The 72,089-nt window shown below is 33.4% G+C and overlaps 2 protein-coding genes, 1 long non-coding RNA gene and 1 other non-coding gene across 4 annotated transcripts; 1 reads left to right on the top strand and 3 right to left on the bottom strand.

Moving 5' to 3' along the window:
- The first annotated feature begins 3,770 nt into the window (after positions 1 to 3,770).
- LOC112718702 (small nucleolar RNA R71) lies at positions 3,771 to 3,878 on the top strand. The gene has a single exon (XR_003161031.1). It is a non-coding gene; the product is annotated as a small nucleolar RNA R71 (small nucleolar RNA).
- Positions 3,879 to 34,694: 30,816 nt separating this feature from the next.
- On the bottom strand, positions 34,695 to 35,088 carry LOC140175467 (uncharacterized). The gene is made up of 2 exons (XR_011866277.1): positions 35,016 to 35,088; positions 34,695 to 34,930 (listed from the first exon to the last, which is right to left on the bottom strand). It is a non-coding gene; the product is annotated as an uncharacterized lncRNA (long non-coding RNA).
- A 1,555-nt stretch (positions 35,089 to 36,643) lies between these two features.
- Positions 36,644 to 39,511, bottom strand: LOC112718178 (uncharacterized). The gene is made up of 6 exons (XM_072204107.1): positions 39,469 to 39,511; positions 37,694 to 37,826; positions 37,567 to 37,620; positions 37,036 to 37,101; positions 36,839 to 36,937; positions 36,644 to 36,713 (listed from the first exon to the last, which is right to left on the bottom strand). The coding sequence occupies exons 1-6, from the start codon at positions 39,509 to 39,511 to the stop codon at positions 36,644 to 36,646; spliced, it is 465 nt and encodes a 154-aa protein (XP_072060208.1).
- Positions 39,512 to 44,744: 5,233 nt separating this feature from the next.
- LOC112718176 (putative ETHYLENE INSENSITIVE 3-like 4 protein) lies at positions 44,745 to 46,719 on the bottom strand. The gene is made up of 2 exons (XM_025770058.3): positions 46,395 to 46,719; positions 44,745 to 46,047 (listed from the first exon to the last, which is right to left on the bottom strand). Exons 1-2 carry the CDS (start codon positions 46,717 to 46,719, stop codon positions 44,906 to 44,908), a joined length of 1,467 nt encoding a protein of 488 aa, XP_025625843.1. The 3' UTR covers positions 44,745 to 44,905.
- Positions 46,720 to 72,089: the final 25,370 nt, after the last annotated feature.

Below are 72,089 nucleotides of genomic sequence, written 5' to 3'. Positions count from 1 at the left end.
ACACAAACATAGATAAACATAAGCATAATTTTCGAAAAACAGGAAAATAAAGAACAAGGGAATTAAAGAACGGGTCCACCTTAGTGATGGCGGCTTGTTCTTCCTCTTGAAGATCCTATGGAGTGCTTGAGCTCCTCAATGTCTCTTCCTTGTCTTTGTTGTTCCTCTCTCATGATTCTTTGATCTTCTCTAATTTCATGGAGGAGGACGGAGTGTTCTTGGTGCTCCACCCTTAGTTGTCCCATGTTGGAACTCAATTCTCCTAGGGAGGTGTTTAGTTGCTCCCAATAGTTTTGTGGAGGAAAGTGCATCCCTTGAGGCATCTCAGGGATCTCATGATGAGTGGGATCTCTTGTGTGCTCCATCCTTTTCTTAGTGATGGGCTTGTCCTCATCAATAGGGATGTCTCCCTCTATGTCAACTCCAACTGAATAACAGAGGTGACAAATGAGATGAGGAAAGGCTAACCTTGCCAAGGTAGAGGACTTGTCCGCCACCTTATAAAGTTCTTGAGCTATAACCTCATGAACTTCTATTTCTTCTCCAATCATGATGCTATGAATCATGATAGCCCGGTCTATAGTAACTTCAGACCGGTTGCTAGTGGGAATGATTGAGCGTTGGATAAACTCTAACCATCCTCTAGCCACGGGTTTGAGGTCATGCCTTCTCAATTGAACCGGCTTCCCTCTTGAATCTCTCTTCCATTGGGCGCCCTCTTCACATATGACTGTGAGGACTTGGTCCAACCTTTGATCAAAGTTGACCCTTCTAGTGTAAGGATGTTCATCTCCTTGCATCATGGGCAAGTTGAATGCCAACCTTACATTTTCCGGACTAAAATCCAAGTATTTCCCCCGAACCATAGTAAGCCAATTCTTTGGATCCGGGTTCACACTTTGGTCATGGTTCTTGGTGATCCATGCATTGGCATAGAACTCTTGAATCATTAAGATTCTGACTTGTTGAATGGGGTTGGTAAGAACTTCCCAACCTCTTCTTCGGATCTCATGTCGGATCTCCGGATATTCACTCTTTTTGAGTTTGAAAGGGACCTCAGGGATCACCTTCTTCAAGGCCACAACTTCATAGAAGTTGTCTTGATGCACCTTTGAGATGAATCTCTCCATCTCCCATGACTCGGAGGTAGAAGCTTTTGCCTTCCCTTTCCTCTTTCTAGAGGTTTCTCCGGCCTTGGATGCCATAAATGGTTATGGAAAAACAAAAAGCAATGCTTTTACCACACCAAACTTAAAAGGTTTGCTCGTCCTCGAGCAAAAGAAGAAAGAAGAGAGTAGAAGAAGAAGAAATGAGAAAGAAGGGAATGGCTTTGTGTTTGGCCAAGAAGGGAGAGTAGTGGTGTTTAGGTTGTGTGAAAATGAAGGAGTGAAGAAGGGTTTATATAGGAGTGGGGGGGCTCATGGTTCGGTCATGTATGGGTGGGTTTGGGAGGGAAAGTGGGTTAAATTTGAATGGTGGGGTAGGTGGGGTTTTATGAAGGATAGATGTGAGTGGTGAAGAGAAAGATGGGATTTGATAGGTGAAGGGTTTTTGGGGAAGAGGTGTTGAGGTGATTGGTGAATGGGTGAAGAAGAGAGAGAGTGGTAGGGTAGGTGGGGATCCTGTGGGGTCCACAGATCCTGAGGTGTCAAGGAAAAGTCATCCCTGCACTAAATGTCATGCAAAAATGCGTTTTTAGCCAATTCTGGCGTTAAACGCCGGGCTGGTGCCCATTTCTGGCGTTTAACGCCAAGTGCTTGCCCTTTTCTGGCGTTTAATGCCAGTCTGGTGCCCTTTTCTGGCGTTAAACGCCCAGAATGGTGCCAGACTGGGCGTTAAACGCCCAACAGCTAGCCTTACTGGCGTTTAAACGCCAGCACGCTCTCCTCCAGGGTGTGCTGTTTTTCTTTCTGTTTTTCATTCTGTTTTTGCTTTTTTCATTGATTTTGTGACTTCTCATGATCATCAACCTACAGAAAACATAAAATAACAAAAGAGAATAGATAAAATATAACATTGGGTTGCCTCCCAACAAGCGCTTCTTTAATGTCAGTAGCTTGACAGAGGGCTCTCATGGAGCCTCTGAAATGCTCAGAGCAATGTTGGAACCTCCCAACACCAAACTTAGAGTTTGAATGTGGGGGTTCAACACCAAACTTAGAAGTTGGTTGTGGCCTCCCAACACCAAACTTAGAGTTTGACTGTAGGGGCTCTGTTTGGCTCTGTTTTGAGAGAAGCTCTTCATGCTTCCTCTCCATGGTGACAGAGGGATATCCTTGAGCCTCAAACACAAAGGATTGTCCATTCACTTGAATGATCAATTCTCCTCTATCAACATCAATCACAGTCTTTGCTGTGGCTAGGAAGGGTCTGCCAAGGATGATGGATTCATCCATGCATTTCCCAGTCTCAAGAACTATGAAATCAGCAGGGATGTAATGGTCTTCAACTTTTACCAGAACATCCTCTACAAGTCCATAGGCTTGTTTTCTTGAGTTGTCTGCCATCTCTAGTGAGATTTTTGCAGCTTGCACCTCAAAGATCCCTAGCTTCTCCATTACAGAGAGAGGCATGAGGTTTACACTTGACCCTAGGTCACACAAGGCCTTCTTGAAGGTCATGGTGCCAATGGTACAAGGTATTGAAAACTTCCCAAGATCCTGTCTCTTTTGAGGTAGTTTCTGCCTAGACAAGTCATCTAATTCTTTGGTGAGCAAAAGGGGTTCATCCTCCCAAGTCTCATTACCAAATAACTTGTCATTCAGCTTCATGATTGCTCCAAGGTATTTAGCAACTTGCTCTTCAGTGACATACTCATCCTCTTCAGAGGAAGAATACTCATCAGAGCTCATGAATGGCAGAAGTAAGTCCAATGGAATCTCTATGGTCTTATTTTAAGCCTCAGATTCCCATGGTTCCTCATTGGGGAACTCATTGGAGGCCAGTGGACGTCCATTGAGGTCTTCCTCAGTGGCGTTCACTGCCTCTCCCTCCTCTCCAAATTCGGCCATGTTGATGGCCTTGCACTCTCCTTTTGGATTTTCTTCTGTATTGCTTGGAAGAGTACTAGGAGGGAGTTCAGTAATTTTCTTACTCAGCTGACCCACTTGTGCCTCCAAATTTCTAATGGAGGATCTTGTTTCAGTCATGAAACTTTGAGTGGTTTTGATTAGATCAGAGACCATGGTTGCTAAGTCAGAGGTGTTCTGCTTAGAACTCTATGTCTGTTGCTGAGAAGATGATGGAAAAGGCTTGCCATTGTTAAACCTGTTTCTTCCACCATTATTATTATTGAAACCTTGTTGAGGTCTCTGTTGATCCTTCCATGAGAGATTTGGATGATTTCTCCATGAAGGATTATAGGTGTTTCCATAGGGTTCTCCCATGTAATTCATCTCTTCCATTAAAGGGTTCTCAGGATCATAAGCTTCTTCTTCAGATGAAGCTTCCTTAGTACTGCTTGGTGCATTTTGCAATCCAGACAGACTTTGAGAAATCATATTGACTTGCTGAGTCAATATTTTGTTCTGAGCCAATATGGCATTCAGAGTGTCAATCTCAAGAACTCCTTTCTTCTGATTTGTCCCATTGTTCACAGGATTTCTTTCAGAAGTGTACATGAATTGGTTATTTGCAACCATTTCAATTAGTTCTTGAGCTTCTGTAGGCGTCTTCTTCAGATGAAGAGATCCTCCAGCAGAGCTATCCAAAGACATCTTGGACAGTTCAGACAGACCATCATAGAAAATACCTATGATGCTCCATTCAGAAAGCATATCAGAGGGACACTTTCTGATCAATTGTTTGTATCTTTCCCAAGCTTCATAGAGGGATTCTCCTTCCTTCTGTCTGAAGGTTTGGACTTCCACTCTAAGCTTACTCAATTTTTGAGGTGGAAAGAACTTTGCCAAGAAGGCATTGACTAGTTTTTCCCAAGAGTTCAGGCTTTCTTTAGGTTGTGAGTCCAACCATGTCCTAGCTCTGTCTCTTACAGCAAAAGGGAATAGCATAAGTCTGTAGACCTCAGGGTCAACCCCATTAGTCTTGACAGTGTTACAGATTTGCAAGAATTCAGCTAAGAACTGATGAGGATCTTCCAATGGAAGTCCATGGAACTTGCAATTCTGTTGCATTAGAGAAACTAATTGAGGCTTAAGCTCAAAGTTGTTTGCTCCAATGGCAGGGATAGAGATGCTTCTCCCATAGAAGTCGGGAGTAGGTGCAGTAAAGTCACCCAGCACCTTCCTTGCATTGTTGGCATTGTTGTTGTTTTCGGCTGCCATGGGTTCTTCTTCTTTGAAGATTTCTGTTAGGTCCTCTACAGAGAGTTGTGCCTTAGCTTCTCTTAGCTTTCGCTTCAAGGTCCTTTCAGGTTCAGGATCAGCCTCAACAAGAATGCTTTTGTCTTTGCTCCTGCTCATAAGAAAGAGAAGAGAACAAGAAAATGTAGAATCCTCTATGTCACAGTATAGAGATTCCTTGAGGTGTCAGAGAAAAAGAAAAATGGAAGGCAGATGTAGAAAATTCGAACTTATCAAAGAAGATGGAGTTCGAATTTTGCATCAAGGAATAGTGTTAGTCCATAAATAGAAGGATGTGAGAAGAAGGGAAGTAATTTTCGAAAATTGAGTAGAAGATTTTGAAAACATTTTGAAAAACACTACTTGATTTTCGAAAATAAAAGTGAAAAAGAAATCAAGTGATTTTTGAAAAAGATTTTGAAATTAGAAATAAAAAAGATTTGATTGAAAATTATTTTGAAAAAGATATTGTTAAGAAGATATGATTAGTTTTAAAAAGATGTGATTGAGAAGATATGATTTGAAAAATATTTTAAAAAGATTTGATTTTAAAAATTAATGACTTGGCTATCAAGAAAGGATATGATTCAAACATTAAACCTTTCTCAACAGAAAAAGGCAACATACTTGAAATGTTGAATCAAATCATTAATTGATAGCAAGTATCTTTAAAAATGGAAAGAAATTGATTTTGAAAAAGATTTGATTGAAAAGAATTGATTTGAAAAAGATTTGATTTTGAAAAGATTTTGAAAACTAAAAAAAATCTGCATTAAAAACAAAATCTTCCCTCTTGTGCCATCCTGGCGTTAAACGCCCAGAATGGTGCACATTCTGGCGTTTAACGCCCAAACTACTACCCTTTTGGGTGTTAAACGCCCAGCCAAGCACCCTGGCTGGCGTTTAAACGCCAGTTTGCCCTTCTTCACTGGGCGTTTTGAACGCCCAGCTTTCTCTGTATAATTCCTCTGCAGTATGTTCTGAATCTTCAATTCTCTGTGTTATTGACTTGAAAAGACACAAATTAAAAATATTTTTGGATTTTTAATAATGAGGAATAGTCAAAATGTAACTAAAATCAAATAACAATGCATGCAAGACACCAAACTTAGCAGTTTGTATACTACTGACACTAATGAGAATGCATATGAGACACATAAACACTCAAATCAAGAGAATTCAAAGATCAGAGTAAGAAATCATCAAGAACAACTTGAAGATTAATGAAGACACATGCATGAGTGCAAGAAGAACAAAAACATGCAATTGACACCAAACTTAAAATGAGACACTAGACTCAAACAAGAAATTTTTGGATTTTATGATTTTGTAATTTTTTTTGTGTGATTTTCGAAAATTAAGTGGAAAAAGAAAATAAAGGTATCAAAATTCTTAATGAGAATTCCAGGAATCATGCAATGTTTAGTCTAAGACTCCGGTCCAGGAATTAGACATGGCTTTACAGCCAGCCAAGCTTTCAAAGAAAGCTTCAGTCCAAAACACTAGACATGGCCAATGGCCAGCCAAGCCTTAGCAAATCACTGCTCCAATAGCAAGATTGATAGAAATCAACAAGCTCTTGTGATGACAAGTTGAAACCTCGGTCCAATGAAATTAGACATGGCTTCACAGCCAGCCAGACTTCAACAGATCATCATGAAACACTAGAATTCATCTTCAAGAATTCTGAAAAAAAAAATACCTAATCTAAGCAACAAGATGAACCTTCAGTTGTCCATACTCGAACAATCCCCGGCAACGGCGCCAAAAACTTGGTGCACGAAATTGTGATCAATACTTTTCACAAATCAAATAATCCCCGGTAATGAATCCAAAAACTTGGTGTTTAATACCATGGCATAAACACAACTTCGCACAACTAACCAGCAAGTGTACTGGGTCGTCCAAGTAATAAACCTTACGCGAGTAAGGGTCGATCCCACAGAGATTGTTGGTATGAAGCAAGCTATGGTCACCTTGTAAATCTTAGTCAGGCAAACTCAAATGTATGTGGGTGATATACGAATAAAACATAAAGATAAAGATAGAGATACTTATGTAATTCATTGGTGGGAATTTCAGATAAGCGTATGAAGATGCTTGTCCCTTCCGTCTCTCTGCTTTCCTACTGTCTTCATCCAATCCTTCTTACTCCTTTCCATGGCAAGCTTATGCAAGGGTTTCACCGTTGTCAGTGGCTACCTCCCATCCTCTCAGTGGAAATGTTCAACGCACCCTGTCACGGCATGGCTATCCATCTGTCGGTTCTCAATCAGGCCGGAATAGAATCCAGTGATTCTTTTGCGTCTGTCACTAACGCCCCGCCTTCAGGAGTTTGAAGCTCGTCACAGTCATTCAATCATTGAATCCTACTCAGAGTACCACAGACAAGGTTAGACCTTCCGGATTCTCTTGAATGCCGCCATCAGTTCTAGCCTATACCACGAAGACTCTGATCTCACGGAATGGCTGGCTCGGTTGTCAGGCGATCAACCATGCATCGTGTATCAGGAATCCAAGAGATATCCACCCAATCTAAGGTAGAACGGAGGTGGTTGTCAGTCACACGTTCATAGGTGAGAATGATGATGAGTGTCACGGATCATCACATTCATCAAGTTGAAGAACAAGTGGTATCTTAGAACAGGAACAAGCGGAATTGAATAGAAGAACAATAGTAATTGCATTAATACTCGAGGTACAGCAGAGCTCCACACCTTAATCTATGGTGTGTAGAAACTCCATCGTTGAAAATACATAAGTACAAGGTCTAGGCATGGCCGTGAGGCCAGCCTCCCCAAAACATGATCAAGAGATCTAAAGTGATCAAAAGATTTTAATACAATAGTAAAAGGTCCTACTTATAGAGAACTAGTAGCCTAGGGTGTACAGAGATGAGTAAATGACATAAAAATCCACTTCCGGGCCCACTTGGTGTGTGCTTGGGCTGAGCATTGAAGCATTTTCGTGTAGAGACTCTTTTTGGAGTTAAACGCCAGCTTTTATGCCAGTTTGGGCGTTTAACTCCCATCCTTGTGCCAGTTCCGGCGTTTAACGCTGGGAATTCTGAGGGTGACTTTGAACGCCGGTTTGGGCCATCAAATCTTGGGCAAAGTATGAACTATCATATATTGCTGGAAAGCCCAGGATGTCTACTTTCCAACTCCGTTGAGAACGCGCCAATGGGGCTTCTGTAGCTCTAGAAAATCCACTTCGAGTGCAGGGAGGTCAGAATCCAACAGCATCTGCAGTCCTTTTTGGTCTCTGAATCAGATTTTTGCTCAGGTTCCTCAATTTCAGCCAGAAAATACCTGAAATCACAGAAAAACACACAAACTCATAGTAAAGTCCAGAAAAGTGAATTTTAACTAAAAACTAATAAAAATATACTAAAAACTAACTAGATCATACTAAAAACATACTAAAAACAATGCCAAAAAGCGTACAAATTATCCGCTCATCAGAATGCAATGAAGCATGATTCAATCCATATCCCTAGGCTTTAATAGGAACGGACTGTTCTGATACCAAATTGTAACGACCCAATTTTCAGTACGTCATGATGATACTGAAAATCAAGTGTCACCAATTTGTTCACCTAAAACTTTAACTATTTATTATTAAGCCTGTAATCGTGTTAGCGTACTATCGATTTTTTTTTTAGAAAAAAACTTTTACTTTATAAAAAGATTTGCGAGGACAGTTAATTAATCATACACAAGTCATAATAGGGAATTAAATAAAACATAAACAAGGACAGCATTACATATAACGATAATATATAGCATAGATCATACATACACATAAAGTTACCGTCATATATATATATATATATATATATATATATATATATATATATTGTAAATTAGCATACAACCCTTCACATCTTGCTACTATGTACAAATCAACACTCCGAGCCCTGGTTCATACAAAAAACCCCTAAACTGGTGCCCAAACTAGCCTAGTCAAATATATACACCCTACTCTCTCAGTGAGTCTGATCTAAAGTGAGAGACTAACACAAATGCTAAGCTAACACAAAAAAACTATCAAAAGACACAACCTCAACTTGAAGGCTTCAGCTATCATCATCAGAGGAGATCACAATTATATCAGAACACACCTTAAGATAAATGTCTTCGTCATAAAAAAATCTCTATAATCTCAGGAGGGGCACTGGCACTCGTGCTACTGGTCTGACCAGCACTCGCCAGTCCACTAATAGAGGCGGTGAGCGGCTCCTCAGAAGATGGCTCGGATGACGATACTGAGATCTGCTCTGCTGGGATGTCCTCTTCCAGTATGGGCTCTGAAATATGCTCCTCCATGGGCTCAAGATCAGGGTCTGCCTGATCCGCAGGCTGATCGGGATGCTGGTGAGGCACGAGCTCGTCATGAAACGGGTGAAATAGAGCATTCGGGAGGAGCCACTGTAGCTGGAACTTGTAAGGCATGTCGGGGTTAAACAGTTGAGTGTCAATCGGGTGACGAAAGGGGTTACGCAGAATGTACATACAGGTCCTAATCTCTGCACCTACTACGTAAAACCTATACTGTACAATGTCCTCATATATATAGGGAGGGTTCATCTCGTAAAATATAACTCTAGTCTCCATCTGAAGGGGAGGAAGCAAAGGGGGTAAGATCCGGGGAGTTCTTAGTAGGGTCGAGGGTAGTTAGTTTAGTCAAGACTACCACAGTTCAAGTAATTCACAATAAAATATACAAGTGTCACAGAAAAGTATCTACTACAATTCAGAGTAGCAATAAGGAATGCATAAACACAGGAAGATAATCACAAACAATTTCACCGCATCAAGTAAAATGCAAATGCACAACAAGGATGATGCATGTCTAGTCCTATCGCAGGTAATGAGCTCATTTGTCAGTTTCGACTCGCAATCGACGCAATCTGACTCGCAAGTCAGATAAGGCATTCCAGCGGCATAACCTTTGCAAGGTTTCAACCTCTTGCAGGCGCTGATTCTCTAGCTGAAGCATGTGTCCCCTTTCTCCTGGAAGCCATTCTATTTACACGGACATCCCCGTACAACCATTCACACATAAAGTCCACGGCTTAACATTTTCACATCAGCACCTTAGCTATTTATTTTTAAAGTTCACTAATAATTCTCCGAACGAAATCCTTAAGTAAAATTCAAAACATAAGCCCTTTTTTTATTTAAGTCAAACTTAAAACATAATACTTTTCTTAAATAATTTAAAATTGTAAAATAATTATTTTTTAAATAAATTGAACTCAAAATATATACTTTTCTTAAATGAATTAAATCTTACATATAACTATTTTCTTAATAAATCAAAAATCAAATACTACAAGTTCTCAAATTCAATTTTTTTCTTCCAAATAAAATTTCAAATAAATTATTAAGACTTAGAACAAAATTTCGGCGGCCTTTCTCCTAAAATCCGGACTCTGCCACCCTTCTCGGGTTCCTTTCAAACCATTTTTCACGCTCTTTTTAAATTATTTCCAATAGATCAAACCAAACAAGTTCCAACATTTTCAAATTATCCTATCATAATCCAGAAATCAAATTCATCAGAATAACTCAGTTCCTGACTGCACTTAAACCCTCTAAACCTTAAACTTATCACAAATATCAATATATCACAAAAATTCAATATAAATTTAGTCAAATTCAATCGACAATAATCATAACACCAATTCACTTATCAAATACCAATTTAACCGGTGAGAATTTACCAAAACCCTACCTTCGTACGAAATCAAAATACTCAAAACTCTGGAGAAACTTTCCGACCGAGCCGTCGAAGAAGAAAACGTCAGGAATCATCTGTGTCTCCTAGAACTCCAATTGGCCAAACTCAAGGGGTAGGGGAGCTACATCACTGTCGACTTCCACCGGACAAAAGTAACGTTAATGTATAGAGGAGGAGGACACGAACACTTTTACCAGATTAGATTTTTTATTGGGGTTATGGATCGCAAGAAATTGAAGCCGAAAGTTCGGTGGGGTTATGGTTCTCTCTCTCTCACTCTCGGTCACTTCTGTTCTCACAGTGCATGAAATAAAATCCAATGAGGTTAGTTGATGATGATTAATATGATATAAATTGATTAGGTGTCATGCTTACAATGATAAGTAGTTAGGTGTCACAAGCTTCCTTTTTCCTTTCTTCATTTTGTTCGGTCACTTGGGAAAAGAATGAAGGAATATGATGATCATAATATATGATGATGATTAAGGTTGTATAACACGAAATGCTATTGTTTAATGTGATTCCATGTTTTTTTTCTTTTTTTTTCTTCTTTCGGTCAACAACAACAACAACAACAACAACAACAATAACAACAACAACAACAACAACAACAACAATAATAATAATAAGGTTAAATATGCATTAGTTATTAACATAAATGATATTAGTAACTTAGGAATTAAAAGATATTTGATGAAGCATTAGCAATTCTAAGTTCATCAAGAAATACCAATAAATAATTTTTATCGGTAAAAGTCAAACTTGATAATAATATTAATATTATTATCTAAGTTCCATTATAATTAGAGCAAGTAGAATAAATAAATAGGATAATAATAAAATTATATTACCATCTATTTTACTTTAGGGTTCGAAATCGACTCATCATAATAAAACTAATCGCTCCAAAATATTATTATTAAAAAAACTCGCATTAATGCAAAAATTAGAGTTGTTATAGTACTCTATATTTATTATTAAGATAGAAAATTATGTCTTTTAAGATAGGAAAGATGTGATATAGTTTCATATCTAAAGATGTATATATATGTGTTCATGACTAATGAAAAAGCAGGTTGAAACAACTTATTTTCTATAGATAACCATCTGCACACCTAGTGAATTGAACATCTAGCCATTGTTAACTATGCATACCTATTGAATTGAATATCCAACATATCCATTGAATCAACATAATCATCATAATCAACAAATTATCTGCATACCTATTGAATTGAACATCCAACATATCTATTGTTCATATTGTTTAATATTCTCATTGTCTCCCTATACTTTTTGTAACGACCCAACTTCCAGTACGTCATGATCGTACCAAAAGTAAGGCGTTACTAACCTATTTTCCTTATTAACTATTTAATTTTGAGCCTTTCATTCGATATCGCATTTCAATCTTTAATAAAATGCCAAAAAATTATTTTCAACTCATTACAAATCATATACCAAACACCACCAAGTAATAATAATCACATAATTACTAATAATAATAAATCTTATACAGGTAAATCAAAATAAAACTCAGATACAACACCTATCCCTCTGTGTAAAGTAAAAATCTTAAGCAACAAGTGAGGGAGCTCTATGAAAGTAACTTAACTCATAAATAAAGTCAATAATCGCCCGTAGCTTCAAACTAAATCTTTGAACTTGTATCACTGAAAGGGTAGAAGATTTTGGGGTGAGAATAAACCACAGGTTCTCAGTAAGGACAGAAATACCATCAAAGCAAAGAAATACTTGAAAATAGAATTAGTTTCATTTTAAAAGTAGTTAATCCTTGAAATAACCTTTTGAAAAATGCTTTATGGAAAGTATTACTTTGAAAAGCCGTAAGGAAACTTCTTTAGCTTACAAAATAGTACGATGAGTAGTTTAAAATAGAGAAAGATCACAAGCGTGTCTAAAGGGCTTTCTACCCAATAACCTACTCCATTCAAATCTGAACCAGGTATAGCTACAACATACATTCTCAAGCTTTTATCCAACACTCCCTTCAGCCTATCTCTTTCCACTACCACAGTCTATTAGCATATAACTCAGCAATTCAGTATTAAACTCAATTTTCAACAAACATCTCATTATCAATATCAAGTACAACCATCAGCGTCACCACCACCAGCATGAGGGATCTCTCAGTTGTACAAACACAAGTAACGCAGACAAGTAATACACAAGTAGATTTAAGTAAGGCAAATAGCACATAATCACATAGTATGACATATACAATTAGGCAAACCAATACAATTAAGCAAACCCAAACAATTCAAACATATGCAAATGATGTATGCTTGTCCTATGGCTGATGATATCATCTGTCAGTTACAAAGTCAACCCGACATATCCTGGTAGCTAACCATTGGACAGTCCCTACGAGTGCGCATCCCCAAGCTCAAAATCATAATCAATCAACATAAAATATCCATGGGGGAGAAGAGATCATCCGGGAAGGTCTAACTGTCCAGCCACATCTTACGACGCAGGGTCAACAAAATCTCATATCTCAACCTGAAGCAAGTGGAGCCGACCCACTGCATCTACCCAAGGAAATCCAAAACTCAGATAATTTCTCAAATACCAAGTTATTCTCGACTGGTAGTAAATGGGGGCTAACCACTGCATCTACCCCAGGAGTCTCAAACCAAACCCAGAGCAAGTGGAACAACGCCACTGCATTTACTCAGGCATGTATATCTGACCACATCCCGGAGCAAGTGGAATCACTCCACTGCATCTACCCAGGCAGGTATATCACAATCAGAATCATATTCAATATGATTTTATAATCATAATCAATCTCATCATCAATCTCATTCTCAATCTCGCATTCAATCTCATTCTCATTCTCATATTCAATAGTATTAAACTCGCCTATCATCATCCTTCATAATCATATTTAATTACTATTCATCATCACAATCACTTTTTCAGTCTCAAAGATAACCTTCAAACTCACACTCTTATTCCCAAACCTTGGAATTCATAATTAATTTACTTCTTACTACCCCTAGCTAGTTAACCAAATCTCTTCTCATTATTATAAAAACCAAATAAGTTGAAATAATAAATCAACCAAGTCATAGAAATTGGATTCTCTTTGAAATTCTTTAAAACATTTAAAACTTGTCTCTTTTGACAATTAATTCAAATCAACCTCAGTTTTTGAAATCATACCCAAACCAATCCCAAATTCTTAGAAAAATTTCGGCATCACCTCCCCTAAAATCGGAGTTTGCCACCATCACGGGTCCCTTCTTTTCAACCCCAACTCAACAAAAGCCAACCTTTCAATTCAACGTTTTAAAATTTGGCATTTAATGACCAATTATTATCGATTTAAATCAAAGAAAACCAAAACCCAAAGATTCAATTCATTTCACCAAAAATTCAGAAATCAACTAATTCGATAACAACACAACATATCAATCTCAACAGAAAATCATTCACATCATAGGCATTAATACATTTGCATTAATATACTAAACTTATCAAGTATTCAAAGCCCAAAAAAATTTCTTATTAAAACAAACCCCTACCTCAAAAGTCGAATCCCTTTTTATTCTTAACTAGCGGCAGCAACCTCATTGACTTCTAGGCAATATCAACAACGACAATCAAGGTTCACAATAATGATGACTTATCTGACATAAATTGAAATTAACGCGAAGTTGATATTAAGCAGAATTAAACCAAATAATCTCATCGCAAGAAACGACGCAGGATGACACCGCATCGGCTTTTATTTTAATCATACAATTTCTAAAACTCAACCCTGAGATATTAACATCACAAAATTCTCAATAACTTATAGCAGAATAATAGCGGTAAGGATTTCAAGGTTAGAATAACTCACTGCGGCTAAAGAGAAATGAGGTAACGGAGTGGCAATAGCTCCGGCAACTACCTCAAGTGACGGCTGCGGCCCAAATCTCTGATGACAACAACTATAATAGCCAGGCAATGACAGCAAGGTTCCAAGAATTAAAAAAATAAAAACTAGAAGCAAGTACGCACTTACCAGCAGTGGATCCCTGCAACAGAAACTTGGCAATGTGACTGACAGTGACAGCGATAGCTAGGCAATGACGGAGTTCCGGCAAAGCTTGCTGTCCTCTCTCTCGCGCATTCTATTTCTTATAGTGACGGCGGCCCAGCAGTAGGGGTGGTAGGACGCGGCAGCACGGAACGACGACAGTGACGCGAATGGATCCACTTCCTCTCACGTGCAACAATCTCCCGTCAGTATCTCTCTCACTCTTTGTGAACTCTTTCTTCGGCTTCCATGGAGACGACAGCAAGTTTAGTGGAGGGGACGGTAGCAAGACGCGACGACAGTGGCGGCTCTTCCTCCCCTGTGCGTGCGCTCTCTCCTCCGTTTCGTCGCTACGGTTTGCGGCTTCCTCTCCTTTAACGGCGACACGATGGCGCGGTGGTAGTGATACCTGCCGATGCCGTCCTTCCTCTTCCCCTCGTCTCTTCCCGTTTCTTTCTTCCCCCTTCATCTTCCCTTATTTCTGTGTGTGTGCATGTATAGCTGGAAGAAGGGGGTGACGGCTGATATGGGAAAAAAGGGGTTAGGGTTTTGTGTGTTTAATTTTTAGGGTTAGGATTTGATTTGGGACAAATTTAAAATTTGGGATATTTTGGTTAAGTTGGAGTTTGGCAAATTCTAAATCAAATTAGGTTATATGGTAGTTTTTAATTCTAATTTAATCCCTCAAAATTACTTTGAAAATATTATTTAATTATCAATTTGCTAAATGGACTTTCAATCAAGTATTCTAATTTAAAATTAGAGATAATATAATTAATTTTCTTTGTTTATAAAATTTTGAATATTAAATTCTAAAATCTCAATTATTTAAATAAAATCATATAAAATTCTTATTATTTTACAACTACTAAAATTTATAATTTAAATATATAAAATACTCAATAATTATAAAATCAGATAAAAAATCTTAATTTATTTTAAACTCAATTTACCGAAATTTGCTTTAATTATCTTTAATAAAATAAGTTCTGAGATTAAAGTCTTTAATGAATAAATAAATTTAATTTAGCTCATAATAAGATTTTCTAAAAATTTTGGGTCTTACATTCTATCTACCTTAAAAAAAATTTCATCCTTGAAAATTAAAGTAATACGCAAGTCATTACATAATCTTAATATTTTACTTCTAAATACTTTAGAAAAATAAAAAGTCTTGGCATATATATAAATGTCCAAATATTGTGTAGATTAGAAGACTTAGATATAAGGAAAGAGTGTGGTGTTAAGCAGAAATTACAAGATAGGCTCAAAACAAAGAGGTTACATGGTGTCAACATCAAAGCTTTAACATAGCTCCCTTTCACAACTCCCAACTGTACTCTATTGAACGATTCATCCATAAGCTCTCAGCCTCATTAATCACATCGCAAACTCAGTACCGGTCACAAGCCCAATATAAACAAAACTTTTTTTTGCGTAAAACAAAGTTCTACAACATTCTGTGGCATCGCACACTTACAAGCTTCACCTTCCACATCCATCAACCGTATCCTAAGAACTAACGTATCGTCTACTATATCTAAAGGTCGTACGTGATACAAACAAATCTCGAGTTTACATCAGGACACAAGATTTTAAAAGGAAAGACAAGTGACAAGGACAACACTCATAAGAATTTGAAAGAATGAATGAAATTACAAATAAATAGGATGCACAAAAATGAAGATTGCAGGAAAGGGTTCAATTGGTAACTTCAATGATAACTTTTGAATAAAGAAAATTCGATAGAATCAATGCGAAGAAAAATAGTGCATTAATTTGAAACAAATTCAAGCTGAGTCGAAGGAGTATGAGGTTTACAGAAAAGAATATCTCAAACCCAAGACAAAGCTCATAGAACTCAAAAGTACGATTAAAAATATTTTCGAATACATTGTTCATAAAAGAATGAAAAACTTGCAAAAAATCCACTTCGCAATCTAAAAGAAAAGATAAGCAACAAACATCCTTCAAAAGAATAACAAAAGCATAAATGTGGCTTTATCCCAATATAAATTCAAGTTGGAATAAACTATGCAAAGTTTGAAAAAAGAAAGATTAATTTGGCTAAGAGCAAAATTATATTTTTTCAAATACATTTCAAAAGTATTTAGGTACCAACTAAACAAAAACATGTATGAAAACTACAATCTGGTTGGAAAGAAAACTGAGATAAAGTTTTGCTCACAAAAAGGATAGAGGATGCATTACAAACAAACAGGTTTAAACTGCATACAAAAATTTTCAAAGTGTAAGATAAAGGAATATACGTTGAGTTAAAAGCGATATTTATTTATTAATTTATTAATTTATTTTAATTTTTTATTATTAATTTTTTGGAGATGGTTATGTCGCACCAAAACATGATCAAATTACAGCAAAGAGATGCACAACTTAAGTAAAGGAATGCAAAGTCAATGTCAACCTTGCACAAAAATAAATCAGAAACTTATTTAAAAAGGTTTAAAACAAAACTTCGAGAGTACTTGAATTCACAACCTCATAAGAATATTCAAGAATACTAAGGTGTGCTAAAAAGAAAAATCAATTCACATTTTTTTAGAAGAAACTTAAATCAAGGGAATTCAAATAGGGTTTACGAGCACGTCAAACCAAACAGGTTTTCAGCTGATCCGAATGAATACAAAACTCATAAGACAACTCAATTAACAATAAAATCTCAAAGATTTCAATAATCATTTTGATATATCAAACAAGTTAAAAGTACATCAAAGAGTACATGAGTCAAGAAAATGAGTTTAAACAAAACAAGGTAGATATCCAAAGAATGTAAGCAGACATATGCATATGCACAAGGAACAGGATTAGAGAATAAGCAGTTTACTTTTCAAGAAAGAAATCCCAAACAGGAACTTCAAGGTAAACCATGAAAGAATAAGATAAATAACTGAGTAACCTCAAGAAGCAACCTCTATTGTTTCCTAAACCCCGTAGTATTCGTTACTTATTACTCGTATCTCGTCTATGATAACCCGTCAACTTTTTCGTAAACATAAACCATCAAAATTAAGTTGGCCAGACTTAATATCACCAGATATGCAATGGAAAGCTAACATCGTTAATCAACAGGCAGTCATGTGCATAAAGCTCTAATACTCGTCATCCAGATAAGACCTATAACATGACAAACACTCAGAGTATGCAATGAAACATAATCAGTCCACTCCCAAGGTTCTAATTAGGATAAACTGCTCTGATACCATAATGTAACGACCCACTTCCAGTACGTCATGATCGTACCAAAAGTAAGGCGTTACTAACCTATTTTCCTTATTAACTATTTAATATTGAACCTTTCGTTCAATATCGAGTTTCAATCTTTAATAAAATGTCAGAAAATTATTTTCAACTCATTACAAATCATATACCAAAGTAATAATAACATAATTACTAATAATAATAAATCTTATACAAGTAAATCAAAATAAAACTCAGATACAACACCTATCCCTTTGTATAAAATAAAAATCTTAAACATCAAGCGAAGGAGCTCTATGAAAGTAACTTAACTCATAAATAAAGTCAATAATCGCCCGCAGCTTCAAACTAAATCTTTGAACCTGTGTCACAGAAAGGATGAAAGATTTTAGGGTGAGAACAAACCACACGTTCTATGTAGGGACGGAAATACCATCAAAGCAAAGAAATACTTGCAAATAGAATTAGTTTCATTTTAAAAGTAGTTAATCCTTGAAATAACCTTTTGAAAAATGCTTTATGAAAAGTATTACTTTGAAAAGCCATAAGGAAACTTCTTTAGTTTACAAATTAATACAGTGAATAGTTTAAAATTTATAAAGACCACAAGCATGTCTAAAGAGCTTCCTACCCAATAACCTACTCCATTCAAATCTAAATCGGGTATAGCTACAACATACATTCTCAAACTTTTATCCAACACTCCGTTCAGCCTATCTCTTTCCACTACCACATTCTATCAACATATAACTCAGCAATTCAGTATTAAACTCAATTTTCAGCAAACATCTCATTATCAATATCAAGTACAATCCTCAGTGTCACCACCCTCAGCATGAGGGATCTCTCAGTTGTACAAACACAAGCAATACAGACAAGTAATACACAAGTAGATTCACAAGGCAAATAGCACATAATCACATAGTATGGCATATAGAATTAGGCAAACCAATACAATTAAGCAAACCAATACAATTAAGCAAACCCAAACAATTTAAACATATGCAAATGATGTATGCCTACCCTATGGCCGATGATATCATCTGTCAGTTACAAAGCCAACCCGACATATCTTGGTAGCTAACCATTGGACAGTCCCTGTGAGCAGGCATCCCCAAGCTCAAAATGATAAACAATTAAAATAAAATATCCATGGGAGAGAGCTCATCCGGAAAGGTCTAAGTGTCCAGCCATATCTTATGACACAGGGTCAACAGAATCTCGGATCTCAACCTGGAGCAAGTGGAGCCAACCCATTGCATCAACCCAAGGAAATTCGAAACTCATATAATTTCTCAAATACCAAGTTATTCTCGACTGGGAGCAAGTGGAGGCTAACCACTGCATCTACCCCAGGAGTCTCAAACCAAATCCGGAGCAAGTGAAACAACGCCACTGCATCTACCCAGGCAGGTATATCTCACCACATCCAGGAGCAAGTGGAATCACTCCACTACATCTACCCAGGCAGATGTATCACAATCAGAATCATATTCAATATCATTTCATAATCATAATCAATCTCATCATCGATCTCATTCTCAATCTTGTATTCAATCTCATTCGCAATCTCATATTCAATAGTATTAAACTCGCCTATTATCATCCTTCATCATCATATTTAATTACCATTCAACATCACAATCACTTTCTCAATCTCAAGCATAACCTTCAAACTCACACTCCTATTCCCAAACCCTGGAATTTATAATTAATTTACTTCTTAGTATCCCTAGCTAATTAACCAAATCTCTTCTCATTATTATAAAAACCAAATAAGTTAAAATCATAAATCAACCAAGTAATAGAAATCTGATTCTCTTTGAAATCCTTTAAAACATTTAAAACTTGTCTCTTTTGACAATTAATTCAAATCAAACTCAATTTTTGAAATCATACCCAAACCAGTCCCAAATTCGTAGAAAAATATCGGTAGCACCTCCCCTAAAAATCGAAGTTTGCCACCCATCACGAGTCCTTTCTTTTCAACCCCAACTCAACAAAAACCAACCTTTCAATTCAACGTTTTCAAATCTGGTGTTTAATGACCAATCATTATCGGTTTAACTCAAAGAAAACTAAAATCCAAAGATTCAATCCATTTTACCAAAAAGCCAGAAATCAACCAATTCGATAACAACGCAACATATCAATCTCGACAGAAAATCATTCACATCACAGGCATTAATCCATTTGCATTAATCTACTAAACTTATCAGGTATTCAAACCCCAAAATATTTTCTTATTAAAACAAACCCCAACCTCAAAAGTTGAATCCCTTTTTATTCTTAATTCGCGGCAGCAACCTCATTGTGTTCCAGGCAATATCAACGACGACAATCAAGGTTCACAGTAACGACGACTTATCTGACATAAATCGGGATTAACGCGGAGTTGATATTAAGTGGAATTAAAATAGAATCAGTGATAGAATATTGTGATAAACAGGAACAGAACCAAATAGTCTCACTGCGAGAAACGAAGTAGGATGACACCACATCGGCTTTTATTTTAATCATACAATTTCCAAAACTCAACCCTGAGATATTAACATCACGAAATTCTCAATAATTTATAGCAAAATAATAGCGGTAAGGATTTCAAGGCTAGAATAACTCACTACGGCTAAAGAGAAATGAGGCAACGGAGCGGCAACAGCTTTGGCAACTACCTCAAGTGTGGCAGTGGCCCGAATCTCAAATGACAGTAATTGTAATAGCCAAGCAGTGACAACAAGGTTCCAAGAATTCAAAAAAAATATGAAAACTAGAAGCAAGTACGCCCTTACCGGCAGTGGATCCTGTAGCACCCTACCACATAGAGCCTTACACTTAAGTCGTAAAGCAGAGTTGGCGAGGTATTACGACTTCTAAAAAAAATAAAATACATACTTATAGTAGTAGAAAGAAGATAATAGACTAGGAGCCTCGAAAAATGGGTAAAACAAAATCGCAAAATGAAAAGCGCCACGCTCCGGAAAAGGAACAACTTGCGTGTGAGTCAAACTATAACTATCAAACGTAAGATAATAAAAGTATGAATAGAAAGCCAAAGGTACAAAATAACAAGCTCCTCACTCAGTCTGCGAAGTCAAGGCTGGCTGGAGAATATTTACATATATATATATATATATATATATATATATATATATATATATATATATATATATATATATCCAAAACCCAAAATGTACATAAACAAAACCCTGCCTCTCCATAACCCTCTAGGAGGATCAAAAAAAACAAGTTATATGGAGAGAAAGCTAAGTATGTGTATATACATCACTACACACCAAAATAACCCAGTAACCACTTCGCTTCAGGTGTCCAGACGCCTAATGAGATACCTTTCGACCTGCATCTGAAAAATAACAACATAGTATGGAATGAGAACCGAAGGTTCTCAGTATGGTAAAGGTGCCCGCATAGTTAATATAAAAGGTCTCGGGAAAGCCAGAGGCATTCCTAGAACTTCAACACTCAGATTTCAGCTTAAGAATTCAACTAAACCAGAAATTAGGTAAGTTGTCTAAGGTATTCTAGTTCTGAATCTAACTTTAACCTAATAATTCACGTTCTGTCTCCTCTAATCCTCCAAATCATTGGTGGAACAATCCTCTCTCCTCACACCTTCGCCAAGAAGGATTTCTCAGAAAACATACACATATAGTTCAAGCAAGAAAAGCACAGGTAGAGAAGTATTTACAGCAAGTAGAACAAGTAGCGGATAAGCAGAATTAAACAATTAAGCAAACCAAAACAAAGCACACTCAAGCAAACAAACAAATGCATATGATGTATGCCTGTCCTATGGCTGATGAGTCTCATCTGTCGGTTATACAGCCAACCCGACAAGTCCTGGTAGTTAACCATTGGACAGTCCCTCTGTGCACGCATCCCCAAGCTCAATAATATTCCATGGAGTCAAGCTCCAACCCCAAATATAATATTCCATGGAGTCACACTCCAAGCTCAATAGTATATTATTCCATGGAGTTAAACTCCAAGCTCAATAATATTCAATATTCATATTTATATGCATGCCCATGGGGGAATCCGGGGAGTTAAAGTGCCCGGTCACATCTTGCGACAGAGGGTCAACAAATAGTCTCAAATACACAAGCCACATAATAATCTCTTTCCCTTTTAAAATATTACCTCAAATCAAAACTCCAATTCTTAAAGAAATTTTGGCAATATCTCCTCTAAGACTAAAATTTCTGCCACCCTTCAAGGGTCCCAACTATCAAACCAAACACCTCTCAGTCACTCAAATCATTTCCAGTAACAAATTATTTCATAATCAAACAACTACCAATATTAAATCTTTTTCCAAACTGACCAACTTCAACAGCAAATTATTGACAACAGCTAAACCTCACATTTTATACCATATACACAATCCATCAATTATTCACTCAGTTCATTCCTATCTTAAGGTCTTCTAACCTAAGTTTTCACGTGACATTAAACATTAACTACGAGAAACCAAAACTATACCTTCGTACGGAATCAAAATATTCAAAGCTCCAGAGAAACTTTCTGACTGAGCTATCGAAGAAGAAAATGTCCAGAATCATTTATGCCTCCTAAAACTCCAGTTGGTCAAACTCAAGGGGTAGAGGAGCTACGTCATCGTCAACTTCTACTGGTCAAAAGTGGTGCCAATGTGTAGAGGAGGATGATATAAATACTTTTACCGAATTAGATTTTTTATTGGAGTTACGGATTGTAAGAAATCGAAGTCGGAAGTTTAGTGGGGTTTACGCCCTCTCGTTCCTCTCTCTCGGTTATTCTTCTCTCTCGCCTCTCATCCCTATACATATACATACATATATATACATATATATAAAGTAAAAGACACATTTCAAGTGCTTCAGGGAGCACCGGTACACCGGTTGTTTTAATCATTGATTTCAATTAATATATATTATATATATTTTTTATAATTCATATCAACGGTTAAAATAATTGGTGCACCGGTATTCCTGGTGCACTTAAAATGCTTCCTAAAGTAAATGCTACTTAATTTCTTCAGTTAGTACTATTATATATATAAAGCTAATGATATGATAAGACTAATAATACTCATAACTAGATATTATATATATATACGTATGCATTGGCTTTCCATTATATATATATATGCACATGCATAATAATAATAATAATAATAATAATCGTAATGCATAATCAACACCGCCTTTTGTTTCTTTGCTTTATAATTAATAATAGTAATAATAATACTAGAAATAGTAATGATGATCATGTAATAATAATAATAATAAACGTAATAATAGTAATAATAATAATAACGTAGTGAATATAATAACAATAATGAATATATAATACTAGAAAGCAAAACTATATAAACTTATAATATACATATAATACTTATGACAATTATATCAAATAATAATAATAATAATATGGATTTAATTAAATTTAAATTATTATAAAATTAGTTCAATTACTGATAATAAAAATAATTTTCTAAAAGTAAGGAATTCTAATTTTATAAAATAAGTTATAACTTATTTATATTTATATTTTTAAAATTGAGGGTCACTACATTCTAACCACCTTATAAAAATTTTCGCCCTCGAAAATTGATATAAAATGGAAAAGATTCATACTAACGTAACTTCCTTTCTTAAACATGTCAAAGAAATACAGAAAGATTTGACATGCTTTGTTTGTAAATTCAGTATATTCTTATGGCTTTAAAGTCTACGCAAAACGGAAGATACAAGATAGACTCGATGCAGAAAAGTTATAAGGCAGGTTGGTATTAGAACGACGGATTTATCTCTTCTAATACTCGCTTCATCTAGCTCTCAAGTTCTGCTGATTCTAATAGTGTTATTATACGTAATACTATCGAAACTGGTTCAGCCTCTGAGCCTAAATCTATCACAACTTACTCTTTCTCTTGACACCTAACAGATTATCAATTATGGGTTCAATCTATGTCATGTCTTTTCCTCATAACTTACCATCTCTGGGTTTCAGGTAATTGTCCCGCACAGCTCTCAACATTTCCGGTCCCATATGTATAACTTAAGTTGTATACTCATAATAATTTGATGCACTACTGCTGCGCCACTCTTATTATTATCCTCCAAGAATTTAGTCACTTTTCTAGGCTGACCACTATCGTTCTGTCTCACCATTTGGGGTCTTTAGTCGATTGCTCAGTTGAAAATCACAAGGCTCACAACTCGGTAATGTACTACAATGAATGCTACGTGTTATTTACTACGCAAGGCAGTCAAAAATTTCGATTATCAGTTCGTGATTACCTCTAATCGAAGTATCTGCGCTTCCAGCACCATCCGCTGTCATAGTGAACATGCGTCCCTGATGTTGTGCCTTTCCAGCTTCTTGATTCTTCTTCTTTTCTGGACAATTCCAAGATAAATGCCCAGCTTCACATAGTAGTAGAATACACCTAAACCAGCCCTGCACGAAGTATTCGGGTGGTACTTTCCACACCTCCTACAAGTTAAATCATTTGGTGGGGTCTGAGCTTACTTTCCTTTGCCTCTTCCCTAGCTGTTATTATTACTGAATCTCTGGAAATTATTCTGACCCAAATGTGGTTGTGGGGTGTAACCGCCTCACTTAAAATATTGTCCTCTAGGGGCGAAGTTCCTTCCCTGATCTCTCCTAACAAAATTTTGCTGATCACTCTTATCTGATGTCGCCTTTCTCAGACAATCCTCAGCAACTCTACTTTTGTTTACCAGTTCCGAAAATACTCTGATCTCCATTGGTGCAACGAAGCTCAGAATATCACTTCGAAGACCTCCTTCATACTTAATACATTTCCACTCAGCAAAATCTTCAGGCGCACCTTGACAGATACGAGAAAAGTGACATAACACCTCAAACCTACTAGTATACTCAGTAACAGTCATCTGTCCCTGCTTTAACTGCATCAGTTCAAGTTCCTTGGCATTTCTGGCTGAATTAGGAAAGTATTTCTTATAGAACTCTGTTCGAAAAACCTCCCAAGGAATCACAGCGCCATCTGGCTACAGGATACGTCGTGTCCCCTGCCACTAATACTGGGCCTCACACTACAACTGATAAGTTCCAAACTCAACCCATTGCTCCTCAGGAACCTGCTGAGCCTGTTGTGCCTGTTCCATAGCCTGAATCCAATTGTCTGCATCAGTGGGATTTGAGGTTCCCCTGAAGGTCGGAGGGTGAACTTTCAAAAATGTAGCAAGTGCCATGGGACCGTCCTCATCATTATTGTTTCTGTGATTACCCTGGTTTATCTGATTACCCAGTGACTCGGCTGTCGCCTGCATAGCCGCAGCCATATTTCCCAGGACAGCCATGAAGTCTACTGGATCATTCCCTGCCGGGCCAGGAGTAACGATGCATATCCTACCTCTACCTCGCCCGCAACCGCGTCCGTGAGTCGACATCTGGTCCCTTCACACACCAAACAAGTGATATTAAGTTGATCAGTTTCAATATTGCAAGTTTAATGCTTCAAGTTCCAAATGCATGCTCATGAACATTTATGCCACATATATCAATCAGATATCCTAATAGCACATACACACACCCAGAGTATGCCCAGAAGCATAATCAGTCCATCCCTCAGGCTCTATAGGAACGAACTGCTCTGATACCATAATGTAGCACCCTACCACACAGAGCCTTATGCTTAAGTCGTAAAGCAGAGGTGGCGAGGTATTACGACTTCTAAAAAAAATAAAATACATACTTATAGTAGTAGAAAGAAGATAATAGACTAGGAGCCTCGAAAAATGGGTAAAACAAAATCGCAAAATGAAAAGCGCCACGCTCCAAAAATGGAACAACTTGCGTGTGAGTCAAACTATAACTATCAAACGTAAGATAATAAAAGTATGAATAGAAAGCCAAAGGTACAAAATAACAAGCTCCTCACTCAGTCCGCGAAGTCAAGGCTGGCTGGAGAATATTTACATATATATATATATATATATATATATATATATATATATATATATATATATATATATATATATATATATACATATCCAAAATCCAAAATGTACATAAACAAAACCCTGCCTCTCCATAACCCTCTAGGAGGATCAAAAAGAATAAGTTATGTGGAGAGAAAGCTAAGTACGTGTATATACATCACTACACACCAAAATAACCTAGTAACCACTTTGCTTCAGGTGTCAAGACGCCTAATGAGATACCTTTCGACCTGCATCTGAAAAACAACAACATAGTATGGAATGAGAATCGGAGGTTCTCAGTATGGTAAAGGTGCCCGCATAGTTAATATAAAAGGTCTTGGGAAAGGCAGAGGCATTCCTAGAACTTCAACACTCAGATTTCAGCTTAAGAATTCAACTAAACCAGAAATTAGGTAAGTTGTCTAAGGTATTCTAGTTCTGAATCTAACTTTAACCTAATAATTCACGTTCTGTCTCCTCTAATCCTCCGAATCATTGATGGAACAATCCTCTCTGCTCACACCTTCGCCAAGAAGGATTTCTCAGAAAACATACACATATAGTTCAAGCAAGAAAAGCACAGGTAGAGAAGCATTTACAGCAAGTAGAACAAGTAGCGGATAAGCAGAATTAAAAAGTTAAGCAAACCAAAATAATGCACACTCAAGCAAACAAACAAATGCATATGATGTATGCCTGTCCTATGGCTGATGAGTCTCATCTGTCGGTTATACAGCCAACCCGACAAGTCCTGGTAGTTAACCATTGGACAATCCCTCTGTGCGCGCATCTCCAAGCTCAATAATATTCCATGGAGTCAAACTCCAAGCTCAAATATAATATTCCATGGAGTCACACTCCAAGCTCAATAGTATAGTATTCCATGGAGTTAAACTCCAAGCTCAATAATATTCAATATTCATATTTATATGCATGCCCATGGGGGAATCCGGGGAGTTAAAGTGCCCGGTCACATCTTGCGACAGAGGGTCAACAAATAGTCTCAAATACACAAGTCACATAATAATCTCTTTCCCTTTTAAAATATTACCTCAAATCAAAACTCCAATTCTTAAAGAAATTTTGGCAATATCTCCTCTAAGACTCAAATTTCTGCCACCCTTCAAGGGTCCCAACTATCAAACCAAACACCTCTCAGTCACTCAAATCATTTCCAGTAACAAATTATTTCATAATCAAACAAATACCAATATTAAATCTTTTTCCAAACTGACCAACTTCAACAGCAAATTATTGACAACAGCTAAACCTCACATTTTATACCATATACACAATCCATCAATTATTCACTCAGTTCATTCCTATCTTAAGGTCTTCTAACCTAAGTTTTCACGTGACATTAAACATTAACTATGAGAAACCAAAACCATACCTTCATACGGAATCAAAATATTCAAAGCTCTGGAGAAGCTTTCTGACTGAGTTATCGAAGAAGAAAATGTCCAGAATCGTATGTGCCTCCTAAAACTCCAGTTGGTCAAATTCAAGGGGTAGAGGAGCTATGTCACCGTCAACTTCTACCAGTCAAAAGTGGTGCCAACGTGTAGAGGAGGATGATACAAATACTTTTACCAGATTAGATTTTTGATTGGAATTACGGATTGTAAGAAATCGAAGTCGGAAGTTTAGTGGGGGTTTACGCCCTCTCGTTCTTCTCTCTCGATTACTCTTCTCTCTCGCTTCTCATTCCTCTATATATATATATATATATATATATATATATATGGCGGCGCAAGTATAATAACAATAATAAAGTAAATGCTACTTAATTTCTTCAGTTGGTACTATTATATATATAAAGTTAATGATATAATAAAACTAATAATACTCATAACTAGATATTATATATATGGGTATACCTATGCAATGGCTTTCCATTAAATAAATGGCTGCCGCCTTAGCTTATTTATATATATATGCGCACATAATAATAATAATAATAATAATAATAATAATAATAATAATAATAATAATAATATATACAATTGTAATACATAATCAACACCGCCTTTTGTTTCTTTGCTTTATAATTAATAATAGTAATAATAATACTAGAAATAGTAATGATGATCATGTAATAATAATAATAATAAACGTAATAATAGTAATAATAATAGTAACATAGTGAATATAATAACAACAATAAATATATAATACTAGGAAGCAAAATTATATAAACTTATAATATACATATAATACTCATGATAATTATATCCAATAATAATAATAATAATAATAATAATAATAATAATAATAATATGGATTTGATTAAATTTAAATTATTATAAAATTAGTTCAATTATCTATAATAAAAATAATTTTCTAAAAATAAGGAATTCTAATTTTATAAAATAAGTTATAACTTATTTATATTTATATTTTTAAAACTGAGGGTCACTACAGTTCCCCGCAACAAAAACTTGGAAACGCGATCGACAGTGACGGCGACAGCTAGGCAATGATGGAGTTCCGGCAGAGCTTGTTGTCCTCTCGTTCTAGCGCATTCTGTTTTTTATAGTGACGGCGGCCCAACAGTTGTAATGGTAGGACGCGGCAACACGGTTCAGTGGAGGCGAGGGCAGCAAGACGCGACGATAGTGGCGGCTCTTCCTCCCTTGCACGCACTCTCTCTTCTCCATTCTGCGGCTATGGTTCACGGCTTCCTCTCCTTTAACGATGACACGACAGCGTGGCGGCAGTGATGCCCGCCGGCGCCATCCTTCCTCTTCCCTTTTCTCTTTCCATTTTTCTCTTCCCCTTTCATCCTCCTTTATTTCTGCGTGTATGCATGTATAGTTGGAAAAAGGGGGGTGACGACTGATTAGGGGTGGCAAGCGGGGAAGCCCGCCCCGTCCCGCCCCGCCCCGCCCCACCAGAAGCCCGCCCTTTGGCGGGCTGGCCCGCCCCGCCTCGCCTAATTAGGCGGTCCTAGAATCCTAGCCCGCCCGCCGAACTGCGGGCTGGCGGGCTGGCGGGCTAAGCCCGCCAAAGCTCCTCTTTTTTTTTTTTACTATTAACTACTAAGTAATATATATAATTTCACAACCATATTAATAAATTTATAATTTCTAATGGCATAAAAATTATATTTTTTATATTCACAAACATTAAAGTCTTTGTAATTATAAATATCTAATAAATATAATTATAAATCAAATTTTCATTCAAAATATAAGTATAAATATTCTCTCCAAAGCAAAATAAACATAATCCAAAACATAATTATAAATATTGTCTCCAAAATAACATAAATATAATTCAAAACACTCAATTTTTATCTTCATACTCTTGTAAGTTAGGTTGGGGGAAGTTAGGTTTTAGAAAAAAAATTACAAAAATACCCCCTCACTAAAAAAAAACTTTAGCCCGGCGGGGAAGCCCGCCCCGCCCCGCCAAAGCCCGCCAAAACCCGCGGTTTAAGCGGTGCGGGTTAGGCGGGCTTTTGCTATTTGGCGGTCCCGATTTTCCAGCCCAACCCGCCTTTTTTGGCGGGTTACGCGGACCGACCCGGCGGATTTAGACCCGTTTGCCACCCCTACGACTGATAGAGTAAAAAGGGTTAGGGTTTTGTATGTTTAATTTTTTGGGTTAGGATTTGATTTGGGACAAATTTAAAATTAGGGACATTTTGGTTAAATTGGGGTTTGACAAATTCTAAATCAAATTAAGTTATAAGGTATTAATTTTTAAATCTAATTTAATCCCTCAAAATTACTTTAAAAATATTATTTAATTATCAATTTGCTAAATGGATTTTCAATCAAGTATTCTAATTTAAAATTAGAAATAATATAATTAATTTTCTTTGTTTATAAAAATTTAAATATTAAATTCTAAAATCTCAATTATTTAAATAAAATTATATAAAATTCTTATTAGTTTATAACTACTAAAATTTATAATTTAAATATATAAAATACTTAATATTTGTAAAATCAGATAAAAATCTTAATTTATTTTAAACTCAATTTACTAAAATTAGCTTTAATTATCTTTAATAAAATAAGTTTTGAGATTAAAGCCATTTAGAATAAATAAATTGAATTTAGCTTATAATAAAAATTTTTAAAATTTTTGGGTCTTATACTTTTCTTTTTAATTATAAAAATTTGAACGCTGATAAAATTAATTGTAAAAAAATTAATATTATATTCATCAAAAGTAATTTTTATTTTACAAAAATATTTAGTTTTTAAAATTTTGTTAACTCCGTTAAAAAATACATAAAAATCCTAAATTGCATATGTCATCATCTTCTTCAACATGTTTTATCAATCAACTCAATTTCATTTTTTTTCACCCAATTGCATTAATCATAAAATAAAAATAAAATTTAACTAATATTTATTTTTAGAGTGCATGATAAAATTATAAATTAAAAAATATTATAAAAAATACAAAATTTAAATTTTCAATTATTTATTATATTTTTATTAAAATAAATTATTTAAAATTTTTTATTATTAGTAATCTTATTAACTTGTACTTTTAAAATATATGTTAACTAAATTTTAAAAAGTAAACATTTACTTGAAGATAAAAATAAGTACATCAGAAACAAAGTAATAAATATTGAAGAACTAAAGCAGAATAAGAATTTTTTTTGAAAAAAATTAAACCATTGTTAATGAATAATTGAGCACAAAATATAATTACCTATTTTTTCACCAAAGAAAACACAACTAGAAAATTGCTTCTTATACTTTTAAAAGACGAAAAAAGGAGATAAAAATAAAATAAAATCCTCAACGAGAAAAACTAAATAACAGCTCAATTTTAGAAAAGATAACAGGAACAACAAAAACATAAACATAAACTTGTTATTTTTTATTTTAAAAAATCTAAATATCAGCTCTTATATTATTTTAGAGAATTATATCTTAGATTAACTTTTTTTAACAATTAAGTCTCAATAATACTTTTTTTAGATACTAATAAATTAAATGATGATTTTTGAATTTTAAAAATTTGTTAATCATTTTATTTTAAATTTATAAATTTATAAAAATATAAATTTTTTATCCTTTGATCTGAAACAAAAGATTTGAATTTTTGTTTTTATTAGATTTAATATTTTAAATATTTTATTTAATTTTAAATGAAATATTTTTTTATTAATATTTATATTTTAAAGTTAAAAATATCAATAATTTATTGAAAAATTAAAAATTGAGTTGATTTATTTACATTTCACTCATAATGCTAGCAAAATATAATAGAAAATCTATTTGATTTCGCAACCTCTCTCTATAAAATTAGCTAAAAATTGAGCTTTAATTGGAAAGATGAGGACCCAACTCCCAACGAAACTAGTTACATTTAACTCACCCTCTCACAAAACTATCAAAAATAATGGTGTTCACATATTGGATAGGATCAATTTAAAAAATTTAATTAGATTTTTACTTTAAACTTCGAATTGCATCGGATCAGATATGAACAGCTTTTAGCACGTAATATGATCCAATTTGATAATTTGCAGATCAGATAGAATCAAATCAAACCAAATGATCGGATTTGACTTTTTTAAAAAATCCCAACTCAACAAAATTGAAATAAAAAAATCCAAAATTGAATTTTAAGTAAAAATTTAGAATCAATATTTATCCAAAAAAGTATCAATTGCAATCAGGATACTTGTCATGGTTTAAAATAAGTTAATAAACAGAAAAGCTCTGCATACAAGTTATTAGGGCTTGTATACTTTACAAGTTTATTAAACAATAAAATCAAAATACGCGCTGCTCCATGTACGTTGATTACACGCGCTATATAACATCCCGCGTATATCTAACTTCCAAATTTAAAATATTTGTTTCTTTCTTCGTTTTCTTTATTTTGAGATTTGGTTGTTCTTCTTCTTGCGCGTCTTCCCTCATTCTTCTCCATTGATCTTTTCCTCTCCTTTTCTCACTGGTATGTTCTTCGTTTACGTTACCTTTTTCTCTCTCTGCAACTCGAGCTTCGTTTTCTCTTTTGATTTGTTGTTTTCTGAAATCAAAGTTTGAACTCGTTTTGAAGATAATGGATCATTCAAGCTCAGATTGTCTGCTGAATCCAGGCAAAGTGGATTATGAATTTGAATCTAACGAAGTTCCTGAGGTTTGATTTACAGTAATTTGTATAGCATTGTGTAGTTTAAAAATTGCTGAACATTGATTAATTACCTGGAATTTATAGCAGACGCTCGGGTGTAGATCAATTCTTCTTTGGGTGTATTTTAGCTAGAAGTGTGGGTGTATATACACTTTACTGGTTTTTTGTTATTTTTAATTGAGTTGTTGTTGTTCAGGTGTATTATATCAGACATGATTGGGTGTGTTTTTAGTTTTTGACATGGTGTATTCTGCAGCCTGTGTATTGACAGTTTATGGCTTCAAAGGTCATTCTGTAGTTGAGTTGTTGGGATTCGGGTGTATCATATTAGACATGATTAGGTGTATTTGAATCATATCTATGGGTGTATTCACAGTTCTGACACGATGTATTGTGCAGCCTCTCTCGGTTGTTGATGACGAGCTTGTTCCGAAGGTCGGAATGACCTTTACCACCCTTGAAGATGCCGAAAAATTTTACAGGAACTACGCCAAGGCTGCAGGTTTTTCTACAAGAGTTCGGTGCACAAATAGGAAGGGAAACGAGATTAAGAATCAACTGATTACATGTAGCAGAGAGGGAAAATAAAAATCTAAAATATCTCCAACCGAGAAGACCAATCCGACAGCCGGTTTAAACTGTCCTGCAAGAATTTATATACACACATTGAAGGATGTCGGTGCTTGGATCATTTCAAAGGTTGTGCTGGATCATTCACACCCCTGCTGTCCAAGCAAAGCAGAGATGCTCAAACAGCACAGGGAACTAAGCATGTCCATTCGTCGTACGATAGAGAATAACGATGAGGCCGGTATCAGACCAAGCAAAACCTACCAATCATTTGTTGCGGCTGCCGGGGGTCACCGCGAGTTAAATTTTATCGAAAATGACGTGAGGAATTACATTACCAGGGAAGTGCGGAATGTTTCCGAACAAGAAGATGCAAAGGAATTCGGGAAATATTTCTTAAGAATGAAAGAGAAGAATCCGAATTTCTTTTTTGAGCTCGAACTCGAGGAGGATCAATCTATTAAGCTGGCTTTTTGGGCCGATGCAAGAAGCAGAGCCGCCTTTGAGTATTTCGGAGACGTCATTTCATTTGACACCACCTACAATACAAACAGGTAACAAACTGTCCCTGTTTATGATGCTAAATTAATTTATTTTTACGAATCCGCGGCAGAGGTGTATATTGGCTGTTTCATTGGGTGTATTCTAAGCATTTGTTGGGGTGTACCTAATGATTTTGCATTCTGGACCATGGTAATTTGTTTCAGGTATAATTTGGTCTGTGGTTCTTTTGTCGGGGTGAATCACCACGGTCAGTCAACACTTCTCGGATGCTCTTTGATGAAGAACGAAGAAATTAAATCATTCAAATGGTTATTTCAATGCTGGCTTCGTTGCATGGGAGGAAACGCTCCGAAAGGGTTTCTCACCGATCAGTGCGCATCAATGAAAAGGGCTTTAGAGGCCTGTATGCCAACAACAGTTCACCGCTGGTGTATTTGGCACATCATGAAGAAGATTCCAAGCAAATTAAACGGGTACATGGGACATGCCGATATCGAACAAGAAATGAGCCGTGTTGTTTGGAACTCTCATAGCAAAGACTCATTCGATAGGAATTGGAACGATTTTCTGCTGAATTTTGGTCTTGCGGACAACAAGTGGCTTTCAGGTAATGTTTTTTTAAAATCTGCAGCAGAGGTGTAAATTGCACGATCTCTCGGGTGTATTTATAGTCTGTGTTTGGGTGTATTATGCAGATCTGTACGAAGACCGTCACATATGGGTTCCTATCTATCTGGATCACCACTTCTGGGCAGGGATGAGAAGCACACAAAGGAGTGAGAGCATGCATTCATTTTTTAACAAGTACATCACCCGGAACAGCTCGCTTATTCAGTTCGTCAAACAGTACGATAATTGCCTCAGAAGCAGGGAGCAAGCAGAGAGAGAATCAGATGCTGCAGATTTTCATACGGTCATACCGTGTGCAACCAAATCCTCCATTGAAGCTCAGTTTCAAGATGCGTACACTTACGCAAAGTTTAGGGAAGTCCAAGCGCAATTCAGAGGAAAGGCGAATTGCATCACCAGATTAAAGAATTCCGCTCTAGGCTATTCAGTATACGAAGTCGGAGAACAAGTTTCCAGCTCAATATTCAACAAGTTCGCGGTTACCTACGACTCAGTTGCAGCCGAGGTAAAATGCCAATGCTTATTATTCGAGTCGAGAGGGATACTGTGCCGTCACGCACTAAGCGTGTTAAGCTTCGAACAAGTTAGCCAAGTGTCCCCTAGATATATACTGGAACGATGGAGCAAGAAGGTAAAGAGGCGACACACACACATCAAGAGCAGCCACGACGAGCCACTAATGGAGCCAAGAAGCAAGAGGTTCGACCAATTGGTTTTTCGTTCGTAAAATATTTGCGAATTTGCCTCCGAATCGGAGGAGCTGACTGCAATTCTGCACCGTGCGTACGATAACGTCATGGCCGAGATGGAAGCATTAAAAGTCAAAAGGAAGGGGACATCTTCTTTATCCCACGAAGACGCCAACTTGGAATCCGTTAACGAGCTTCAAAGCCTGCCAAGGACGTCTTCTGCATCAGCGGCGCATTCAAATTGCAGCCAATATCAAGGACACGTTATAAATTATCAGTTCAGGGTACCAGCAGCAGGGGATAACTCTTTGGGTGTATAGTTATATAGAATATGGGTGTAAAAGCACTGTTCTTTTTGGGTGTATTTTTATAATTCACAATTAATATATAGACACATATATAGATACATATAGAACAAAAGCTGTAAAAATTCACAGGTTATGGGCGTATATTTCATTTGATGTTTTTCTTCATATTTTAGTACATGTAATTCATTCATTTTGAATACAGCACAGACAGTTGGGTGTATATTTTATTCAATCTTGGGTGTATTATTAGACTTGTGTTGGGTGTAACAGTTATATAGATACATATAGAACAAAAGCTGTAAAAATTCGCAGGTTATGGGCATATATTTCATTTGATGTTTTTCTTCATATTTTAGTACATGTAATTCATACATTTTGAATACAGCACAGACAGTTGGGTGTATATTTTATTCAATCTCGGGTATATTATTAGACTTGCGTTGGGTGTAACAGTTTATAATTTACGTTTATATATGCCTTGATTTTTTGCTTCATATTTTACCACCTGTAATACAGCTTTTGAATACATCACAGGCAGTTTACCAGCACAGATAGTTTAACTATCGGAAAAAATATACATGGAATAGAAGTTGTTGATAAATGGCAAATATTTACATCATTTGTTCAATTTACAAACTACCCAGCAGTTGGATTACCCAGTTTCTATATCAGCAGAATTAATCTGACAAAACGGACTCAATAATACAGAGGATGGCTTCGACAGCCTTATAGCACTACTCTCTCTAATTGCCCGATCTCTCTGTTTATTCATCTCACTGAATAGTATCCGGGAAGCATACTCCACTCTATAGTGGTCCACCTCCTCCTACAATTAAAAAGTATGTTATGTTTAAACAGAAATATTAATTCAGTAAAGTAATACAGAGTTATATAGTTCTAAAGACAGTTACCTGTGGCCAATTATCCCATTCATACTTCCCCTTTTTAATGTTTTCCGGCTCAATTAACTCAAGCCACTTCATTACGTAGATAGCGCAGTCATAGCTGAAAACGAAGAAAATAAATTACAAATCTCATTTAGGAAAGTTTAATGTTCAGAGTCACAAATTTATACCTTGTTTTTTGGCCTGATATTTTAACATATGATGCTTTAATTTCCTTCTCCTTCTCGCCTTTCTCCAGAGGTTTCCCGCCGGCATATGTTATCAATCTTGAAAATACATATCCCTTAAATACCAAAACAAATCAGTAATACACCCGAATGAATGGACAAGATACACCCAACTGAATATGGAATATACACCCAACACAACCTTCAAAATAGACCTATCTATTAAAGTAAAGAAGACAGAGGCAACTTACAGTGAATTTATTAATGTCCTTTCTCTCATCACTTGGAGCTTTTTTGTGCAGCGGGTCAAGTATTTGACATTTTCGCTTTGTTGTATTTATCAACCATAACCACCAATGTCCCGAGTGGCAAACAGGAGCAAAAATCTGAAGGATTGCCACATTTCAACAGTGTGTTATTTTATTTGGCATATAAGTAAATAAGTGTACTAACAAATTTAGCAAACGAAAACTTACATATGGATGCGAACTTAATTTTTTTCTATCTATGAAGTGAATAAAACTCGGGTAGGCTTCCACCCTGAATTCCTTTTTCGTTTTCGGGGATATGAATTCCCCCCTTGGGTGATCCGAAAGTGCCATGCTCTGCAAGAATTGCGAAACAAGAAATGAAATACTGAAAATACACAACTTACACCCAATCTAACCTAAAAAATACACCCAAATCAATGCATAAAATACACCCAAAGTTCGTAGAAGTAACACTTACCACAATATCGGGGGGGAGACAGTATATTTGTTCCTGAAACCTCTTTTCATTTTTCTGGTTTAGGATGAAGCAGATGGCAGATACAATCTAGAAATATATGTCGAAATCAATTTTAAATTAATAAACATTGCAGTTGACTTTGGTGTAAAAACATTAATGTTAGTCTAAAATTACCTGAGATTCTATATCACTTTTTGCCTGGAGGGATGCAAGGTGTATTCTCATCAAAATGTATTCTCCTTGGCCAATCAGAGTGCATATCTCCTCATACTCGTCAGTATCGCCATTTGCGTCTTCCTTCAGTCTCGTCCCCCAGATGTAGCACTTTTGTTTCATATCATCCGGAATTTGATTTATTCCCCCAGGAGTTTCAAACTTTGCAGAACTTTCTCCCCCAGTCTCCCTCTGAATTTGTGGACTTTCGTCTTTTCCCTTTGCCGCACTGCTTGCTAATTTTTTGACCAAATTGTCTAATTGTTCTAGCATAGTTGCAGTTTCTGGAGATTTTTCCCTTTCTGTCTCCTGTGTTGACGCCCCCTCCTGGCTTGAATCTGTCAATCCAAGGCTGAATGATGTCATCCCTGGATCTGTTTTAGGAACATAAGTTGCTGTCCGTGCCATCATCAACAGGGCAGCAGCATCTTCTGCGGCTGGATGACTGCGTCATTATGTATAAGAATAAGAGTAAGAATAAGAATATACGGATGATAAGCAAAGATTGATTTTAGTCTGATGAACTTACATTTTAGTTGGAGCTGGGGGAAGCTTGGGTGTGGTTTCTTGAAGTTGTTTGGGGGTTTCAGGAGTGCTGCACAGTTACACAAAATTAATCATGGCGTAAAAAAAAATTGATCAGGAACAATATACACCCAAACTGTTAGCAAATATACACCCAAACCCTAAATAAATATACACCTAATACTATTTTCTTACGTTTCTCTAGTCCCTTCAATCTGTAGCATAGGGGTTGGTTCGAAATCTGTGTCAGTGGTTGTTTGTTGGGATGCCGGCACAAAAACCTGGATCGGGACTCTAAACAAGAATAAAAATGAAAGGTTAACAACGTATTTGAAAATAATAAGGTTATAAGGTTGAAAATAATAAGGTTGAAATATTCTTGGAAAACTCACATTGCAAGCGCTTCCGACGGTGTTTGTTCCCTAACAACCATCATATTCGAATCAGTCGGAGTCAACCTAAAATACACCCAAAGAAGGTCAAAAAATACACCCGAACAATTCAAAAAGAAGACGAGCTTTGTTTTTTGAGAACTTACATACTTGCAGTTTTTGCTTTTTTTTGCTGTCTTTTTTTTCTTGAATAAAATAATAAAGGGCTTTTTTTTCTAAAAAAAATATATACAGAATTAGAAGTAGAAGGTATTAGAAGAACAAAAGTAACGGTTATTTGAAAGATAAATTACATGCTCTGTGACGGCTGGTTTACACTACTTTGTTCTGTGCGTCCTTGAGAGGAAAGATCATCACTTCCCAAGTTCACAGCCAGTAGTCTAAACAGATTTCATGTTATTCAAACGAAATATACATCCAACTTAGTAAACAACATACACCCAACTTGATCCACAAAATACACCCAAATTGTTTCACAAAATACATCCAAATCATGATAACAAGATTTTATTAAATAATAAAGCTTCTTACGTTTCAGAGGACACATAGCGACCTTCTGTCGATCGCAGGTCAGCTTGGTTCTCCCTGCGAAACAAGATACAATTATTAGCAAACAAAAGACACCAAAATCTCAAATACACAGCCCAGCAAGACATACCCCTCTGCAGCAGATTTATCAACGTTTTCCCTTAGCCATTCATCGAGTTCGTCACTTGATATTTCATATCTCTCACTACATTCATAAAATAAGACGTTAACAAAAATAATTACGATGATAGACCGTAGTATAGCTTACGAGGTACTATACCCGTCAAAGTATTGATCTTCTTCAGGAGGTGAATCCTCCACAACAACTTTTTTCTTTTTTTGTTGTGTTCTGGGTGGAAAAAAAACAATACCAATCAGAAATAAAAAATTAATTTTATCACAGAATTTTATCCAAAGAATTGCTTACTTTTTTGGAGTTGTTTTTGTTTTTTTCTTTTTCTTCTCCTTCTCCGTAGGTGATGATTCTTCGCTCCTATAAGTTAATAATAGACACTTCAGTTAATACACGAAATCTTTATAATGAAGCCAAAAGAAAGGAGTATTAATTTCAGGAAATTACTCATCACTTGGTTCAGATTCAGATTCTGAATCAGAATCTGACTCCTCTTGCCTCTGCTTTCTTTTTCTTGAGTCCATTCTGGAAGGCAAACAATTGTCATTTAGAACATACTAAAAATACACCCAAACGAATTCACGAGATACACCCAACTAAATATACAATATACACCCAACGCAGCAAATGAAACACACCCTGCTTAATAAGCTACATACACCCAACGTGGACAAACAAAATACACCCAAACCGAAAAAGAAATTACACCCAAGTATGGTACTTACTTTTTCCCCTTTTTGCCGGGGTGTTTTCTTCCCGAATCCTCTGAGTCTTCTTGAGCCTCAGACTCAGAGGTAGAAGTGTCACTGTCAGTAGTTTCTATCTGCGAAGACGATGTTAGGCTCGCCTTCCTTTTTTTTGTTTTTTTATTTCTTGTTTCTTTTCTTTTTTTTCTTTTTTTTTCATTTTTTCTCTTGTCTCTGCCATCTTCACAATCCCCTGAAACATGAGATATTTTAGTTAGCAGCATTCGGGTAAATAAAATACACCCAACTTATTATGTTTACTTACCAAAATTTCCTCTCTTTCTGCAGTCATTCTTTCCACCAACTGCTCCTTAGTCCAGTTGGCAATCTAGGGCTTTGGTGGTCTTTCAGTCCTGTTCTTGCCTTTGTTTTTTGAAAGATGAAAGTAGATTATCATCAGGGCGAAGAGGCAGCCATTAATTGCCTTCTTCTTCTTCTCCTTGTAGTCTGTGATACCCTTGATCATGAAGGTCAAAACATGCCCCCCCAGTTTCTCTCCGATATGCCGTCCATCTTAAAAATTGGGGACAGGTGCACGGGCGATATTTTGTTTATCGTCGTTGGCAAAAGGAACGCCATCTGTATGTAGAGGATGAATATCCTCTTGAACATCAGGCGTTCCTCTTCGTTGCCAACGCCGATTTCCATCATTTCATCGGTAAGACTTTTGAGGGTCTTACCCTGGAATCTTCTATAAATTATTTTGTCATCATCAGAAAGTTTCTTATACTCAACTTTCTCAGGAAATAGATTTCCTACAAAAAGGAAGACAACAAAGCATCCAAGTCGGTTCAAATACACCCAAGCATCAACTTAATATACACCCAAGCAACAACTTAATATACACCTATAATTTTGGGCTAATTACCTGTTGCATTGATGCCAAGCGCATCACCTATTTTTTTTGGGTTATTTGAAAAGAACCATATCTTGTCTTCAGTCTGTTCTTCCCAAGTTTGAAGTTGTTTGCCAGCTCCCTTAAGAGTTGGTGATCCACCCTTAGTGGTGGGATGTGCATCAACCCACCGAATCCAAGATCCCTCACAATGGCCTTCTTCTCCTCAGTCATGTTTCTGAACTTATCATTCAGGAGATGTATGGCACATTTAAGGTCTTTTGTTTGGTTTCTTGCTGCCATTTTCTCTGAAACTAAAAATACACCCAAAGATATCAGTAATATACACCCATATATATATGACTCAGATACACCCATTAATAACAATAAGATACACCCATTGATAACAGTAAGATACACCCATATATATGAGTTAGATACACCCAAAGATATCAACAAAATACACCGATTGATTACAGTGAGATACACCCATAGATATTATTCAGATACATCCATATAGATATCAGTCAGATATCACTCAACCATGCTTCAATAGCAAGCCACATTACAAGGTTAAGCAGTTTACACCCCCGAATCTACGGAATAAACCCCCAAAAATCAACAAAAATAGCAGGAGAACTTAGAACAACAACGTAGAACGACGTAGAACTTAGAACAGTGTAACAAAGAAGCAAGAATAATAGTAATCCCTAGAAGAACGACGTAGAAGAAAAGTAAAATATACAAGAATCTTAATGGACTTACGTTGAGTATTGTTGCTTTGTTTTTTCTTTAGATTCTTCACGGAGAGTTTGATGGTGTTTTGATGGAGTTTTCGAACAACGATTTCTATATTTTGAACTTTGATTTTCGCTCGAAAATGGGAGGGTTTCCTTGTTTTCAAAGCGCCTTGAGAAATGGAAGAAGTGGAAGAAGTGGAAGAGTCTGCCATACGTAACCGTTCGAGTGTTGAGCGCGTGATTTTGACGCGCCATGTTATCTATCTTCATGCGCATGAGTTCTCTTTGAGCTGGGCCAACTTGTATGCTTGTAGACTTGTATGTGTAGCAGGCCCGAAGTTATAATTGACAGAGAAATAGTCCTCTAGCAACTTTAATAAATTCAAATATAAAATAAGTAAGGTTACAAATATCTTTAATAAATTACAGTATCTAAAATAAATAATTATATATTTTTAATAAACAAAAATAAAATAAATATGGATAGATATTATCTATAACATATAGAACAGATGATGTATAAAAATTTAATAAAGAATAAATATTTATTGCATATTATTATTATTTAATAAAAATATTTATATAATTAAATATTTATTTTTAAAAAATATTTTTAAAAAACAAAATAAATTTTACAGTCCAATAACTAAACAATACATCTACAATTTATATAAGATCATGTAAACATTATTATAAAATAATTTTAGTTAGAAGATAATAATTTATATGAATAAGTGAATCAATAAAAAATTTCTCATACAAAAATCAAATTAAAAATCAACACTTGGGTGATTCTACCTCTAAAAATAGTTCTTTCTTTTTTGTATGTCCTAACAGCATAACAAGTCTAACTGTAGCCTACACGTTAGGTTAGCAACATCACTGCTAGCTGAACTCTGAGTTAGATGTATCTAAGTTAACATCATAACTGCCATTAACTACGATTTTTTAATATAAGTCTCCCAAACCAATTCAAAACATATAGTTTCAAATAAACAAATCTTTAATCTTTTAAATATATATGATATCAAATAATACTTTTTCATTAGAAATCTTTTCAAATCATATTTTTTTAATAAAAAATTTTTTAAACATATTTTATAATTTCAAAGTAAGTACCACTATCAATAAATACTTCGATGCTTCATATGTAAAGAGAAAGGCATGAATGAACCAGCTGCAATGAAATGCTTGCTTGCAGATTGCCATGAGAATTACAATTAAAGACCCTTCAATTATTAAGTAATACGAGTTTCACCTTTGCAATAAATTTTAAATACTAAACTCTAAATTTTAAACAAAATCACCGAAGAAGAGAAGATGAAGATAGTAATGTAATTCTAGGGTTTATGATTTAATATTGAAAGAGAGATTAACTTAAATTCAATTAACTAATTTAAAATATTATTTTATTCTTACTCACATAGTAGTGTTCACTTCACTTTACTGTTAAAATGACATATTAGCACTTAGTGTATTAATAAAAGTTTGAGTTAGGGACGAATAAAAATTTGCAATATCTAATTTGAGAGACTTATATGATCTTTTATGAAATGTGAGACTATTTTAATTTGCATTTGAAATTTAAGAACTATTTTAAACATTATCTCAAACTAAATTATACAAAAATATTATATAAATACAGTGTATTTAGTATTGTTATATTAGCAAAAATGTTTATTTATTTATATTAACTTCTAAGTTTTTCAAACACTACAAGAAAATAGGCTTTTTGCTACGCTTTTAAAGCGTGGCGAAAAGTCCTTAAAGGATATAATTAACGAGGAGAATAGTTTAAATGATGAAGAGATGTGTCCAAATCGTATTTTTATTATTATTGAAATAACATTTTCCTTCTTAATCACTACATACAATACTGATGCAATTAAAACAAAAACAGAGGCAGGAAGGCATTGTTGAGATTTGTATATTTGTCTTATTATTTAAGCAAGTTATTTAGATAAATATGTTTAAAATATTTTTTTTAAGATATTTTTTAGTAATTATTCAATACATATAATCAATTAAATTATGTTATTTTTATTAAAATTAAATTAAATAAATTAATTTAACCGAAAAATAATAAACTAAATTTTAACCAGTTTAAATTAATACTTTTTATAAAAAATTAAAATAATTTTATTATAAAAAATAACTAAAATATTCTTTTTGTTTATATATATATATATATATATATATATATATATATATATTAAATTTTGAAAATCCTAAATCCTAATATCATCACGGCAAAAAGAGAAAAAAAGACTTAGGATTTAAGTTGTCAAAATAATAATAATAATAATAATAATAATAATAATAATAATAATAATAATAATAATAATAATAATATTTTAGTTATTTTTAAAATAGATAGATTATAGTTATTTTTTATAAAAAATATTAATTTAGACTGTTTTAAAATATAATTTATTAATTTTTGATTAAATTAATTTGTCTGATTTAATTTTGATAAAAATAATATAAGTTTAATTAATTATATGTATTAAATTTTAATTATTTAAAAATATTTAAAAAACACCTTAAACATTTTTACTTGAGTGACTTAAAAAAATGTTATTACTATAGATAACCCACATAAAGTAATTAACTAATTTAATTAGAATCATATTCATATGTGAGCAAATTGTGTATGATAATGTGATCCGAGCAGACTAATAATTAATTAATAAAGCATGGAAACTACTGCAACATTCTTAGAAACATGTAAAATTAATTATTAAATTTGGTTGCTCTTAAACCAAGTAGTAGTTAGTCCCAAAATGATATAGTTACTTCTTATAGGCATGCCGTGATGTAAAAGATCATAGTTGAATACTCGGCAACTATCGTCTTGCATGTAACTTTTATACTTGAAAATTATTAGAATTTATTATTTAATTATCAATGATTAAAAATAAAGTAAAATATATTATTAAATTATTAAATAAAAAAATTGAATTAATATAGTTAAATTACAAAAAATAATAAATTTTCATCACTTCTAACATTCTTCATTTTTACGTGAAGGTATTATTATCTAAGTAGCCACCACAAACATAAAAAGAAAAACCCACTCGACACGTACATGCTTGAATCAGCACACCACGCGCATGTAATCTCCTTTTCCACTTCAAGCATTATAAACACTTTTGGTTGACATAATACTTCAAGGAGCTATGAAATAAATTCAAAAACTGACTGTAACTTGGTTTAAATCTGGGATGTGAGGCTAAAGAGACTTAGCTCAGGTAACTTTATCACTAGGCAAGGCTACATCTTATGAACTTATATGTTAATTATTGTATATATTATATATCCTTTTTAATTAAATTATTTTATATTCGTTAAATTTAATTTAATTTTTATTTTTTTATTCATTTTTTTACAAGGTTAGAATTTTTTAATTATACATCATTATTAAAATAAATATTAAATTTTATTAAATATTTACAAATTTAAAAAGGTCAAATATCTTTTATTAATTATAACCTTTTTTTCTATGATTATATAATTTTTTTGAATAAATACTTGAAGCATGTAATAGATATAAATTAATTAATAAATTATTGAAATCTAATAATAATTAATTTAATATAAAAAATTAAAAAATAATAAAATATAATTTTATATAATTACTTAATTATAATTGGGTCACCAATTCAATTAGTCAACCATTAAATTAGTAACTCAATAATTTAATATTTTAATTAGGTCAAGTATTAGGTCGATTCTAATAATTATGCTTGATAGACTAATCAAAGAATGCTCTCCTATTTTGGAGGTTAAATTTTTTTTTTCAAATGCTCTCCTATTCTTACTGTATAATTTTCTTTTACCTATTGTATCACATTGTTACTAAAGTATTTTATATGAAAAAGTAAACACATCCACATTGTTATTTTATATTTTATATTTTATATGAATAAGTAAACATCTATGCTAAAATAAATAAACATGTATAATATATGAAAATAAATAGAACTTATGTGATATTAAGAAAAACAAAAAGTATATAAACATTTAATAGATAGAGAAAAAAAAACAAAGATATTAAAAATAACATAACTAAAATATTTTTGAAGTAAACATGTTTTTATGTTACATGATTAACAAAATTTTAAACTCTAAATACTAAATTCTAATTCTTAACAATAAAAAATAAAGGAAAAGTATAGATAAACAATGAAAATACTAAACAATGTGAACAATGGATATATCGAATGTTTATTTTAGTAGGTGTGCAGATAGTTATTCTAATATTAAGATTTAGATAGATAATTTAGAAGTGTAGTGTGTTTTTATTTGATTGATTGTTGTTCATGTTATTCAAGAAAGTCGTTGGTTACCTAGCATAACCCAAAAATAAAATATGGCTAAATGTGTTAAAAAAAATTTGGGTTATACTAGGTAACCAATGACTTTTTTGAATAACATGAACAACCACCAATAAAATAAAAATACACTACATTTTTAAATTATTCACATTGTTTAATATTTTCATTGTCTACCTGTACTTTTCTAAAACATTCTAAGCCTAACATTTCTCTTAGAAAATTGTTTACTTTAATCATCTACTAACTTTGAAGTATTTCAAAGCACATATAATTAATGATCAACACATGCATACAAATCATATCCATAATAAAATAATATTTTATTTAAAAATACTAATATTACATGTAACAGGACTATTTTTTGGATGCTATAACTATAAATAACTTGTAATTAATAATATATAGAAACTACAGTATTCTTAAGCATATAAAAGTAATTATATAATGTTGTTGCTCTTAAACGAAGTAGTAGTATAGTTCCAAGGTGATGAAATAGTTGCTTCTTCGTCAAGAAGATGGTTGTCATGTGGAGAAATATGATGAAGTTTTGTTTACGGTGTGTTATTATTCGGATGAGTGGAATCTATCACGCTATTTGCTTTAACCATCTCCAATGCCGCAAGCAACTCACAACCTTCAATGTCATTCAGCCACAACCCTAAATTGTCTTCACCAAAAGCTTCACCTGCAATCTCTTCCATCCCATTCATAATATCAATATCACCAAAATCAGTGTCACCAAATTTATTATTATCGTTATTGTTGTCATTGGCCTTAGCTACCTCCATATTCATCCAATTTCCGACACTTGTCATCCTCTTCTCGCTCGACAGATAATCATGAAAAGCCTTTGAATTCTCATTGCTGATGTTACTTTCCTGATGATTGAGAGTAGCACCGCGAAAACCGCACATTGACTCGTGGTCCATCCTTGAATTCTTGTTACCATTATTGTTGTTGTTACCATTATTATTACTATCAAAATCATACTTTCTTTTTTCACTGCCTCCGTTGCTGCTACTGCCACCGCCACCACCAAACAGAACATGATGAAGAGAATTATTAATAGAGCTTATTGGGGATGACTCAAAGACTTCGATTTCTCCTTCATTGTCTTCCTTATTGTTCTCCTCGTCGTTGGACGAAGGGAAAATCTTAAGACACTTGTTTGTAAGTCTCACCAAAGCTTCTTCTTTGTTCACAACTTTGGACCAAGTAGCACTGTCTTTGGCAGTCATCCTATCTTGCAAGGTCCTTGATTGAGTCACAAGCCTTTTCAATTTCTCTAAGTCAGGAGACATGTGCTTTATAACTGAAGCCAAAACCGAAACCTTCCATGCCTTCTTCAAATCATGGGGTTTCTTGTACGGTGGTGGTCCGTGTTTTTGAGCCAAAAAGCCCTGTTCACCCCACCATGCCTCTGACCCATTAGGCCACCACGGCGGGGCCACGCCTTTATCCAAAGGGTACCTCCTTTGTGGCGGCACACAGTGTTGCATCAGTGATGAAAGAAGAGATCCTAGTGTTGTGTCTTGAAGATTTTGGAGAAGGTGTATGCTTGACGACTTATCTAACTCTCCTTTTTCAAGTAACGGTAAATACTTTGCAATTGCTGTAGGAGCAGTTTGATCAAATCTAATATCTTCTTTCCACCATTCTCGCAAACTATCCGAGCTGCCAGTAACTGGTTTACCTATAAATTATAATTAAAATATTTTAATATCAAAGTTAAAACCAAGATGTGACAGAAATAAAATGTTTTTTTAATAAAAACATACAAAAAATATTAAAATTATTTTTGAATTAATTGTTAAATAAAAACTCAAATATAATTACTTTCCTAATTAAGAATTTTTAAATAATTTAATATATTTAATTAAATTATTATTTTATTATTATTAATTTTACGTGAAAATAATTTCACATAATTATTATTCTTCCTCTCAAATTAAACTTTTTAATTATGCATAATTAAGTTTTAATTAAAATATTAAATGAAAAAGAAACGCTTGTTTCGAAAGAAAGGGTGTAATTCTATACCTTTTTCGGGGATGATGCCATAGACAAATCCACGAGCTTTGCAAACCTCCATGATCTTGACCATGTATTTGAGGATAGAGTCTTGTACTCTAGACATCTTTTTCTTCCTGGACGCTTCTTGTTTGGCTTCTTTGTTTTCAGATTCGTCCATGTTAAGTTTCTCCTTCATCTTCTGGAGAAGGATACGGTCTTTCCATATGCGCTTCTTTAGATCTTCATAATTTATAGTTTCATCTTCTGCTGTCGCAGTAGCATCAATTTCCTCGTTTTCTGTATCAGACAATTGAACATAAGCCGGATCTATTTCTTCTTGGATTAGCACCATGATGATTTTTTTTTATAAAAGAAGTCAAGTGAAGTGTAAAAAATATATATATAGAAGAGTAGATAAGAGTAATTGATATTATGTTGTTACAACTCGTGAAAGCTATATGCATGTATATATAGATATCTACGAAGGTTGTAGAATGGCGGTGTTAGAAGGATCTAACATCAGCAAAATAATCTTAGCCTAGTGAAATTGTATTTAAGTAAATAAGTCACAAGAGTGATGGAGATAAAGTAGGCATTACTAAGGTGAAAATTGTACAGTATTTATATTTTTTGGAAAGACTGGTAAATGTACAATTAACCTGAGAATTAAAAGTTGTTTGAGTGAGATAATGAAAAAGATAAGGCGGTTCTGTTTGCATGCACAATTTGTAAGGGATATTAGAATCATAATTCTTGCCGTCACTAATATTTGAAAAAAAAAATTACATCATTTGTAGGCTATTGCCGTCTTTTTTTTTTCCACTATCATAGTCATCCATTATCATTGTTACTACCTTCTCTTTTTTTTGTTTGATTTTTACCACCATCATTATCATCATTATCTTCTTTTTAGTTAAATATTACAAAATTAATTTAACAATAATAAAATACATTATTTAATCATAAATGACACAAAAAATAATCTTTAAAAGACCACAAATTTATAATTTTAACTTACTTAACCAGTAAAATATATTTAAATATATTTTAAATTTAAAAATATATCAAATTATTACCAATGACATGAGAATGAATAAATCTCATATATATTAGTTCAATACCATACAATTAATTCAATAATAATAAAAACACATTATTTAATTGAAAACAACACTTATACTTTTCTTTTCAATAAAAGACACAATACATCTTTAAATAAAGAACCATAAATTCAAAAATTTAACTCATTTAACCAACAAAATACATTTAAATGTATTTCAAAACTAAAAAAGACATCAATACCACTTTATTTAATTGAAAATGATATCACGGTTAAAGAATTTTTGTGTCAAAATTAAAAAATTTCTATGTCAATTAAGAAAATCTGTGTTACAATAAAAAAAATCTTAATAATATTTTTCTCATAAATTCTACACAATTCAAAACTCTCCCTCCTCTTCCTCTTCTTCTTCTTCATCATCATCATCTTCTTCTTCTTCTCCTTCTTCTTTTCCTTTTTCATTTTCTCCTTGTTGTTTCGCATTCTCATTATTTATCTTTTTCTATTCTCTTAATAAGAATATGTGTCACGGTTAAAAAGTTTCGATACTATTTTTCTATTAAATTATGCACAAATTAAAATTCTTCCTCTTCTGCTCCTTATTGTTTCACCTTTTTCTAATTATTCTTGTTTCACCTGATTAACATGAATAAAGATAAGAATAAAGAAAAAAAGAACAATTAAACATAACAAAAATGTTGCAATAACTGCTACTTAGATTTTTTTTAATTTTATTAGTTTAATATTGATGGTAAATTAATTATAGTAAAAATATATATTTTATAGTTAATCTTATGTATTTCTTATGTACTCCTACTATAATTAATTACTATAATCTTAAATTAATAAAATAAAAAAATTTAGGTAACAATAACCACGAGAAAAAAAGGGAGAGAAATAAAAAAAATACAACAACAACATAATAAAGAATGACAATGAAAAAAAAACATACAAAAGATAAACAAGTACGTAATTCACGTTTTGTAAGTAATTTTTATTGAGTTTGAATTTAATTGACAAAAACATTTAACTCTTGAAAATAAGACCAACTTAGTATTTATAAATATTGTGTAAACCTTGTGTTATGCTCTAAGGTAATTCAAAAATTTTACATATATAGTAAAAATCAGTTATATACGTATATTTGTATATATTTATGTATATTATTTTATATATTTTTAAATTAAATAATTAATCACAAAAATAATTAAATTTATCATAATAAAATAATCAAATAATAAAATTATTTTATAATAGCATAATAAAAAAGTTATGAATCACTAAATATGTATTTTGTATACGATGACTAATTTTTTTTATACATATAACATCATTAAATTTTGTAAATGAAACTAAATTGACTCAATTATTTAATCCATGTAATTAAATTATGACTATCCAAAAATTATTATGAAATCCATGTTAAAATTAATAAAATTAGAAATTAACTGATATATATTGAAGAGCACAAATTAAGATTATCAATTTAATTTTTTTATAAAAAATTATAAAATTTAATTTTTAATATATTTATTATGTAATTTTTTAAAGTAAAATCTTTAGATTTTTTAATAAGAATGAATAACCAAACATATACCTTCAAAATACATGTTAAATAAATCTGTTAATAACTATTTTTAAATAAAATAACACATAATTAATATTTATTCAGTCATGACTATTAAAATAAAGTATTAATAATAATAATAATAATAATAATAATAATAATAATAATAATTACAAAAAAAAATTTTACTTATTAAAATCTTTCACAAAAACAGAAACAAGTAAATATTATTAAATTTTGTCTTTCTAATGCATATTTAAACATCAATCAAATAGCATTTTTTTTGTAACTTTGTTGAATAAAAAATAATTAAGTTCATGTGACAAATGAAAATGATGAGAGCCAATTTGTTATTCGTGACTCATACGCGCATTGTTATATTAATAAATTTTGCATGATGTAACGAAGAACGTGATCAGATTAATTTTGATGAGTCGTACGAATGGATAGATACACCCAGACTCGTACCATATATAATATAGTTCAATAAATATAATATTAATATATACGTGACTAATAATTTCACGAAAGGACAAGGTTGAATTGCAGTGTGTATAGAAGAGAAAATTATGCCCATTCTTTAGAGAGATAAGTTACTTTCATGGTACGTCAATATAAAAGAGAAATTGAATGATGAAATCAGGCCCATACTAATTAAAATAAATAGTTATTTGTTGTTATAAAAAATTTGAACACCTATAAAATTAATCATAAAAAATTAATATTATATTCATCAAAATAATTTTATTTTAACAAAACATATTTCATGGTTAAAATTATATTTATTCCAAAGAAAAATACATAAAAATTCTAAATTGCTTGTATGTCGTTTTTTAACATTTTTTTATCAATCAACTCAATTTCAATTTTGGTGTGTCACCCAATTGCATTAACCATAAAAACTAGGATTAACTAATATTTGTCTTTAGAGTGAATGATAAAGGTATAAATTAAAAATATTTTTATAAAAAATATAAAATTTAAATTCTCAATATATTTATTATGTATTTATTAAGTAAATTATTTAAAAAAATTTATTACTAATAATCTTAATTTATATTCTTAGGACACATATTAATTAAATCTTACAAAATAAACATTTACTTAAAAATACAAATAAATACATCAGAATCAAAACAATAAATATTGAAGAATCAAAGCAGAATAAAAAAATTTTAAAAAAATAATTTAAACCATCGTCAATAAACAATTGAGTACAAAATATAATTACTTAATTCTTCTCAAAAAAAAAAAAAAGAAAGGAGATAAAAATAAAATAAAATCCTCACCGAGTAAAAGCTAAATAGCAACTCAATTATATTTTTAAAAATATAACGAGAACAACAAAAGCATAAATATAAACTTGTTAGTTTTAACTTTAAAAAGTCTAAATACGAGCTCTTATATTATATTGGAGTACTATATCTTAGATTAATTTTTTTAACAATAAAATCTTGATAATAATGTTTTAGATATCAATAAATTAAATGATGATTTTTAAATTTTAACAATTAGTTAATCATTTCATTTTAAATTTATATATCTTTTAAAAGATAGATTTTTTAGACTTTAATCTAAAACAAAAAATTTAAATTTTTGTTTTTATTAGCTTTGATATTTTAAATATTTTATTTAATTACAAAAAAATATTTTTTATTAATATTTATATTTTGAGGTAAAAAATACCAATAACTTATTGAAAAAATAAAATGTTGATGCTGTGAAAATTTTTGTTGCTGATAATCTTTTGTTTTTTTAATAATAATTTTATTTAAATTTATGTTAGTAGAAATATAATTTTATTTTCATTGTTTTTATTTTATCTTAATGTTATCTATAATTTTTTAGAAATATAAGTTTATATATTCACTAATTTTTGTAGATCATGATTTTCATAATTATTATAACAATTCTTTAATTCAGGTGGTGTTTTGAATCTTGTGAACCCTGCATTTTATGGGCTTTTATGCTAGTATTAGAAATATCATGTGATGAATGTATCCCATCAAAATATGATGAATGTAATTATACATTCTCTAGTTAACCTTTAAACTTTTGTTGGCCCTTTGTGTGTAGAGTGCACTTTACTTCAATTTTCGCTTTTACGTCCATACCCTTCTTGTTTTAAATTGGTAAGCCTAGAGTCTAATTATTAAATTACATCTTTTTTTTTTAATTTTCAATTTATTTTCTAACTTTTAAGTAACATGGAATAAACTAACTAAATTATGAGACGCATACATCACTAGGCTTTCTCTCTGCCACTACCCACTGTACTACAAAAATAATAAATAAATTATTCGTCACTGACACACTCATTTTTCTCCATTGCAGCCGAAACATATTCACATTTTTTCTCTAATTATTTTTTGGCTGTTTCTAGCTACTAGCTAATATTTTATCACTCTCTCTTATTTTGGTCATACTGTAATATACAAAATTTGCTTTTTTTTTTAATACAAATCAAAATATAAACATATTATTTCTCTAAATAATAGAAAAATAGTCATCAAGATATGCAGTTATTTTATTATTGAGGTTCGCAAAATAGAAATAAAAATGCACCCTAATCTACCAAGATATGCAAGTGAACATATTATTTAATTAATCATTATCGTTAGTATTTTCACCGACTTTTATAAGATCTTAAAAATAAAAAATATTAAAAAATAAATATAAATTAAATACTGAAAAAATAAAATGTTATTTTTATTTTCACTTTTTATTTATTTATTAAATTTTAAAAATAAAAGATTAAAAATAAAATAAAATAATAAAAATTCACTATTTTTAAAAAATTTTAAGATTAGAGTAATTTGATAAATGGGAAGGATATTAAAAAATGAGTGAAATAAATATGGAAAAAAATTTTAATTGAGTAGATGAGCATCATATTTTTACATATTTTAATAAAAAAGATCAATCTATTTGTAATGATATTTTATTTTGTTATAATTTAAATATTATTATTATTTATCAATGTTATTATTATTATTGTAGTTATAATTATTTAATATTAATGTTATTATAATTTTTATTTGTCTTTATTATTATTATTATTATTATTATTATTATTATTATTATTATTATTATTATTATATTGTCTATTTCATGTGTGTATGGCAATGAGTAGGGTAGGATAGGATTTGGATTCAACCCTAATTCTACCCGCGGATTAAAATTTTTATATGAACTCAACTCTACCTTGTCCGCGGGTTGAGAATATCTCAACCCTAACCCTACTTGCTTTTAATCTGCAGATATTCGATCCTACCTGCGAGTTACAAAAAATATATATTATTATATAATTTGAGGATAATTTAAGATAGAACTGATTTTTATGTAAAAAAATATTAAATTATTAATTAATGATTTTCTTTTAGTGATTAAGGATCTTTTGCATTTTGTGAAAAGTCTTGATTCAACATCCATTTAAAACATATTTTTATATAAGTATATAACATAAATATATATAGAGTGCGAGTTGATCGGGTAGAGTTGAGGCTCAACCCGCATCCTACTTAATCCGTACGAAAATTCTATCCACATTCTATTCTACACGTTATGAATCGAATTGACAATCCTATTCAATCGAATGGAGTTAAATTAGATACCTGCGAGTAAGATAGATATTATCAACCCTACATATATTTCAAGTGAAAAATGGCCATCGATTTTATTATGCATGCACTCCATTTTGTGTACGGTCAAAAAGTCAGCGTGCTTTATCTATTTTGCATGCGTCATAAAAGAATTGGTGTGCATTTTTATTTTGTAAGGTCATTAATAAAATAGTTTTGCATATTTTGATAATCATTTTTTTTGGTGCGTATTAAAAAAATAATTATTTTTATATATTTATTTGTATAAAAAACTTGCAAAATTTAGATAACCGACTATAAGTCATATTGATGGCATTTCCATGTTCAATTTGGACTTTTTTTTTAATTACAAACATTTTATATATTTATTGTCCGAATTTGACTAATTTAAATTGAATACACTGAAGTAGTGATTTATGGATGGTAGAAGATTTTAGAACCATCTTTGTTAAGTAACTAATAAGGATGGTAGTTAATGGCAGTTAATTAGTAACTTTTTTAATTATTTTTAAAAAATATTAATTCAAATTATATTTAAAATTAAATAAAAATATTTTAAAATAAAAAATAAATAAAAATAAATACTTAAAATTATTATCAAAAATATCTAACATTAAAAAAAAACATTCAAAACGTAATAAAAACATCTAAAATTTAATAAAAAAGAGATTTAAAATCATTTAAAAAAAAAAGTGCTAGAAACCAATAAATTTTGTGATGTGTAGCCATCAAATTAGTTATTATTAGTGTTTTTATTTTATTCTATAGTGTGAGATTATTCACTTTTCTTTTGCTTAAGTGCTGGTCTTAGACTTTCTCTTAAAAAAATTCAAAACCTAACAAAACAAAAAATTTAAAAATATTAGAAAAACATCCAAAAGCTAAAAAAAACAACTAAAACTTTTACAAAAATAATTCAAAATCTAAAAAAAACACAAAACATCCAAAACATATAAAAAAGACATATCCAAAACTTAAGAAAAAGAAATATCCAAAACAAATAAAAAGAATCATTCAAAATCTACAAAAAAAAGAAGAAGAATGTTATTGTAAAAAGGATATGCAAAACCTAATAAAAAAATCTGAAATATAACAAAAAGAAGCATTCAAAATATGAAAAATAAAAGATATTTAAAATTATTTTAAAAAATCTAAAACATAATAAAATGAGACATCTAAAATATTGAAAAAAGAACATTCAAAAATTAAAAATAAAATAGTTAAAACTATTAAAAAATCATTCAAAATATAAAAAAAAGAAACATCCAAAACTATTAAAAAAATCTGAAGACATTAATACATAATAGTATTTACATATGTACAAACATGTCCAGAATTTTTTTTTAAATTTTTTCATCACATAAAGATTGAAGAGTGTCGTGTCTGAAATGTATTCAACATGTGAACACGATAATTTATCAAAATATGTGTTTTATAGATTAAAATGATTTACAATTAGTCGAATTTTAATTATTACATGTTAATTTTCATATAATTATAAAAAGATACTTTTCTAAAATATTTAAAAAAAAAAAGAAAAGAAGTATCTATAATAATACTAAAACACATTATATTAGTATTAGTATTTTTGGACTAAAATATTACCTGTTGTAACTTGTAAGACAGTATAATGATAATAATGACAATATTTGTACCAACTAATAAAACGATTCACGATATATCCTAAAGTGAATATTAACGTTATTAGATCACTTAATTAAAGCTTTTGTATTTGATCAGAAAAAACATAAGTAAATAATTAGGATGGAATCAATTCTAATCAATTAGTTATAAATTTGATTTTAAAATTAAAATAAATTTATTTTTTCGTTAAAAAAAAAAAATACATGCACTACTACTCCAACCTACAACGTTCTGAGAACTTGATTTCTATCTCCTTCACTATCGCGACGTCGCCTCCTCCTCACTTTTTGTGCTGTTGGCTCCCTCCTCCTGATCCTTTGCCGGTAGTCTTGCTGTCGCACACTTGCGCTTCCTCTTCCAAACACTTCTTGTCGCGACGCCTATCTCCTTGCACAAAAACGGCGTGACTACGATCTTCCTCTCCTCTGTTGCCGCGACGGCATCTCCCCCTCTCTCCGTGCCACGCGGCCCATCCTGGTCGTTTGTCGATCATCACGCTCCCGCACCTCCTTTCAAACACTTCTCACCCCATCTCCTAAAATAGTTAAAAAATTAATTTTGTATTTTAATATCAATAAAATATCAAAATATCATATTAATTTATCTAAAAAATATTTTGTATTTATATATATATCATGTCCTTGTATTTTATAAAAATTTAAAATTTGTTATCCGTGTGTCTTATATCGTATTATGTTTTGTGTCTATATCAATATATGTGTATCATAAATTCTAATAAATCTAATTTATATTTTTTTTGTTGTGTATCAACCTTAATTAATAATTTAACATGATATACAAATAAAATATATGAATCTCATTATTTGAATTAATTATTTAAATATCCTTTAAAAAATAAAATTTACAAATAACATCGTGATATTATTTTATAATAGATAGCATTCTGACACTTAAAATACCAACGTCACGCTTTCTAATGTCATTACTCATTATGCATATTTAATTTCTCTTTTCTAAAAATATTTTAGGAAAAACATTTTTTAATTTGGACTTCTATAAAAATTGATATTTAACGACTAAAATTTAATAATTATCAATCATTCTAATAAATCTAATTTATATATTTTTTATTGTTTGTATCAATCTTAATTAATATGATTTGTAAATAAAATATATATATCTCATTGTTTAAATTAATTAGTCAAATATTTATTAAAAAATAAAACCTAAAAATAATATCATTATATTAGATAGGATTTTAGTGTCAAAAATGTTGACGTGATGCGTTTTAGTACCAAGGTGCATACCTCTTTTTTTCCCACAGTATTTTAGAAAAGTATTTTCTTTAGAATTATACGAAAATTAATATTTAATAACTAAAATTCTATTAATATGAATTATTCTAATAAATTTATTTTTTTTTCTAAAGATAATAGGTTATATTTCATTAATTATTAAAAAATGAAATACAAAGATGTCCAAAAGCAGGATAGCATAATAAAAGGTGGAGATTTCCCAAAAACACTTCACTGAAGGTATTCATCCAACGGTGCGTGGTCGAAAAACGAAAAAAATCTTAAAGAAGAAATCATGATAAATCAAATTGAATGCACCTAAGAGCTTGTCTCATGGAGATGACGACCTAAACTGGGAGTTCTTTGGATTTCACGAAGCAACTTGACAGAGCTTGCTAGAATAGCAGACGGCATAGAAGTAGAACCTTCAAAAATCAACTGGTTGCGAGCTTTCCAGCAGTTCCAGCAAATGATGGCAAGCAATTGAGGATTACGGTCAACATTCTTCAATGGGTTAAGTATCTCTATTGATGCAGTCCACCATGTCCAAAAGTCGTTAGAACTCTGAGGGGGAAGACAGTCACGAAGATAACTCTGAGACCATACGTCTTTAATTCTAGAGCAATCGATCAAACAATGAGTGACTGTTTCCGTTGCTTCATGACAGCAAGGGCATATTGGTGATATAGATGGGATGTGGTGATGAATCTAAGCAAGCACCGGAAGTCGGCCATGGAGAGCTTTCCAGATAAATAGCTTAATTTTGTGAGGCAAGTTCAACTTCCATAGATCAATCCATGGCTTTTTCTGTTGCATATAATTAGGGCAAAGCTCCAGAGGCGGATGGTAAAATAAATAGCCAATTCTGTAACCTGAAGCTGTATCATATTGCTTGGATTTGTTCAAATCCCATTGCAATTTGTCCCTACTCTGCTGAATTTTAACTGACAAAATCCTGTTTGCAACGTCTTGGGGAAATAGTTCTTGAATGAGATTCTGATTCCAATTTCTATCTTCAGTAATTAGATCTTTAACTCTTGGAAACAACTCAGAAATAGCCTGTCTATTCGGCATGTCAGAAATCATTAAAGGATACGGAGGAGGCAGCCAAGGATCCTCAAAGGTTCGGATATTCTCACCAGTACCCACAGCCCAATTAAGACCTTTTTCAACAATCTTTCGGCCTTCCAGTATGCTCCTCCATCCCCAAGAAGGTAAGACTCCAATTTCTGCCGTTATAGCATTACCATTGCTAAAGTATTTACCTCTTTTTGGATAATAAGGAAGTAGGCTGTGTTACAAGTCGCCAAAACTGTTTGCCTAAAAGCGCCAGATTTTGGATTCTGAGATCTTTAAATCCAAGGCCTCCTTCTTTTCGTGGGCGAGTCATAGTGTCCCAGCTAATCCAAGCCATCCTCCTTTCAGAACCTTTTTGTCCCCACCAGAACTGAGAAAGTAGAGAGTGAATTTTTGAAATTAAACCATCAGGCAACTTGAAGCAAGACAATGTATAAATAAGAATAGCTTCTCCCACTGCCTTAAGCAATACGTGTCTACCACCTGACGAAAGAAGATTGCGCTTCCACCCTTGGATTCTTTTCCGAACCTTTTCTTTGATCATACTAAAAGAAGCCTTTTTCGATTTAGAGACTGTAGAAGGCAAACCAAGGTATTTATCCTGAGCCCCAATATGATTAATATTCATAGAGTTAGCCAGTAGTGTACGAGTAATGGACGGAGTGTTGTGGCTAAAGAATACAGCAGATTTATTAAGATTTACCCTCTGGCCACTGATGCTTTCATAAGAATTCAATAAATGCAGGATATTTGAACATGCTTCAGGATTAGCCTTACAGAATAAAATGGAATCATCAGCAAACAGGAGGTGGTTGACCTTGGGACATCGCCTATGTATCTGAAGACCCTGAATTAGTCTGTTTTGTTCTGCCTTGTGTAGCAAGAAGGAGAGACCTTCTGCACACAAAAAAAGATAGGGGGATAGAGGATCTCCTTGTCGAATACCTCTATTTGGTTTGAAGAAACCATAAGGTTGTCCTTCCACATTAACAGAATAAGAAACAGTTGTCACTAATTCTCGAATCCACATGATCCATCGAGAGTCAAAACCAAACTTCTCCAATATAAAACAAAGAAAGTGCCATTCCACCCTATCATATGCCTTACTCATATCTAATTTTAGCGCCATTTCATTTTCGAGACCCCTTTTTTTGTTCTTCAAGTAATGCATACACTCGTGAGCAATTAGGATATTATCAGAGATTAATCTGCCTTTAATAAAAGCACTCTGCGTAGGGCTAATTAGTCTATTCATCATACTCTGAAGCCTATGTACAAATACTTTGGAGATAATCTTGTAAAAGACTGAAGATAGGCTTATTGGTCTTACCTGAGTCATATCTTTAGCATCAGAAATCTTGGGAATAAGACAGATCTGAGTGTGGTTAAAACCCTTCAAGATTCTGCCCCCAGAAAAGAAGCTCTTAACTGCTCGAAACACATCACCACTAAGTATGTTCCAGAAGCTTTGAAAAATTTTTGCTATCATACCATCATCTCCTGGAGCACTTTGAGGATGAATGCTAAATGTTGCACGTTTCACTTCCTCCATAGTCACTGGTCTTTGAAGCCTACGGTTCATGTGAGCTGTAACCTTAGGTTCAAAATCAGTAAACAGAGGTTCAAGGTTCTCATGACAAGTGGAGGAAAAGATGTCCTTGAAATAAGATTCAGCCACAGAAGCAATACCAGCATTTGAAGTAGCCACTTCACTATCATTGCCAGTTAGTTGCCAAATTCTATTCCTTCGGGTTCGATTTCTAAATTTCTGATGGAAGAAAGCTGTATTCTGATCACCAGATTTGAGCCATTTGACTCTAGACTTATCTTTCCAATAAGATTCCTCATTTTGCAATGCTTTTTCAAGTTTGTCCTCTATTTCTGAAATGATGTCGCCTCCATGAATTCCTGCTAAACGAAGTTCCTCTAATTCCGACTGTAGTAAATCAATCTCCACCTTCGAATTAGATTTGTGTTCTTGCTGCCATTTGACAATCTTATGCCGACAACGCTTTATTTTTTGAGCTAGGATATACATGGCTGAGCCATCAATCTGTTCATGCCAAACCTCTCTAACAATCTGCCTTATTTCATCATTGGAACACCATCTTTCTTGGAATTTGAATCGGCGTTTAGATCTCTCAGTTCTTGGATTAGAGTCTAGGAGAAGAGGGGCATGATCTGAGCCTGATTCTGATAGTCTAAGAACCGTTGCATTGGGATAGAGTTGCTGCCAATCAACTCCTACCAGGAATCGGTCCAGTCTTTCCTGTATCAACTCATCATCCATCCGTCTATTTGACCAAGTGAATGGTCTTCCGACCATACCAATATCAATCAGGGAATTATCATCAATAAAACTATTAAAGGTTTCAATAGAAGAAGGAGATTTAGCACCTCCACCTTCTTTCTCCAATTGATTAGAAATGGCATTAAAATCCCCCATTAACACAACCTTACCATCGAACTGTTGGGTGACTGAAGTTAATTCAGCAAATTGAGCCATTCTATGTTGATCATTTGAACTGAGATAAACTCCTAGAACACCATAGGGATCATTAGAACCAGCTGTCAGAACTGATGCCGCAATGAAAAATCTACCATGTTGTAAAATCTGAACAGTGCAATCATCCCTCCATGCCATTGCCAAACCCCCTGATAATCCATCCGAATCTACAATAAACCATTCCTTGAAACCACAAGATCTTAGTTTTCCTTCAACTTTTTGAGATTGATTTTTTGTTTCACAGATAAAACCAACCTCGGTGGAGTAGGATTTGCAAATCCCTTTAAGATTGTGGATTGTCAGGGGTCTCCCCAAACCCCGACAATTCCACGAGAGCAGTTTCATATTTCTTTGGGTGCCACTTGAAGGCTAGCACCATCCACCGTCATAGCAATTATATGAGGGTTCTGAGTCTCTGATTTGTTGCTCATGGTGTAGAGAAAATCAGAATTGGTATTCAATGATTCCAAAGAGACATAAGATATATGGAATGAGTGAATTAGAAACGGAATGAATTAAAATAGCAATGAATTGGGAGAGAAAACGAAAAATTAGGGAGCTAAGTGGAAAAGAAATTAAGAAAAAAATAAAAAATAGAAGAAGATGGAAAAGAGTTTGACGAAGAAAAGACAAAGAAAGGTGTAATCATGGAGGCGGCGCAGTGAAACTCTAGCAGAGCGTCGGGCGCTAGATGAGGAGTACGTACTCCCTATTCTAATAAATTTAATTGATTTCTTTCTTATATTGTGTATCAACTTTAATTAATATAATTTTCAAATAAAATATGTACACTTCATGATTTGAATAAATTAGTCAAATATTCATTAAAAAAATAAAATTTACAAATAATATTAATTTAGAATAATAAAATATGACTAATAATTAAGAGACTTAATTTACTTTTTTAATTATTCTTTTAATACTTAGATGAATAAAAATTTAAAAAATATAAAACTCTATTTAAAAATTAGGAGAATAATTAAAAAGATGAGTTAGAATTTTTAATAATTTTTATATAAATTAAATAATAAAAAATTAAATTAAAAAAAGACTAACAAAACATAAATTAAATAAATATTTTCTGCACCTCGTATAGGTATATACTCTAGTTTGTATTATAACAAATACCAGTCAATATTTTTGATAATGTTTTGAAAGACTAACTTGACTTGTGTTAATGAACTAATTTGATTCATATATGTTATAATACAGCAACACTAAAATGGCTTGCTTACCCGTATATTTCTTAGATCATATTGAGTCTTAACCAACGAAATCAACACACTTAGAATGTGTTTGATAAAGTTTATTGGAAGTGTTTGAACCTTTTTAAGCACATAAGTTAATGTCTTGTATTTGGTAAAATAAAAATTTATGTGCATGTATTTTTAGTTTTTAAGAGTTGACAGTGGAAGATCCGGTTAATTAATGGCTAATTAATTCATAAATGAGAATTTATTTTAGAAAGTCAAAATGTGATTTTTATGCCTTAATATGATAGAGGAGATTGAGACGAGAATTTCGGTACCAATTTTATAGAAATCGGACCAGGATTGGACCGAACAGACCAAACCGGGCTAACCGGACCCAAAGTGGGTCCTTGCCCCAACATAACTAAACCCTAAAACACTCATTTCAGCACTCTCTCTCCTTACAACACACTCAAACACACTGAAATGGAGTAAGGGAGGGGAAGAACGCTCTCTCAAACTTCTATCTCTCACTTGATCTTCAAACCACCATAACTTTTGATCTAAAGCTCCGATTGCCGCACCGTTTGTAGCTATGCGTTCACCGCGGAGAGCTCTACAAAACCCATATAATCAATCTTGATATAAGTCACGTTTTGCTCTTTGAATTTCCGGCCTTGTTTTCGAGTTTCATGAGCAAAAATATTGAGATTTTGGGCTCTTTGATATTATAGGACACAAATCTCTTGAAGGAGAAGATTAATCTTGTCTCCTTGAACCTTGGGTGTGGTAAGATTCTCAACCCTAGTCTAATTTGTTATCCTATGATGTTTGGGTATTGACATATTGTGTATGGGTATGATGATTGTGGCTTATGTTGTGTATGTGTAAATATTGGAGCTTGATTGGTGATTTTGGAAAGCTTGGGAGAGGGTTTTGTGTGATAAAATATATTTTTAGAGGTGTTGAGACCTTGAGAGCTTGTGGACAAGTGATTTAGAAGTGCTCCGGTTGAGTTTGGAAAATCGGCTAAGGTATGGTCTCGGTTTCTCATATCTAATATGTAATGTGGTAGGAAATACTTAGGCTAGAGGCCCTAAAATAGGCATTGAATTGTTGATGTTGTTGAATGGTTGAGATATATGATGTGGTCATATATGTGATGATGATTATTGATGCCTTGATGGTATGATGTATGAGAAATATGCATATTGTGATATATGCTTGATGAGTAATTGAAGTTGAATTGAGGGTGACACCATGTTGATGGTGAGTATGATATTGAGTATGTATAATGATGGTTAAGTGGAAGTGGTATCACTGGAAATTGGGATGAGAAAGTATGTATGACATGTTTATATGTTTGTCTCTTAGCCATTTGATTGAGAAGTATTAAATTAGTGGGATGATGTTTTGCGAATCGTGGTGAAGTGTTGATGTGTGAGTTGAGGAGGCTTGATATTGATTTTGGTACATTTTGACTGATTTCAAAAAGGGTTGAAATTGGCATGTTTTGGTTGATTTTGAAAGGAGTTAAAAATGACTTGTTTTGAAAATGGCACCTTGTGGTTTTGTATGAAAACAAGGTTTTTTGGGCATACTTTGATGGGACATAACTTGGACTACGGATCCCCGTTTTGTACCAAACTTGTTTAGAAATGAAATTGGATCCGGAATGTCCATGCCGTTAGAAGAACGGGCGAAAAATGATTTAAAATGAGAAAGTTATGTCCGTCGGAAGATTGGGGGTTGAATCTGTAAATTCTGCAGCTTTTAAATTAGAAATATTTTAGCAGAATGACCCTCCGCGCGTTGGCGCACTTGGCGCGTACGCGCCGTTTTTCAAAAAGGCACCATCCACGCGTGCGCGTGGCATGCGCGTGCACGTGGCGTGTCGATGTGATGCACCCAATTCCCAGCCATTTTCCCGAGAGTTGTGCTAGAGTTGTGCCAGTTTTGTGCCTGGGGCACAAACGCACCCACGCGTACGCGTGGCTGATGCGTATGCGTTGTTTGGCTATTTTTCAATCCACGCGTCCGCGTGTATGATGCTTGTACGTCGATGAGCTTTGTGGCCATCTACGTGTGCGCGTGGAGTACGTGTACGCATGGCCCTGTTTTCATCCTAAAGTTGATTTTTGAGTTTTAAAAGCCAAATTTCATACTTCTAAGCCTCCGATCTCACCACTTGTGTCTTAAATCATTAAGATATGCCTAGCAGTGAGGAAAGAAGCTAGTGAATGTAGTCACTTGCGAGTGAAGCAAGGGAAAAATGAATGATCAATAAGGATCAAAGATGATTATGTGAGATGCGGAGGATGGCGGTGGAAGTGCTTGTTATGCCATGGGCCGAAGGGCCGTGATTGTTAATGAATTGGCTGGTTATGGATTTAACCGTGAGCCGGATGGCTAGATTATTGCCGTGTTACGGCGGAGCCATGATTATGGCTAAGTATAAATGCATATATATTGTTGAATGAATTGTGAATGTTTGCACTTCCACTATCGGAGATAAGAGTTTCCCTGGGAGGAAGCAGTGGCTAGCCACCACGTGCTCCAGGTTGAGACTCGAAGCTCTTTTGATCCTATGTCGTCAGGGTGGCCGGGCACTGTGAAAGCCCCGGATGAGCTCACCCCCATAAATATTCACCAGTAAGGGTGATGGATATGGATCATGATTATGATCAAGTTTATATTGAATATAACTCGAGTTGGGGAGACACGACAGAGGGACAGTCCAATGGTTAGCTACCAGAACTTGTCGGGTTGGCTCTATAATCGACAGATGATATCATCAGCCATTAGGGACAGGCATTCATCATATGCATACTATGTGAATTGATTGAGATTGCCTATTTGACTGCATATTACTTGCTATTTGTCTAAATGCCTTATTTGTTCCTATTTGTATATCTCTTGTCTGATATAACTGTGTTTGCTATATTATACTCCTGCTGGTGGTTGGGAGGTCTGAAGGAATTGGAAAAGGAAGTATTAGTTAGACTGAAGAATCTTTAGTCAGATGCCCTTATGGTTTAGCTTGTTTATAAGCTTTGATTTTATCTGGAGGAAGTTCTAGGATTGCCTTCGACTTTCCTCTATTATTATATGTTATATATGTGGAAGCTGTTACCATGCTGGAAACCTCTGGTTTTCACCCATGTGGATTTTGTGGTTTTCAGATGCAGGACGTGAGGTTTCTCGCTGAAGCATGCTGGAGACTTTTGGATTAGCAAAGATCCTTTATTCTCGAGACTCTGTTTTGATTTTATGATTTCTCTTAGATACTTTTATCTTCATTGAATAATACAAACTGTGATGACTCCTCTTATAGGAGATTTTGGAAAATAGGTTCTCTGTTTTTGTGTCCCTTTGGGTTTTCCTTGGGGTTTCCTATTTTATTTGCTTGTATATATATGTTGCTATGCTCGGACCGGTTATCTTTGCAACCGGATTTTGAGTTTTGATATTTCCTTTTTGACACTCTTTTGTATATATATAATCTCGCGTTGGGTTATCCTTGTCCATTACGTTATCGATCGAAGTGTTGCGCTTTCGAGTTACGATTTTTGTTTACCCCTTTTTTTTCTTAAAAAGGCTCCTAGTTATAATCATTTTTCACAATACTATTCGTACTAAATTTTTATTTTAGAGGTCGTAATACCTTGCCATCTCTGAATTATGACTTAAGTATAAGACTTTGTATGGTAGGGTGTTACAGACAGTATTTTTTAAAGTATCTAAGAAAGTATTTTTTAAAATTAATTTGTATTTTTTTTAAGCTAAAATAAAAAATCTAATATAAACCTTTATTTATTTCTTACTTCTTTTATTTTTGTCTACTAAAATTATTTTAAATTTTAAAAATAATTTTATCAAACACTTATTATAGCTTTTTTTTAACTTATGGTATCTTTTAGGTTAACTAGTTGAAAATTAATTAATTGTAAATCTAAACTATATTTATATTTATGAGTTTAATTTGATGTTTGTTAATAAATTATTATATACACAAAAATGAGATTACACAATTATTATAGTCTATACTTATTAAAACTACTTTTATTTTATTTTACAAAAAGTAATAACTATTGTAAATTTCAAAAAGATCTATAAAAAGTACAAAAGATAAATGATTTTTAATGGACTTTGTTAAAATTCTAAATTTTTGTTTAATAAATAACTAATTAATAATAAAAATTTAGGGTTAACCACCAAAAATGTCCTCGAATTATTCAGACGCTGACAAAAATGTCCCTGAATTTTACTATCGATAAAAATGTCTTTAAATAATTTAAAAACACAACAACAATACCTACAGTAAATATATATTTTCAAAAAATGCCTTAGAGATTGAATTTTGCTGTGAATTCTTATAAGCATAATTAAAAGAATGAGATATTATTATTTTTAAAATTTGGTGATTTTTTTCTAGGTATATTTTTTTTGTGATTTTTTAAAAGTATTATTAGTTGTTAATAAAAAATTACAAAAAATATATACTTAACGAAAAATTACCAAATTTTAAAGGCAGTAGTGTAACACCCTACCACACAGGGCCTTACGCTTAAGTCGTAAAGCAGAGGTGGCAAGGTACTACGACTTCTAAAAGAAAAGGATATGTACATAGATATAGTTGAATGAAGTCATATCTAGGAGCCTTGAAGAACAAGCTAAAAAAAATCGATAAACAGAAAATCGTGACACACTCGCATGGATATTCGTAAAATGGACAGGTAAAATCGAAAGATAACTGAACACATATATATACATATCAGAGTTCCAAAACTCAGATAGCAAACTCCAAACTCGACCTGCGAAGCTAAGGCCGACCAGAGTATATAATTATGTTTATATACAACCCAAAATAAAACTCAAACCACAAAATAAACCCCTGTATCTCCAAGTCGACCTCTAGGAGGGACAAAACACAAAATATACATGCAGAGATTCTATAAACATATATACATAGCCTAAAACAAAATATGACAGTCCAAAAGATAGTTCTTCGCTCGTAAGGAGGATACCCAAATGCTCAACGAGGTGTCTCTCGACCTGCATCTGAAAAACAACAACATAGTATGGGATGAGAACCGGAGGTTCTCAGTATGGTAAAGGTGCCCGCATAGTTAATATAAAAGGTCTCGAGAAAGCCAGAGGCATTCCTAAAACTTCGACACTCAGAATCATTCTTAAGGAAAATAAACTAAACCAAAAGTTAGGTAAGCTATCTAAGGTATTCTAATTCTGAATCTAACTTTAACCTAATAATTCACGTTCTGTCTCCTCTAATCCTCCGAATCATTGGTGGAACAATCCTCTCTCCTCACACCTTCGTCAAGAGGAATTTCCCAAAAAACATACACATACAATTCAAGCAAAGAAAACACAGATAGAGAAGCATTTACAGCAAGTAGAACAAGTAGCAAATAAGTAGAATTTAACAGTTAAACAAACTAAAGCAATGCACACCCAAACAAAGCAAACAAATGCATATGATGTATGCCTGTCCTATGGCTGATGAGTCTCATCTGTCGGTTATACAGCCAACCCGACAAGTCCTGGTAGTTAACCATTGGACAGTCCCTCTGTGCGCGCATCCCCAAGCTCAATAATATTCCATGGAGTCAAACTCCAAGCTCAATAATATAGTATTCCATGGAGTCGAATTCCAAGCTCAATAATATAGTATTCCATGGAGTCGAATTCCAAGCTCAATAATATAGTATTCCATGGAGTCGAACTCCAAGCTCAATAATATAGTATTCCATGGAGTCGAACTCCAAGCTCAAATATAATATTCAATATTCATATATATGCATGCCCATGGGGGAATCCGGGGAGTTAAAGTGCCCGGTCACATCTTGCGACAGAGGGTCAACAAATAGTCTCAAATACACAAGCCATATAATAATCTCTTTCCCTTTTAAAATGTTACCTCAAATCAAAACTCCAATTCTTAAAGAAATTTTGGCAATATCTCCTCTAAGACTCAAATTTCTGCCACCTTTCAAGGGTCCCAACTATCAAACCAAACACCTCTCAGTCACTCAAATCATGTCCAGTAACAAATTATTTCATAATCAAACAAATACTAATATTAAATCTTTTTCCAAACCGACCAACTTCAACAACAAATTATTGACAACAGCTAAACCTCACATTTTATACCATATACACAATCCATCAATTATTCATTCATTTCACTCCTATCTTAAGGTCTTCTAGCCTATGTTTTCACGTGACATTAAACATTAACTACAAGAAACCAAAACCATACCTTCGTACGGAATCAAAATATTCAAAGCTTCGGAGAAGCTTTCTGACTGAGCTATCGAAGAAGAAAATGTCCAGAATCGTCTATGCCTCCTAAAATTTCCGTTGGCCAAACCCAAAGAAAAGATGAGCTATGTCACTGTCAACTTCCACTAATCAAAAATGGTGCCAACGTGTAGAAGAAGAGGTTACGAATACTCTTACCGGATTAGATTTTTGATTGGAGTTACGGATTGCAAGAAATCGAAGCCGGAAGTTCGAAGGAATTTACGTTCTTTCCTTTTTTTTTCTTCGTTACGCTATTCTCTCTCTTTTTTTCTTTCTTATGATGTTCATCTATATATATATGTATACGTATGACTTATGAAGGCTTATATATAAGCCGCCTTAGCTTTCTTTATTATTATTATTATATATATATGCATGTATATATGCATAATAATAGTGATAATATATATATATATATATAACTTAATCCAAAATGTAAACCGTCTTTGATTTCCATCCTTTATAATTAATAATAGTAATAATAGTACTAGCAATAACAATAATAATAATAATAATAATAATAATAATAATAATAATAATAATAATAAACGTAATAATAGTAATAATAATAATAATAATAATAACAACAACAACGTAGTAAATATATTAACAATAATGAATACAAACTAGGGTTTAAAACTATATAAACTTATAATACATATAATACTCATAACAATTGTATGTAATGTTTATAATAATAATAATAATAAAATAATAATAATAATAATAATAATATTAAAGATTTGATTAAATTTAAATTATTATAAAATTAGTTCAATTACTGATAATAAAAATAATTTTTTTAAAATAAGAAATTCTAATTTTATAAAATAAATTATAATTTATTTATATTTATATTTTTAAAATTGAGGGTTGCTACATCCTATCCACCTTATAAAAATTTTCGCCCTCGAAAATTGATATAAAATGGAAGAGACTCATACTAATGTAACTTCCCTTCTTAAACATGTCAAAGAAAAACAGAAAGATTTGACATGTTTAGTTTACAAATTCAGGATATTTTTATGGCTTAAAAGTCTACGCAAAGCGGAATATACAAGATAAACTCGATGCAGAAAAGTTATAAGGCAGGTTGGTATTGGAACGACGGGTTCATCGCTTCTAATACTCGCTTCATCTAGCTCCGAGGCTCTGCTGATTCTAATGGTGTCACTTTTCGTAATTCAATCGAAACTGGTTCAGCCTCTGACACTAAATCTACCACAACTTACTCTTTCTCTTGACGCATAACCGATTATCAATTACGAGTTCAACCTATGTCATGTCTCTTCCTCATAACTTACCATCTCTGGGTTTCAGGTAACTGTCCCGTACAACTCTCAACATTTCCGGTTCTTTATGTATAACTTAAGTTGTATACTCATAATAATTCAACCCACTATTGCTGCGCCACTCTTATTATTATTCTCCAAGAATTTAGTCACTTTTCTAGGCTGACCAACTATCGTTCTGTCTCACCATTCGGAGGTTTTTAGTCGATCGCTCAATTGAAAATCACAAGGCTCACAACTCGGTAATGTACTACAATGAATGCTACGTGCTATTTACTACGCAAGACAGTCGGAAATTTCGATTATCAGTGCGTGATTACCTCTAATCGGAGTATCTGCGGTTCCAGCACCATCCGCTGTTATAGTAAACACGCGTCCCTGACGTTGTGCCTTTCCAGCTTCTTGATTCTTCTTCTTTTCTGGACGATTCCAAGATAAATGCCCAGCTTCACCACAGTAATAGCATACACCTAAACCAGCCCTGCACGGAGTATTCGGGTGGTACTTTCCACACCTCCTACAAGTTAAATCATTCGGTGGGGTCTGAGCTTGCTTTCCTTTGCCTCTTCCCTGGCTGTTATTATTACTGAATCTCTGGAAGTTATTCTGACGCAAATGTGGTTGTGGGGTGTAACCGCCTCGCTTAAAATCTTGTCCTCTAGGGGCGAAGTTTCTTCCCTGATCTCTCCTAACAAAAATTCGCTGATCACTCTTATCTGATGTCGCCTTTCTCAGACAATCCTCAGCAACTCTACTTTTGTTTACCAGTTCTGAAAACACTCTGATCTCCATTGGTGCAACGAAGCTCAGAATATCACTTCGAAGACCTCCCTCATACTTAATACATTTCCACTCAGCAAAATCATCAGGTGCACCTTGACAAATACGAGAAAAGCGACATAACTCCTCAAACCTGCTAGTATACTCAGCAACAGTAATCTGTCCCTGCTTTAACTGCATTAATTCAAGTTCTTTGGCATTTCTGGCTGAATTAGGAAAGTATTTCTTATAGAACTCTGTTCGAAAAACCTCCCAAGGAATCACAGCGCCATCTGGCTGCAGGATACGTTGTGTCCCCTGCCACCAATGCTGAGCCTCACCCTGCAGCTGATAAGTTCCAAACTCAACCCATTGCTCCTCAGGAACCTGCTGAGCCTGCAGTGCTCGTTCCATAGCTTGAATCCAATTATCTGCATCTGTGGGATTTGAGGTTCCCCTAAAGGTCGGAGGGTGAACTTTCAGAAATGTAGCAAGTGTCATGGGACCATCCTCATCATTATTGTTTCCGTGATTACCCTGATTTATCTGATTACCCAGTGCCTCGGCTGTCGCCTGCATAGCCACAGCCATATTTCCCAGGGCAGCCATGAAGTCTACTGGATCATTCCCTGCCAGGCCAGGAGTAAAAGTGCCTATCCTACCTCTACCTCGGCCGCGACCGCGTCCGTGAGTCGACATCTGGTCCCTTCACACACCAAACAAGTGATATTAAGTTGATCAGTCTCAATATCGCAAGTCTAATGCTTCAAGTTCCAAATGCATGCTCATGAACGTTTATGCCACATATATCAATCAGATATCCTAATAGCACATACACACACCCAGAGTATGCCCAAAAGCATAATCAGTCCATCCCTCAGGCTCTACAGGAACGAACTGCTCTGATACCATAATGTAACACCCTACCACACAGGGCCTTACGCTTAAGTCGTAAAGCAGAGGTGGCAAGGTACTACGACTTCTAAAAGAAAAGGATATGTACATAGATATAGTTGAATGAAGTCATATCTAGGAGCCTTGAAGAACAAGCTAAAAAAAATCGATAAACAGAAAATCGTGACACACTCGCATGGATATTCGTAAAATGGACAGGTAAAATCGAAAGATAACTGAACACATATATATATACATATCAGAGTTCCAAAACTCAGATAGCAAGCTCCAGACTCAACCTGCGAAGCTAAGGCCGACCAGAGTATATAATTATGTTTATATACAACCCAAAATAAAACTCAAACCACAAAATAAACCCCTGTATCTCCAAGTCGACCTCTAGGAGGGACAAAACACAAAATATACATGCAGAGATTCTATAAACATATATACATAGCCTAAAACAAAATATGACAGTCCAAAAGACAGTTCTTCGCTCGTAAGGAGGATACCCAAATGCTCAACGAGGTGTCTCTCGACCTGCATCTGAAAAACAACAACATAGTATGGGATGAGAACCGGAGGTTCTCAGTATGGTAAAGGTGCCCGCATAGTTAATATAAAAGGTCTCGAGAAAGCCAGAGGCATTCCTAAAACTTCGACACTCAGAATCATTCTTAAGGAAAATAAACTAAACCAAAAGTTAGGTAAGCTATCTAAGGTATTCTAATTCTGAATCTAACTTTAACCTAATAATTCACGTTCTGTCTCCTCTAATCCTCCGAATCATTGGTGGAACAATCCTCTCTCCTCACACCTTCGTCAAGAGGAATTTTCCAAAAAACATACACATACAATTCAAGCAAAGAAAACACAGATAGAGAAGCATTTACAGCAAGTAGAACAAGTAGCAAATAAGTAGAATTTAACAGTTAAACAAACTAAAGCAATGCACACCCAAACAAAGCAAACAAATGCATATGATGTATGCCTGTCCTATGGCTGATGAGTCTCATCTGTCGGTTATACAGCCAACCCGACAAGTCCTGGTAGTTAACCATTGGACAGTCCCTCTGTGCGCGCATCCCCAAGCTCAATAATATTCCATGGAGTCAAACTCCAAGCTCAATAATATAGTATTCCATGGAGTCGAATTCCAAGCTCAATAATATAGTATTCCATGGAGTCGAATTCCAAGCTCAATAATATAGTATTCCATGGAGTCGAACTCCAAGCTCAATAATATAGTATTCCATGGAGTCGAACTCCAAGCTCAAATATAATATTCAATATTCATATATATGCATGCCCATGGGGGAATCCGGGGAGTTAAAGTGCCCGGTCACATCTTGCGACAGAGGGTCAACAAATAGTCTCAAATACACAAGCCATATAATAATCTCTTTCCCTTTTAAAATGTTACCTCAAATCAAAACTCCAATTCTTAAAGAAATTTTAGCAATATCTCCTCTAAGACTCAAATTTCTGCCACCTTTCAAGGGTCCCAACTATCAAACCAAACACCTCTCAGTCACTCAAATCATGTCCAGTAACAAATTATTTCATAATCAAACAAATACTAATATTAAATCTTTTTCCAAACCGACCAACTTCAACAACAAATTATTGACAACAGCTAAACCTCACATTTTATACCATATACACAATCCATCAATTATTCATTCATTTCACTCCTATCTTAAGGTCTTCTAGCCTATGTTTTCACGTGACATTAAACATTAACTACAAGAAACCAAAACCATACCTTCGTACGGAATCAAAATATTCAAAGCTTCGGAGAAGCTTTCTGACTGAGCTATCGAAGAAGAAAATGTCCAGAATCGTCTATGCCTCCTAAAATTTTCGTTGGCCAAACCCAAAGAAAAGATGAGCTATGTCACTGTCAACTTCCACTAATCAAAAATGGTGCCAACGTGTAGAAGAAGAGGTTACGAATACTCTTACCGGATTAGATTTTTGATTGGAGTTACGGATTGCAAGAAATCGAAGCCGGAAGTTCGAAGGAATTTACGTTCTTTCCTTTTTTTTTCTTCGTTACGCTATTCTCTCTCTTTTTTTCTTTCTTATGATGTTCATCTATATATATATGTATACGTATGACTTATGAAGGCTTATATATAAGCCGCCTTAGCTTTCTTTATTATTATTATTATATATATATGCATGTATATATGCATAATAATAGTGATAATATATATATATATATATAACTTAATCCAAAATGTAAACCGTCTTTGATTTCCATCCTTTATAATTAATAATAGTAATAATAGTACTAGCAATAACAATAATAATAATAATAATAATAATAATAATAATAATAATAATAATAATAAACGTAATAATAGTAATAATAATAATAATAATAATAACAACAACAACAACGTAGTGAATATATTAACAATAATGAATACAAACTAGGGTTTAAAACTATATAAACTTATAATACATATAATACTCATAACAATTGTATGTAATGTTTATAATAATAATAATAATAATAATAATAATAATAATAATAATAATAATA

The sequence above is a fragment of the Arachis hypogaea genome, chromosome 10 (genome assembly GCF_003086295.3).
Source record: "Arachis hypogaea cultivar Tifrunner chromosome 10, arahy.Tifrunner.gnm2.J5K5, whole genome shotgun sequence".
NCBI classification, from domain to species: Eukaryota; Viridiplantae; Streptophyta; class Magnoliopsida; order Fabales; family Fabaceae; genus Arachis; species Arachis hypogaea.
This window is presented reverse-complemented; position numbering and strand designations above follow the sequence as displayed.

Bases quoted from the DNA above. Each gene is read 5' to 3' on its own strand.
- LOC112718176 (XM_025770058.3), bottom strand. From the start codon at position 46,719: ATGGTGCTAATCCAAGAAGAAATAGATCCGGCTTATGTTCAATTGTCT. The intron at 46,048-46,394 runs GTATAGAATTAC...TATAATTTATAG, and splicing joins TGGCATCATCCCCGAAAAAG to GTAAACCAGTTACTGGCAGC.
- LOC112718178 (XM_072204107.1), bottom strand. From the start codon at position 39,511: ATGACTGAGGAGAAGAAGGCCATTGTGAGGGATCTTGGATTCG. The intron at 37,827-39,468 runs GTGGGTTGATGC...GTACCTCGTAAG, and splicing joins TGTGAGGGATCTTGGATTCG to CTATACTACGGTCTATCATC. The intron at 36,714-36,838 runs GTAAGAAAATAG...GTAACTGTGCAG, and splicing joins ATTGAAGGGACTAGAGAAAC to CACTCCTGAAACCCCCAAAC.